We start from the raw sequence: 72,089 nt of genomic DNA on the forward strand, positions 1-72,089 counted from the left end.
GCGCCATCTTCACGCAAGCTTTCCCTTTGGAATCTCATGACAACTGGTTGCAGCAACAACTACCAGGTTAGCTAAGTTAAGTTCTTCTTATTTTTTCCATGTTTACACTTTGTTTGGCAATGACTGTCATTGTGCACAGCAACGTGCTTTGGCAATTATCCATGAAGCAAGGCTTCTCCCTTGTGCCAAGGTACTGCCCAATGACTTGGAGTCAAGGGCATTGGCACACAAGTTTGGGAAACTAGCAAATTAGGGAATATTCACTCACGCAATCCCTACCAATTTAAACTATGCAAGGCCCTTATGGTTATGGCTCTCACATTTGAGGCCATCCCTTTTTCCAAGAGCTTAAAATTATGTATGCATGGCATGCTAGCTAGGTGGATTCCATTCTACCGCCGCCAAAAAAATGCTTCCGAGGTAGATCAAGATGTGATACCTCTCTCAATGAGCGAGTCATACCGGACACTTGTGGAATGCTTATACAATAAGCTGCAAGTTAGAAATATGATGCGTAAGAGCACACAGCTTGGGTGCCCACTCTAAACCTTAAGGAAAGTTCCTCAGCCCAGCATGCTCTTCTTCTCTCTCTCTCTCGCTCTTTAAGGGAAAAATGAAAATCTTCTAAGAAGCTTTTGATACATGTTTTGCTCATGAGTAAGCTTGAGCCAAGGTGCTCTAACTCTCATCTAACACATGGCTAAGATGCTACTCAAATTAGTCTTCATCAGTTCGTTGATTGAACACTATTTTTCATAAGGGCTAAGAGCCGATGTTAGGATAAGGGTAAGACCCAAATATTGGAATTCTTTGGGTGATTGTTCTCAAGATATACCCACGGAAGTACACATCGACGTTAATGGACAAGCAAGAGTCTTGTCATTACGGAGGTTTAGGGTGTCATTTTTGCACTACATGTTTTCAGTGAGACACTCAAGTTGAGTTTTTGATAATCTTAAACTCACACCAACTGCTCTCTACCACGGAGTATAGACGCAGCAATCATTTGTGATAGCATGGCTGTCCATAAGAGATCGGTAGTTCACTTGTGTGGGTCTCCTGCTCACTCTATAGCACTACGGAGTGTCTATGGACGTACTGTTTTGGGGTAAGACCCGACAGGTGATTGCTACATCACCCCATAGGCATTAAGGATCACAGTTTGATCTGCACTGAGGATCACAGTTGATCTCTCCCAATTATACTTTCAAGGAAATAATTCCGCAATCTACCACTCAGTAGCAGACGAACACACTTTTCAAGTTGATTCCACTCAATATGTACATAGTTAACTATGTTGGTTACCGTTATCTGCTAGTTGAGCAGTTTCTACAGAGGGTCTTACCAAAGGGTTTGACTATGTAGATTTTAACCAAAGGGGTTGGATTGCAAGGGCAACACCCATGGTTCCCAGTGCAATGCTGTTTGATTTTTCAGGTAGGAGACGTGCTCCTCTATGCTTGAAGACGGGTAAGTGAACATTACGTTCAAATTTCCAGGTACGCATCTATTGATTTGGTGTTATTTCATTTTTAGTATGCTTTGCGCGGTTTTTTCAAGACGTATACGTACGCTTGAATGTTACAGAGCCATGCCAAGGGCATGACGGCACAAAGTATTTTGGGCCAAGAGTCCAATCTATCTTTCTGTCTTTTGCTGTTACGAACCTACTTGTAGGGTTCGATTTGGCACATGTTGTCACATGGGATACAACATGGTCTACGAACTCAAGGAGTTCAGTTTAGCCAGTGTGGAGCATGATAATGAGGGTCCCTCGCACTCTTGTCACAGAGTGTTTGTAGTTACCTCCACACGCAAGTACCAACTCGTACTTGATGAATGTCTCTTTTCTTGATATCCTTGTTTGAGACATATTCCACATGTGGAGAATATGAGTCTTTGGGATTGACACAGGTGCCAACTACCTAACAATGTGTCGCGATGAAGTCCCTAGGTGCTGGTCGCATCCATGGATTTGACCATTTTGAGCACACAGTATCAGGAGCAATTTCAGTGGCCAGAAATTGTCGGGTACTAAGTACAAACTTGTTACGATTACAAGTGTTGTGAAACCACCTTAACGGAGGGTTGTTTCTACATATAGCTAAGTATGCTATGTACATGAGAATGTCTCATGGTTGGTACCTAGGTGTGACCGGGTTGTCACATTCTGTTATGGTCCACAATCTCGTCATGGAATTGCGGTTCGGATATGTTTGTGTTAAATGCATGCACACTAGATGTTATGGGCCCTAGTGTTTAACACAAATTTATTCGGAGCGGCATGCAAATTCATGGACTTTATTGTTTCTGCAATTTTTTGCACTGTCAGTGCAATTTCTCTTGCAGATTTAGTATGAGTTTACACCCTGCCATACAAAGTGATGGCTAAGTATGGGTGTTTGTGATTGGATGCTTGAAACTCCAATTTGCTTTCAACCTAGTTGGTTGTCTCCATTCCATATCGAGTATATGGCTGGATACTCAATGATTGAGTCATAGTTTGTCGTCAGTCGTGGGCGACTTTTTGTAAGTGGTTGGGGGAAAGCACCTCACTCTTACTGCTGCTATTCATCCCGCATAGGATGGGCAGTTTACAAGCATTCTATTTAGTACTAAAGGATATGCAAAGTGCATACGTTAAATCACTCTAAAGGATATGCTAAGTGCATACGTTAGCAAGAAGTGAAACAACTAGATCGGTTACCTTTTTGGTTTCGAGTTTGCTTCATATGATGAAAGGCATGTTACGGCTAGTTCTAGTCTCTGCCTGTTATTCTCAAGTTATCAACCTTAATCATCAGTTTGGATGAGGTTGACTATTGGCAAGAAACCACCGCAAGTCAAGGACTTGGTTGGAGGTCTTGGAGCTGTTTGCGGAGGGCCTCATTTTCTGTCCTTAGTGTTTGGTTTTCTGATGTGAGCCTCTCCTCTGCAGCCAATGATCCCTCCGCCATGTGCAATCTTTGCACTTGCTCTAACCTTAGCTCTCTTTGCAAACTTCTGACCTGATCTTCCAGAGCTGGTACGAGGGCTCCCTCTTGTTCTGTTCCTGCTCTGCTAGCTCTAGGGGTGGTCCTGAGTCTCGTGATTGTCCTTTCTTGAAGTTTGACTCTTTCCCTTAGCTCAATGAGCTCATCCTTGGCTGCCTCCAGCTCATCTTCTATTCGCTCCTTTGCTTCCTGTGAACTTGTTACCTCTCTTGAAGGTTCGGCTAGTTGGAGTATCAAGCCTTCTCTCTCGTTTTCTGCGTCGTAGAGTGATGCTTTATGACTTTCAGATTCAGTCATAGCATTCTCTAACTTCTTCTGCAACTCTGCTTCCTTTTGTTTTGCTGTCTCAATTGCTACTTCCTTTGCTTTGGATCTTTCTTTAATCTTGCTGAGCAGTTCATGCACCATGTGCATGTCTTTTTCATCTTCATCTGTCAACTTGACAGCTCTTTCTGCCACCACCTCCAATGGCTTCGGCTCTTCTAGTATGTTCTGTTCGTCCATTTTCTCTTCACTCTCCATTGTACCCTTTGTCTTTTCCTTCGTCCCTTTCCGATCATCTTGTTTTCGTAGGGATATCCCATAAACTGCCTCCAGGGCCTCTTCTTCACTGTATCCGATCGTTACCAGATCCTCATAATCATCTTTCTTTTGCTGAACTGGATCTATCTCCTTTTCCTTGGTCCCGGCCTCCCGCTTTTCCATAACTTCTGTTTCTATTTCTATTGTGGTCTCCTCCACAATAATTTCCGTCTTCTTCGGGCTTGGTACATCAGTAAAGGAGGGCTGATTGTCCTCAGTCATCTTGGCTTGCCCTTTGTTTGCTTGCCCGTCTTTCTCTCGAAGTTCAGTAGACTCATCTACTTCCTTCTTCTCCTTGTCGTCCTTTTTCAGCTCAGCGTTTAAAAGCTGTACTTCCTCTTCAGTATAAGGCTCGACAGGTTGCTGCTCCAGTATGGCCTCCGACTCCTCATAAGCTCTAATATATTGATCATATTGATCAACATGTGGCCTGGCTGAGCTGGTTCCGACTTTAGTGGGGTCTGGCACCCACATTTCTTCAAAGTCCCCCTTTAGAGCTCTTTCCGCTCTAAACTGCTCCACCAGCCTTTCCATTCTTGCGGCTTTTTGACTTTTGGTTTGCTTGGGATCAGCCTTCTTCTTCGCTTTCTTCTTGAGCGGCTCGTCCACAGCCTCTTCAGGTTCTGAAACTATTTCTAATTTTTGGCGTGCTCTTGTGGACGCCCTCTTGGATACTTCTTGTTGTTCTTCCTCCTCATCGGCTTCTCTAAGCCACTCATTCTGGGAGGGAACCCGTGGCCTTTGATCTCTGGCTCCAATAGCTTCATAAGCTATTCTTGTCAGAACTTCAGCTCCTCCTATATACTTTGGCTTCTCATTGTGCATGACGATTACTTGCTCGTGGATGTATTGAGCGTAATTCACCTCTTTTGGCATATTGCTCTTCAATGCCCATGTGATGGTAGTTTCAATGGCATGGGGCGGTGTCGTATACTTTTGCGGTCTTTTACTGCAAATATGGAGAAACTGGTTGTACAGTCGGCAAAGGGTTGCCGCTCTTTGGTCTGCCATATCTCCATAAGTTGCATTCTGTTTCTTGGACCCATAAACCTCTATAGCCTCCCTTCTTTCCCTGACAGAGCTCCCTTTGTTGTTCAGCTTCAATGCATCTGCAATGAGCTGTGGAGTGATCTGTACTTCTACTTTCTCTCCATCCATGGCTGTCAATGTGGCTTTCCCATCCTTCTGAATGGATGTTGCCAACTCGTACACTCTTCTTGTATCCACACCTGATGGTCTCGAGGTGAAGAATCTGTGCAAGTCTGCCCTTTCCAGGTACCTGCTGATGTTCTCTGACCTGCTATAATCCACTAATTCTCGTGGGATCATAGGTACATCGACCGATTGCCCTTGAGGATCTCTGAAAGTCCCCTGGTAGATCTTTATTCCCTCTTTTTCTAGTACTGCTTCCTCCACCCAAGTCTTGGTTGGCTTGAGGGTTTCTGTTGGAATATCAAAAGGTTCTGCTTCTGCAAGAGCATCCTTGATGGTTGGTCTTTTTCTCTTAGTTGCCGATGACTTAGCGGAATCCATGGATCCTGTAACTCCAATTTCAGAAGTTAGCGTCTTTTTAGTACTGAAAGCCGAAATGAAGCTTTTAACTATTCAAATGACTTGAAAATTGAAACATGAGCTATTCAGGGCCTAAGGATGCAATGTAGGTGAAAAAATATGCAAACTGGGCTCAAAATCATGCTGGAGACATCATACGCGTATGATGTCTTTTGTGTCAAAATGACTTCATATTGGTTGTGCTTGTAGCTGATAGTGTATACATGAGTATCATATGCTTGGATTTGAGTTTGGATACCATTTGGTCAAGTTTTGGCCAGCTTAGTCCAGTTCAGGCTCTTGGCAAAATTTTGAAAGGGAAATGGATTTTATGATCCAAATTGGGTAAAACTTGGTGGATTACTTTCAAATGGCATGTAGAACACTTCTGTTTGGTGGTTGAAGCCCTGCGGTGCCAAAATCACATAGTGAGACATCATACGCGTATGATGTCTTTTAGTGCATTTTTGGACCAATTTTCTCTATAAGCTTGGTTTTGGCTTTAGATAGGCTTATTCAGTGGATTTATCAAGTTTGGATAGAATTTGGACTAAAAATGGCTCTGGAGACATCATACGCGTATGATGTCTTTTTCATCAATTTTTCATGGGATTGGTTCTGTGGACTCTCCATGTGCTAGTGAAGGACTGTTTATACTCAAATCTTGGTTTGGACTTGAATATGTTGGATTTGGGACAAAAATAGGCTTTGTATGAAGGATTTTCTCTTAATTGGGCTAATGGGGTGATCCACTTGACCAAATGGTTCCAAACTTCATATGTAGCATGTATTAGATATATATAATGGATGTATGATGACAAATGAGCATTTTTGGCTCTGTAAGTGCAAATAGACATCATACGCGTATGATGTCTTTTGTGTCAAAATGGTGCTTTTTGGTTCCAGATAGCTTGTAGATGTGTTAATCAACAATCCTACAAAGTCTCAATGAGTTTGGAGTTATTTTGACAAAATTAGGACCAAAAATCAATTTTATGGCCTACTTTGCGTCTTTTTGGTTTTCCTTGGGTTTTCTAACTCCAATTCTCATGATACTTGGTTCATAGGATGTGATTAACATGTGGAATGAGGCTATGCACTCAAATGTTGAAATGGATGTGAAAATCATGCTGTGAGACATCATACGCGTATGATGTCTTTTCTTGAAATGTTGGTCTTTTTGTGCAAAGAATGCTTTGTGCTAGTGCCCTAAGCCCTGCTAACTAGTTTTCAACTTAAGAAGTCATCAGTTTAGCTAAAAAGCCCCCTTATAGGCATTTCACTCTCCGAAGTCGTCTTTTTGCCTTGGAGTTGAATTTCTTCAACTTTTCTTCTTGAGAGTTGCATTTCCAGCTCATTGGATATGTTGTGAAGCCATCCAGTTGGTTGGACTTGACTTTGGCTCCCCGTTCTCCATCTTTCTCCATTTGGTTGCCCGAAAGCGTCTTTTTCACCATCGGTAAGTGAATCAGCTTTCTTTTGGGTTTTGCTTGCAAACATAAGTCATCCATGTATAGTTGAAACTGCTCGTGAAGTTTCATCTCATTCGGTCGTCAATTTCAGCCGTTATGCCAAAATGACGCTTTGTGTGTCCGCAGCCGAATCGGTTGTTCCGACCTACTTTTGGTGGTCCAAACCTGGAGATACTCCATGGTTGCATTACCCTCGATGTTGTTAAGCTTCCTGAGAAGTTTTGTGTCGTTCCGACAACTTTTTTCTGTTTGCCTCTTGCAGGCTCTGTTGACCTAGGGTTTTTCCAGTCGTTCTTTCTCGAGCTTTGAGTGCTAGAAACTCATCTCCTATACTAGGGTAACCCACCTCTAAGTTCTTGCAAGGTTTGGTTAGGCGCTTGTGCCCCTACCTAGCGTTCCTCCCCATTCCCCGTCTGCTCTTGTTTCTTGGTTTTGGTGAGTTTTCGCGACAAAAGTTAACGATAAGCATCAAAAGCTTATGGCAACGAGTCTACCTCTCATGTCTGGTGTCCTCTAAGCTCTCGTAGCAGTCGTAGAAGGCGGTAGAAGGTCGGATGCTCCTGTGTGCTCTTTGCTCTCTCCAAGAAGGTAATAGTGGAAATGAGCTTGATAGTGAAGTGAAAAATACTTAACTTCGGGCTTCCCGGATCACTTGTTACCAAATTTGACATGTGCTCCTATCTCGTCGTGAAATGCACTTTAGGATTTGAAATTTCTCAATTTGGACTCCGTTTGACCTGTTTCGCCAAAATTCTGTCATTTCGGGCTTTCCGCAACTTTTTCAGAATTGTACCCCATTTTTACCATGGGTTGCCCTTGTCATTAGGATCATCACCGTCTATTCTTTTCTTTTTTCCGATCTCATTTCACCTACTTTTTTATTTTTCTTTTATTTTTATTAAGAAAATAATAAAAAATAAAGGAAAATAGCAAATTGAAGCCAAAAAATTCCAAACATACACGATAAATAGCTGGTAACCCTGTGTATATGAATATACACTTATTTGTGATTTCTGGACTTGGATTACTACTTTTTTCCACTTTTTAGCTCCAAAAACACTCTTATTTAGTGATATTTACACATCTAGAGACCCAAATTCATCGTTTGATCTCTTCTTGTTGCAAAACAAGGTATATAAGGGCATAAATATTATCAATATCCGCAATCAAACATAAAAAATTGCAAAATCATGTAAGACACTGCCCTTGTAATATAATTTTTGTTTTTCTTTGTTTTTCCCGCTTGTAGCTGCTTTGTAGCTCCTGTATACCTCCCCCCCTCCTAGTCTGAGTCCTCCCGGACGACTATGAAGTGTCTGTGGGTGAAGCATTGTAGTTGTTTTGGTCATAAGTTCCCAATGTAATTGTAGAGCGACGATACAACATTCTTTCCAATAAAGCTGCTCTTTGTTTGATTGATGGATTGGTGGTCGGGTTTTGGGTTGGTTTTGGCAATTCGGTAGTAGAATCAGTAGATGGATTCTTCGTTACCTTGTTGTCTTTTTTCACAATCCAAATCTGCTTCCGCTTTGCTTGTGCTTGCCACAAACTCTTTGCGACCCAAACCTGCTTTGTTCTGTGTGTTGATTTCCTTGGCTTGAAATACCTAGGAGTTTCCGTGATTGTACTGAAGGGAGTTCCTGTTTACAAATCTTTGGGATCCAAATTTGCTTGCTGTAGCTTTGTGCCGTCATGAACTTCTTTGGAATCCAGATCTGTTTCACTGTCCTTGATTGTCGGGGATCACTCTGTTGTCTGGTATTGAAACTCTGTTTGTGTTTTCTGGCACCACCTTTTTTGGTCTCCATACCAACGTTGACTCCGTTTTATTCCCAAGGTTGAGCTGTTATATTATTGCTTGTCTTCCTTATCCAATGTTGAGAGTTCCTCGTCGACGAGCAATCCAGTTGTGTAGAAACTTTTGGTTGCCATTGCTTCTTCTTTTTCTCTGGTTGTTGTTTATCTTTGTCTTTGGATTCGTCCTTTGGAGTTGGCTCTTCTCCTTTGGTGAACTTAACTGATTGACTTTCACCTTCGTATTTGATAAGCACTGAATTAGAATTCCAGTCAATCATTGCATTATATTGCTTCTGCCATGGTTGTCCTAGCAATAATGGATGTTGTGTAGCTGGGTCTTCAACCACGTAAAACATATGAGGATACACATATTGGTTAATCTGTATATGTAAAACTGTGCATCCGACAGTTTTGATTGAATTCTCAGAGTAACTCTTTAACTCTTGCTTGGCAGTTTGTAGTTTAGTGTCATTTGTCAATTGTCTATACAAACTGAGTGAAAGTAGGTTAGCTTGAGCTCTTGAATCCAATAGTGCTCTGGCTTTGATTTGGTTGGTTCCTACTTTGCATTCAATGATGGGTTCTCTTTGTCATTATCCATTTCTGTTATACTGACTGCGTTTATTCGTATTGCTCCTTCATTGCGCTGTTTCTGACGCAGTAGTCTTCTTTTCTCCATTCTTTCCTTCGCCTCGGCTTGCGCTTCCTCCTCAATCTTTTTCTTTTTCTGGACACGCAGCTTTTCTTGATGTATTTTGAGAAGCATGTCTTGTGTTAGCGGCAACAAATACTTTTTCACTCTGCATCCACTAATCCAATTGGGCATTTCTTCTCCGTCTAATGTAGCAAGCTTGACGGCTCCACTTGGTGATAGATCTTTAATCACCAGAGGTCCCATCCCTCGCTTTTTAAGCTTCTTAGCATGCTGTTTCAAAGTGTAAACTAGGACATAGTCCCCAACTTTAAACTCTTTAGTCCGCACATGCTTATCAAAAAATTCCTTTTGTCGTTTTTTTTGAGCATAGATAGAAGCTACTGCTTTTAGGCGAAGCTCGTCTAGCTTTTCCAGGTCATCTATTCTATCAGAAAGCTCGTGCCCTGTCCACTCTAGGTCCTTAGCCACCCTTAAGGTTGAAATCAAGAATTCTATTGGCAAGATAGCATTTAGCCCAAAAACCATGTTATATGGGGTCGTTCCTATGGATGTTTTATACGCCACCCTATATGCCCATAATGTTGAATGTAACTTTTGGTCCCAGTCAGTTCTCGACTCAGATACAATCTTCGTAAGGACCGTGCATATGGTTTTGTTTGTTGCTTCAGCTTGTCCGTTTGCTTGTGGATGATACGGGGCTGATTTCCTATGGATTACCATGAATTCATCTAGAAGGATCTCTATCACTTCATTTATGAAATGTGTGCCTCGATCACTCACAATTTCTATTGGCAATCCATATCGTACAAAGACGTATTCATATAGAAATTGTGCCGTGGTCCTGGCATCTGCTTTTTGAGTTGCCTTTGCTTCGACCCACTTTGTTAGATAGTCTGTAGCCACAATGATGTATTGTGCATGAGTCTTATATGCAGGAGGTGAAATGGGTCCGACATAATCAATCCCCCATTTTGCAAAAGCTCTTGCCCCCATCATTGGTCTAAGCGGCATATCATCTCTTTTAAGTGGTACTTTGGTCCGCTGACAGTCATCACACCGTTTAACGTATTCCTCAGCGTCCATATGTAATGTTGGCCACCATATTCCTGCGGCTAAGACAAGTTTTGCTGTCTTATCACCTGAGAAATGGCCTCCACCTACTCCTCCATGAGCTTGCTCCAGGATTATCACATACTCAGACTCTGATGCGCAAATCCTAAGCTGGTTGTCTTTACCTCTCTTATAGAGTTGATCTCCTATTAAAGCGTAATCTCTAGCTTCTGTCTCTACAGATTTCTGACGAGCTTTTGACGTTCCTTCTGGGAAAGTTCTATTTGTGAGATATTCAACAATATACTGACTCCATTCTGGAGCGATCATTATCTGATATAATGTCGAATACTCGGCTGGCGGTTTTGATGAACATACAATACATACAGTGACATATTCATGTACGCTTTCTTTCATTCCTGGCCAATAGACTCCCAATTGTAACAAATTCCTATATGTGTTCCTTCTTGAACAATGAAATGCACATTCCTGAACATGTGCTTCGCGCAGATATATACTATATTCCTCAGGATTGATGCATAGTCGTAAAACATGATCATTTCCCAATTGATACAACCTTCCTGCAACCAATTGAAGATTCTTGGATTGCTGAATAGCAATATGTTTCAGGTTGTATTCTCTTCTATCGAACTCTCCTCCATAGGTTAATAGGTTAACGACATTTTGAGACCACCTCGGTATCATTTCTATGTTGAACAAGTACGCGTCTGGCATGTCGTCATCTACTCCTATAGGGTCTTCTCCATTCGTCAATCGCGAAAGATGATCAGCTCTAAGATGTGTTTTTCCTTTCTTTACTACTACCGTGAAGTCGAATTCCAGTAAGATAATGAACCATCTCACTATTCTCCCGGTATTGCATGGTTTATTCACTAGGTAGAGCAAGGCTTGGTGATCCGTAAAAAACACAAACTTGTTGGCTAGAAGATAATGCCGAAATTTCTTCACAGCATAGATCATTCCTAATCCTTCTCGCTCTGTTGTGGTGTAATTCTTCTCTGCATTGTTGAGCTGTCGACTGGCGTAACAGATAGGAAAATCCATGTTTCCTTCTTCTGGCTGAGCCAGAATACATCCTATTGCATATGCCGAAGCATCTATATGCACATGGAATATCTTCTCCCAATCTGGTGATTTCAAGACTGGAGCAGTAATGAGTGCCTCTTTCAATTTCTTGAACGATTCCTCACACTCCTCTGTCCATTCAAAGTTCACTATTAGCCTGTAAAGTGGTTGGCCTATTATAGCGTACATGTAAATGAATCGTCTATAATATCCACAATGTCCCATAAAGCTCTGTACTTGTTTCGCATTGGTTGGTCTAGGCATATCCACTATAACTTTTATCTTCTCTAAATCCGTGGATATTCCGTTTTGTGAGACAATATGTCCCAGAATTCTGCCCTGTCGGACCATAAACACACATTTCTCAGGATTGAGACAAATGCGATATGTCCTACATTTCTCAAATACTTTTCTTAGGTGTTCTAGATGCTCATCTCTCAGTAGAGAATGTACACATAAGTCATCCATGTAGATTTCTAGAAACAGCCTTAAGTATGCTTTGAAAGCATGCGTCATCAGCCTCTGGAAGGTTGCGGGAGCATTGGTTAGACCAAAAGGCATAACCGATAAGCATAAATTCCCCACTCCGTTGCAAAAGCTGTTTTATGTTGATCTTCTGGTGCTATGGCTAGCTGGTTATATCCTGAAAAACCATCAAGAAAGGAGTATGCTGTTTTTCCTGATACACGCTCTAGAACATGATCAGTTATCGGCAGGGGATAATTGTCCCTGATTGTTGCAGCATTCACTTTCTTTAAGTTGACACACACTCGGAGTTTTCCGTTCTTCTTAGGTACTACCACAATCGGAGATACCCAATCGGTGTGTTCAATCTCGTATATGAATTCAGCTTCCATTAGCTTATCTATCTCTTCCTTGATTCGCTTAGCAAAAGTATCATTATATGTGTATGGTCTCTGTCTGCTAGGCTTTGCGTCTTGTTTCAGTGGGATTGAGTGTTGGCATATCGATGGGTCAACTCCCTTTAAGTCCTTATAAGACCATGCAAACACATCCCTATACTCTCTGAGAAGACTCAAAAGTCTCTCTTCCTCGCCTGGAGACAAATCTGTGGCTATGTAGACCGGTCTAGGTGGCTCACCTGGAGCTGCTAAATCAACTTTTTTTTCATCCTCCGGTCCGTCATAAGATTCGTTCTCCTTCCTCTCTCGAATAGGTGGGGTTAATATCACCTTCCTATCCTCTATTGTGAATTTCCTATAGTGAGAGGGAACATCCATGTTTTCCTTGATTTTGACGTTTTCGTCCTCTCCACTCTCAATTTCTGTCGTCCAAACTTCCTTCAGAGTTTTCTTGAGCTCTCTGTACTTGTTTCTACGTTCTAACTTGGACTCCGTGTATTCTCTGTTGCGCTTGTTCTTTTCTGATTTTTCTGTTTCAGTTTTCGTTCCATTCTTTTGAACTTGATTTCTTGAGCCTCTTTTGTCTTTTCGTAAGCTCTTTTGATCACTGCGTCTCATTCTTCCAAAAATCTTATCCTTAACACAATCTTCAGCCTTTACTAGCATTAGGAATTGATTTTTTCCTCTTATTCTAGGCATCGGATTGGTTCTAACCCCTTTTGTTTTTTTCTTTGCTCTACAGTGTTTCTGGCGAGTTTGGTTCGGAAAATCATAAAATCGGACATCCGTTATAGTTTCTTCGTTTCCGCTTGAATTGTCCGTTGACTCGTTGTCTGCTTCATTTCCCCACTCTGGATGATTGGGAATGTCGTGAAACACCTCTTCTTCATCTTCCTTTTCCAGTGTATCGTTCTTTTCAGTTTCTTTTTCGAGTACAGTTCTCAACATGAAGTAAGGAACCACATCGTACCCGTCCTTATTGCAAAATTTCGTTGTGGGACCATCCGGAATTGCACAAACATCTAGGGTTGCTAGAATGTGTGTCCATTCTAATGGTTCAAACGTGTCCTCTGGAAAGGGTTCTCCTACATAAGTTTCGTCTTCGATGGCCCTTTCTAACACACATTCTTCTCGTTTCAGACTTCCACATTTCGAAGCTCCACACATCCATAACTCCTTGGGTTTACCTAACCAAGCTGGAAATTCGGATCCCGCCAAAGTAGCTGAATCAAACTCCTCCACCGGTGTTCGATTCACATCTTTGTAGCTATGGTCTTTCAGGTTCACACGTGTAGTGGTTTCCATATTTCTTAGGTATATATGATCGTAGCCCCAATCTTGGACCATTTTCAACTGTCTCATGAATGGTCTTCCCAATATGATATCATAGTTATTCTCCTTGCCAAAATCAACAATAGCAAAAGTATGTTCGTATTCAATGCCGCAAGAAGTCACTACGACTTTCTCTAATAAACCCATAGGTTTCTCCATGTGTCCATCTGCTAATTGGAGTTTCAACCTAGTCTTCCTTATTGCTGGTTTCCCCCATTTTTTCCAGATTTCTTTTGCAGCAATGGCTACCCCAGCTTCGCTGTCTAGTATTGCCATTGTGTTCACTCCTTGGAATTCAACTGGTAAGGTTGTATTCCCCTCTTCACCTTCGCAATACTCTCCGACCTTGTTTAAGGGTACAGGCTTAGCGTTCTTTTGTGTCTTGCTCAGCTCCTCTATGCTCTCTTGCAATCTCGATGTTGGATCTTTTATCCCGAATTTCTCCAAGCATTTTCCTACAGTGGTCCACATATGTGGTCTTAGCCTCAAAAGCTCAGCTAGAGTGATAGTGCATGTCACTGGTGTTGACAAAATCTCTATCAATCCTTGCGAGTCCATGACTTTTTCTGATGAGATTTTTCGTGAGGGAAGTGCTCTAATCTCGGATTTTGCTTCATACTCTCCTAAGTATGAAGGTAAGGTTTTCAGTGAATGAGGTTTGCTCTCCATTGTTCTAACAGAGCCCCCATCTCCCCAGTAAGATTGCAGATCCAAGTCCACTTGAGATCCTGCCTCAAATTCCACTATGGGAGGATTCCTGATGTCCTTTTCCCAATTTGTCTGATTAGCTTGGCAACTTAGCTCGTTTGCAAAGTTTGCCTCTCTCACTTGTTTCCAAAATTCATTGTAATCCTCATCTTTTCCGTAAATCCTCTGTATGACTGGATGAAAACTCTCTATCTCCTGATCGGTTGTGTTCAACACTATGCGGTCATCCTTGTGTGTATTTTCAGGCTTTTGTGCACTGGGAGTCTTTTCAGCTACCCGTGAAACGATAGTCTCTTGCTGAATTGGGTTTTTTTCCACAATTCATTGTTTCTCTTGGTGGTTCTAATAAAGCTTGTGCAGTCTCGATCATTCTCTGGCACATTTCAAGTCTTGCTTTTCCAATTCCGCGTTTGGGTATGTCATCCACCTCTATTCTTGTGTTTGGTTGTTCTTTAATCTAGCTTCGTAAGCTCTCATCAGTGCGTCCAATGGTTCGTGTACTTTGTCAACTAGCACTGATCCCCCTGAGCTTAAGCTCGTTGTTTCTTTGATACTCTTTTGTTTCGTTCTTTCCGGGCTCATCTCTCGTTTCCCGTTTTGACTCTCAAGTTTTTCTAATCTAGCTTTAGTTTGCTTTAGTTCCTCAGCTAGAATAGCGTCCTCACGTTCTTTTCTCAACTTCATGCGTGCCTTTCTAGCTTTCCATGTGTTTTTCTGACTCCGCGGTCCTTGACTAACCACTTCAGTCGCTAACTTTCCATTCTCAAGTTCTCTAGTGGTTTTCTTAGCTTGAGCTCTAGTAACAACTTGCGTTGGTATCAGAGTTTCATTTTCAGACCCACTGCTGGTAGGAATAGTTTCTAGCATATTCAATGTCGTCTTTTGCACTTTGTTTGGATTCTTTGAACAATCCTCAATGAAGTGAGTAACCCCACACTCAGTGCAATAAGCGTTAATTCTAATGATTTCCGTATGTGGGCAAACATTCATCAGATGGTCACCTCCACACTTGTAACAGGGTCCTAGTGCTGGTCTTGGTCCTTTGTGGATAGGATGGTCTCTGTCCTGCTAACCCTCCATGAGCTATGAACATCAATGTTCTTGCGTCCAAATTGTATCTCTCTTCATCAGAAGCACTTGTAATTGTTGGTATTCCAACATTCCCAATCATGCCCATGGTTCTGGTTGTTTGGATTCTTCTGGTGGGTAATACATAGTTGGAGACATGTGTGCACCAGATTCTTCATAATAGGCTTGAACAGGCACTAAGGCTTGTTCTTCCTGATTCTCTAAGGTTGGTGCATATCTAATGCCCACTGGTCTTGCTCCTGGTAAAGGTGGTTGTTGTCCCAATACCGGTTGCGGTCTTTCTATCCCCATAGGTCCTGGTACATTTCCCGTTGGGTATCGAGGTACTGGATGTATCTGAGGTGGTGCTAATTGAGCAGGAGGTGCATACTGGCGCTCCCTTACATACCCTTTGTTGTAATAGCACTCCTCTGTTGGATGATTTGTCCATTTTTGTTCAATAGCACACCATTTCAGTGTTTTTGGCAATGGTTTTTGGTATGGTGCCATCGTTTTTAGAGCATCTTCTATCATTTGCTCTACATTTGGCATGGTTGTTGTTTGAACATTCTTTTTAGTGGTAGTCTCGCTCGCTACGGAGGAGGAGCTACTGGATGCAAAATCTGTATCCGCTGACACCTCTCCATAACCCGTACAGTTATCCACTAAGTACAATGCTTCTCTCGTTACTTGCTCGAAACTTGTACAAGCTTTCAAATGCAAGTCCTTCTTGAGAGTGTCGTTTCTCAATCCTTCAATAAAGAGAACAGATATTCTGTCATCTTGTGGTCGTTCACGTACCGGACATCTTTCAATGTATTGTTTGAAGCGAAGTGAAGCTTCCTTCACTTTTTCGTGTTCTCTCTGTTTAAAAGCATATATTTGTGAGACCGTATTGTGCTTAATCCCTCGTTTTGAGAATTCCTCAGCAAACTCTCTTAGCAAATGGTCAATGTCATGGAATCCCCCTGTTCAGTGGTTGAAACCATGTCAATGCCGTACCTTCTAAGTAAGACCAAATCCCTCGTATTGTGTATGGAAATCTGTTATCTGCTCAGCTCTTAAGACTTGCTTAAAGAGTGACACATGTGCATACGGATCTCCTGAACCACCATACTTCTTTGGCATACACTTGGCTACTTGAGATGGTCTCATACGTCTATGATCTGCTACCAATCTCATTGCTCCTGTGTCTCGGCTAAAGCTTTCTCTAGCATCATGGACTTCATGGGTTACCCTTGTCGGTTCCTCTGCCCTGAATCTACTACTGGGAGGTAAATGTGATGGTTCCGCTTCAAACCTTGGACCTGGAGTGGTATAGGTGGGGATTGGAACTGCACTACCTCGATTCGTCTCCATTGACTCTCTGGAATGTAATGATCCCATTGGTCCGAGCTTCGAGTCCCAAGGTTGACTGAAAGAGTCAGCAACCTGAGTTCTTTGTCCTCCTGTTGTCATTGAGTTTTGCACTCCAGTTGTTGGTGCTGGTCTATGTGAGCTAGAAGTAACATAATACTGATGTAGTGGTCCCCCAAAGTATGTATATCCTTCTAATTCTTTCTTGCCCATTGTTGAGTATTGCCTGCCATACTTATCGTAAGCGGAAATTTTCACTTCCGATCCCTCTGTGTAGGTAAAGACATAGAGTCTTTTTTTGTCTGTCAACTCTCCGGTGTAGGGTTCTTCACATCTATAATAGAGATCTTGCTCCCCATTATTATATTTGTATAGCCCCACATAGATGTTATCAGTGTTGATCCTTGTAGTTTCATTCTCTCTTCTTAACCTCGCATTAGGGAAGTTCATTATTGGTGCTTTCTCCTCGAGTTCTTCATCTATTTTGGCTTTGGTGCCCATCAATCCCCACTTGTCCACAATGTTAGGGTTTAGGACTACCAAGTACATGGTACCCTCGTCATCTAGATATCTATCTCCGCTATAGCTCACAGGCACTAAGTCCTTGAACTCACTATGTCTATCTTCTATCTTTACACAATAGCGGTCCATTCCATCTTTGTAGATCTTGGCACCTTGCTCATTGTCGTACTGGTATTTTATGAACAATAGCTTCATGGTGGCGGAAGGGTTTGATGATCCTGCTGCCATATATTCTCTGTTGTTCCTGTTCGAGTGTTCGGTGAAAATCTCGTAAGACCTCTCCGAAGAAGTATCAGATGCACTTCCTTCAAAGATCGGCTCTAATGGTTGCACCCAACTTTGGTTTACACTTCCCTCGGTTGATATGACACTTGCTGGTTCCCCTTGTTTTGGTTGATTATTCCGGAGATTCCTGCCCGATCTCAAATTCATCAATTCCCCTAAAGGACTGTAACTTTTCCATCTCGGCAATTTGTTTTCCCCAAGTTTTTGTGGTCAGAATTGATCCAAACTGACTGATACTTGGTCAATTGTTTAATCTTGTCAGTTGGACAACTTCTGTTTCATCAAGTGAGAATTTTGTCGCAGTTATGCTGAAAAAGACATTATACGCGTATGATGTCTTTTTTTCACAGATTTTGACTATTTTGGTTATGCTCACTCTCAGTGGCCCCTTTATGCTCTGTTCACTCACAAAATTCAGTTTGAACTCTGTTTGAGCAAGTTATGGCTAATTTAGGCTTTTCTTGGCAATTTTCCGCTTTTGACTTATTTTATGGGTCAATTGTGATCCAAATGGGATGAAACTTGAAATATAACCTCTAGACAGCTATTACAATGGATCTGTGTTAGCAAAGTATCAAAATATGTCCAAAATTAGGTCAAAGACATCATACGCGTATGATGTCTTTTTCATCAATTTGGGTCCAAACTTGATATTTATGCTTCCAACAGTGCCTGTAACAATCTTGTCAGGTCAGATATCAAAAATAAGCAGTGGATGTGCCAAAAGACATTATACGCGTATGATGTCTTTTGTCCCAGATTTTGACTATTTTTGGTTTTAAGCCTTCTCCAATGTTTATAATTGAGTTTCAAGTGTTTTTGTCAGGTTTGAATGTAAAAACAAGATTTGAATCCAAAATTTCCTATTCTTTGCGTTTCTTGGACTCCGACTTGTCTTTTTGGGTTTCTTTGAGTGTTAATGCTCTTGTTTTAAGTTGATCTTAGGGTAAAACCCCCCTTCTAAACACTCTGGCAATGTCAAATTTTCAATTTTAGTCTCTGTTTAGGTCCTAAGACATCATACGCGTATGATGTCTAAAGTTGCAGATTTCCAGTTTTTCAACACAGAACTCTTCCAATAGCTCTTTTAAGTGCTCAGCAACAATCAGTTACACAAAAAATTTTTCTGAACTTTGTTTATTGCATATTTCACTACCAAAGCGACTTTTTCAGTGATCTAACATGCAATCAAACACATCAAGCAAATAGAACACTAATTGATAGCTCTAGATCAGGATCAAATCAGGCCCTACCTAAGCTACTTCTAATCATAAAATGGATTTTTTGCAATTGAAAATATAAAGAGATTTACTACCACACAAGGAGTAGCAAATGCTTTTTATGTCAACAACCACTTAAACACCATCAAAAACAATCTAATATAAGCTAAACTAAAAATATTGTCAACACGGAAGACCCAGGAATACCCCACTTCCTAGTATCTCTCGAGACCTTCGGAGTCCACCACTCCTAGATCTTTTCTAACTAAAGTATACAAAGTAGTTTATACGACTCACCTCGTAGGATTAGTCTAAGGTCACCTACTTAGGGCTCTCGTCCTCGGCAGCGGCGCCAAATGTTAGGGCGGTTACGCCGCTAGCGGAAGCTAAATAGCGAGAACTCAACCAACAACAGAATTTGTCAGACGAGGACGAAGCTTGACCCGCAGGCGCATGGAAACAACTAGGTAGGTGTCAAATCACCTACTCGACCTTCTAATGACAATCACTACTAAGGAAATCAAATCTAAGTTCCAAAATACGCAAGTGACTGAAATCCGTACTACGAACGAATGCTATACGAAACAGGATCTAGAATCATCGAATCGATCTCAAACTCAAGGGGAAGTCTATGCACTAGGTAAGAACAACACCCTAAAGACTTGAACTGCAAAATCAACCTATAACCACTCCGTGCGGCAAACGCGTATGAAGACAGGCCGAAAAATACAGGTGACCGAAACTTGACCCCGATGGTACTAATGCGTAGCTCTACTCGTTGTGGTTCTATAGATATGCTGCACGCTCTATTCCGACACACGAGTTGGAAGAAAACTCACACCGAAGCTCGTAGGAACTTACCACACCTAGAAGCCGATAGCGCGCACTCTTGGTATCTGTGCGTAGCTCTCACCGTTGCTAACACAATGGCGGTGTCGCTTCTCCAATGGCGGCCCCGTAGCTCGCGTAGCAAGAAGATAAGACTCTCTCTCTCTCTCTCTCTCTCTCTCTCTCTCTCTCTCTCTCTCTCTCTCTCTCTCTCTCTCTCTCTCTCTCTCTCTCTCTCTCTCAGACACAGTCACGGCGCTCAAAAACTCACCTTGATTAATAATTGAATCCCCTTTAGGTTACAAAACTTTGGCTTATATACCTCAGCCTTGGAGGTGAGAACATCTCTAATTATTTACATCAACAGGTGAAATTACTTCGGGATTACAAGCTGGAAACTCAATTGAGTCCCGTTACTTAATGAATGGCTCAAATAAAAATTAATGTCGGAAAGACATTTATTACAATCAATGGTTACAAAATGATGGGTGTGAGCAAAAATGTGGGTGTGATCCTCTGCTGGCTCAACAGGCAAACTTCATCAGACAGAGCAGGAAAGCTGAAGCGGAGGCCAGAACAGGGGATCTGACGGCTGTCCAAGATGATGAAGTACCGCTCATTCAGGTGGACTACAAGGTTCGAAAACAATGGGAACCTCTTTCAACCGATCCCTAACATCCTTCATACATCTGTAGGTTGGCTTGTTTCTCAGCAGAAGTTCTAATTCAAGAGCGAGAGAGCAACAATCTGCAGTAGACTATCTTTGCAAATGTGGGTTGGTCGCTCTCTCTTCAGCAGTGATTATCCATTCAAGGACCCTTTCCAGCAGCTGGATTGTGCTGGGATGCGCAAGTAAACAGCAAGTTTCTTGATCATGAAAAGCCACTGATTTCAGTGCTCCACCATTTCCCTGGCTCTGACATACAGTCGCTAAAAATGTTCCAGATCAGATAGATGAATGAGTGGAAAGTTAAATCTCAAAAAACTCCACCACAACACTTTATCAATGGAAAACCAAAATACCAATGGAGAGTCAAATCTCAGTAGCTGTCATCATTAATACCTACATCTCAGGAAATCAGTGTGCCAAAGCATCCAGACAGTACAATCAAGCAAAGAGCACATAAATTACAAAATCTGCTATTTAGAAAACATCAACAAGAAATTAAGTTGCATTACATGTTATACGAAAAACGTATAATATGCCATATACTGGCGTATTTTATCTAGCCCCAAATTATATGAAGGTTTTATACGGCTACACGTCATAAAAAACAGGGAACGTATTTTTTTCTCAGCTTTTTGATCGAAAGATACTTCGATCGAAATATCCATTAGGAAAGAAATGGACTCATTTTTGGGCCTTTTAGCTCTAATGAGAGAATGCTCCTTAGCCAATAGGAAGAAGGCTAACGTTACGTTGAAAAGCCTTTTAGCTCTAATGAGAGAATGCTCCTTAGCCAATAGGAAGAAGGCTAACGTTACGTTGAAAAGCCTTTTGTCTCATTTTTGAAAATATCCATGAAAAACATTTTGGTGAAATTATCATTGTCATGAGAAAAGTGAGGCGCTTGATAGTGACATCTTGCACAAGCGTCGAGCGCCTTTTTATGACCAGCCGTTGCTATCTCGCACAAGCATGAATCACCTTCTTAAGAGGTACTTGATAGCGATTGATAGGTACTATTTAAGGGGTTGTACTTGATAGCGATTGATAGGTACTATTTAAGACTGTGAACGGGTCAGAACCAAGCGAATAAAGGCCCATGAGGGGTCTTGGGGGCCTCTACTCACTTGGTTCTGACCTCATGAGGCCCTAGGCTTAAAACAATTGTATCTTGAGCTAGAGACATCGGATTTTAGTGTTTTAAAGTGCTATCCTAAGGTTTTTTGGATGTTTTGGATGCATTTGTGGTGTTCTTTTTGTATTTTGAAAACATCTTTTATGTGTTTTCTCTCATCACACATCACATCACTCATTAAGATTCACGGACATGCATTTTGGTGCACACTTAAGCTGGGCTCTCGAAAAGAATTTTGTACGAGCATGCATTTAAGTGATTGAGCAAACCTTTACATATGTACTATGAGAAATAGAATTTCAAAAAACTACTTTTGTATTTTTCAAGATTACCTTTCTCTATGCTAAGTTGACGTTTCTTACAGGGCCCAAAATTGAGTCCAACTTTCTCCTTATGTTTCGATTGAAGGATGTTTAGTACAAATTATGTTCGATCAAAAGATGTATTGTTCGAAAAAAAAAACTATATATACCGGCAACGCACCTATTGAGACTATTGTTCCTCTCAAAAGGTATTCCTTGTCAACAAAAGACAAAAAAAAATGAATTTTGTGATAATTCAAAAATGAAAATTTAAATTTTTTAACTTTTTGATCAAATCAAATTTTAAGTTTTGTTAAAAAAAATTAATTATTATTTTAAAAATCAAACTATTTAAGCTTTGTATGTTGTGTAGAGCTCAAACTCTCACTGATACAAGGTTTTTGTTTTTAAGAATCACTTGCTACGTGATCAGTTTACTGACACGTGGAAGTAAATTAGGATATATTTTAGAGATTACCGTTATGTGTAGAGTATACTCTCATATGAGGTTATCTGTCAGCAAAATATAATAGAATAGAGGTCTGTTTTATTTAAGTAAGTTCAATTTTGACGTGCAAATACTTTCTCACCTCAAAGTGAACATAGATAGAAATTTTGTTGTCGTGTGTAGAGCCATCACAATATGCTCTCACTGGAATCAAATTTAAGAATCTCATGTCCAAATACATTGATATTATATTATTTTTATTTGGATTTCTATGTCTATCATACTGTGTGATTGTACACGTGTATCAAATGCAGATAGATAAGCTTTCAAAGATCTACCATGGAGTGTGAGAACTTCATGTTCGCACTTCAGATAGATATGTTAAAGATTTCAATTAATCCCATTTCCAATGAGAATCAATTGCAAGATTTGATCGATATTATTGATTATCATAATGTGTGAAATCTTTAAGCTTGCACTTTAGATAAATTGATATAGTGCAACGTATTATAAAATCGATTATCGTAAAGTGTGAAAGAAAAAAGCTTGCACTTTAGATGAATCGATATAATGTAATGTGATTGAAATGTTTTGTTTGAAGTGCTGAAGTTATTTAGTGCATCAAAATATAATTTGATTGACATGAATTTATTGAAGAATGCAAAGACTATTATTGTCTATTGCTAATTGATAATGTAGCACAATACTAATTGATAATGTGGACAGATTCTAATCACTATATTGATCAATAGAGCATGACTTGTGTAGTTTGTTGCTTTGAATTAATTTTGACCTTAAAATTAACAAGTGGATTTGTTGATCTGGCAGCTTATATTTATTTGTCAGCATGGTGAAAGGACTTGAATGAAATTACGTCCACGAGCTGCGTGTTGGAAAGAATACATCTCGATTGAAATGCAAGACATGCGGCCATGCATTTAGTGGTAATGCGACTAGAATAAAATAGTATTTGTTTAAAGCCCCTGGTAATGTGTCCGAGTGTACGGCACCGCCAAGATATATTCCTACTAGATTACCAAAGTACGCTCACATTGCAGAGCAAATTCTTGTAGCTAAAAAGAAAACTGTGAATGCCAAACAAGTTGCAATGGATGTTGAAATGTCATCTGTCAATGAGAGGATAGAGCATGTGCCTACGGAAGAAAATGTTCAAACTCTCTAGTCAACTCCTTTTCACGAACGTGCTTCGACGTCACCAACAACAAATTCTAGCTCAACTAAAGCTAGTAAAGCATCATCCAATGGTCAAACATTTTATGAAGTGATAGATAAGAAATGGTTTCTTGAGTTGCACTTAAAATAAATGCAAGATTTTGTGGCATGTGGTATAACATTCAATGATATGCGCAACCCCATATTTCAAGATGCTTTAATGAGCACGGCCAAAAAAGGCTTTGTGCTTCCTGATTATAATAAGATGCACACAAAGTATCTAGATAAAGTGAAAGACACTACTGAATCCATCCTCAAGAACACGGTGGTGGACTTTGTTCCTGCATATGGTTGCACCATAGCATTGGATGGATGGACCAAATGTCAAAAGAAGCCACTCATCAATGTGATGCTTATCAATCCTAGAGGGTCTATGTTCGTGGAAGCCATTGACACGCCTTTAAAAGAGAAGACCAGTGATTATCTAGCAAGGATATATGAGCGCGCTATAGCAAAGGCAGGTGGACCAAAGAATGTGACTAAAATTTTCACAAATAATGCATCCAATTACAAGGCTGCAGGAAGGGCTATCCAAGTTAAGTACCAAGAAATTATGTGTCACACATACTCTTAATTTTCTATTAAAATATATTGGAAAAATGGCCATCATAAAGAAAATGTTGCTAGATGTTAATCATGTGGTGAAATTTATTAGAGAGCATCAATTTTCGTATGCTCTTTTTTTATTAAAATCACCCAACAAAACTTTGCAAATATTTTGTGCGACAAGGTTTGCAACCGCATATTATGTTCTTGCCACCTTGCAAAAAGTGAAGCCTTCATTGATTGAAACAGTAGTAGCTGATAGATGCTGGGATGCATGGCTCAATAAGTATCCTAGCTACCAAGAGGCAGCTACAAGATGTGTACATCTTGTGAATCTCGCAAGTTTTTTGGTGCAATGTAGAGAGAATTGTCACCCTGGCCAAACCATTTGTAGATCTTTTGCGAATAGTCGACAAAGACTCTTTTGTCTTTGGTCAAGTCTATTGGTATATGTTAGAGGCATTACACAAAGTAAGACAGCATGCTGGCTTTGGTGCAAGGATAAAGATTCCATAATTACAGTTGCCAATAAGTGATGGGTGCGATTGCATACGTTGTTGCATAGTGCTGTATTTGTAATAGATCCCAAATTTCAAATGCACCAACAATTGGCCAATAAAGAAGTCATGAGTGACTTCAAAACAGTGTGCTCTCAACTATTAGGACAAGAGGATGGGAAGGCTACTTTTCATCAACGAGTTGATTATGCTAATAGAACTGGCATGTTCTAGGATCTATGGCATATAGATGCCATTGCACACACAAGTGTGCCTCTATGGTGGAAGGAGTATGGTGGGGAGAAAGTGGAGCTGCAGCACATCGCTGTCAGGGTTCTATTTATTGCAGCATCAAATGGAATGTGAGAGGAACTAGTCGGCTTTTGATTTTATTCATAGTAAGAAATGAAACCAACTTCATCCTCAACGTGTTGCAGATTTGGTTTATGTTTTCTGCAATATGAGACTCATCCATAAGCCGGTGAAAATTGCAACAAGAGCAGCACAAAAGCACTATGGTGATTTTCAAACCCATGAAGCTATAGCTGCAAAAGTAGACAATGATGATGATATGGAATGGGAGATAGCTTCAGAATGCTCTGATATGGATGAATTAGATGAAATGGTTGGTGTGTTTGATGGAGACGAAGATATATGAATTAAGGTTTATAAGTTTTGTTCGTTGTGAGTATGTGAAAATTATCACACGTCACCATTTTATACTACAACATGTTCACCTCTCTCTCTCTCTCTTTCTCTCTCTCTCTCTCTCTCTCTCTCTCTCTCTCTCTCTCTCTCTCTCAAGTTAGTTTTGCAATGAGTGTCATAATTATAGTTAGATACAATACAATACAAGGTTCACCGATCAAGAATACAAAAATGGTCAGTTGAGGGGATAAATGAGGAGCTGTGATTACAAAAACTGTAGTCCTTTGCCAAAATAGATAAGGGTCAAGTGAGTGAAGTGCTTAACCCAAAGATTGAGTCAGCTCATTGAGTAATTCTTCTATGTCAAACTCAACACTCTCTTATCCACTGCTCTACATGGCCGCCATTCCAAAAACGTGAAATGACCATTGGACGCTCTATGTGGCAAACCATGGCAAGTGGATGAATAATGCCGTGATGAGTGATGTCCAAAGTTGTGGCTTTGTCCTTGACCTGCTGATCCACTATGGGTCCATGCAAGTGGACTTTGAAGATTTTTGCCGCATACAATGGCTCTTTAAAGGCAGGGTGTGTGACACCTACACGCTTCATGTTTGCGCATATCCCTTCTCCTAGATGTGGAGCCTGTATGTTGAAGACTGCAGTTTCTAGAAAAAGATATAACACAGGCGGCAGCTGAGATTGATCAAGTGCAAGAATAGCACTAGCAGGAGTCTCTACTCTAGCCGTAGTCTCTGGCTCTGCAGTAGCATTAAAAGAGCTAACTTCCACTCTCGTGTGCTTTGCTGCTCTTTCCAGCTTTCCCTTGCTCTTGAACTCAGTATACAACTGTTGTGCAAGTTGTATACAAGTAGCTACGCCTGGCGAAGTAATTATTTTAGGTTTTTTAAGATCCTAAAATCTCTCTCTCTCTCTCTCTCTCTCTCTCTCTCTCTCTCTCTCTCTCTCTCTCTCTCTCTCTCAAGTTACTTTTGCAATAATGCAATAATGCAAAAGACTCATAATTACTTTTGCAATAATGCAAAAGACTCATAATTACAGTTAGATACAATCCAATACAAGGTTCGTTGATCAAGAATACAAAAATGGCCAGTTGAGTGGATAAATGACGAGCTGTGATTACAAAAATTGTAGTCCTTTTCCAAAATAGACAGGGGTAAAGTGAGCGAAGTGCTCAACCCAAAGATTGAGTCAGCTCATTGATTAGTTTGTCTATGTTAAACTCAGCATTTTCAGGCGTAGAAAATGGGCATGGAGGCCCTTGCTGCAAAGAACTAGCCTGATCTGGCAATGGATCGTAGAGTTTTGCATATTGTTGCAGCTTAGCTTGGGCCTCTGATAGCTCTATCTCAAGCTCAAGGATTCTTCCATGCAAAATATCAGGTGTCTCTCCTTGGCTTGCAAGATCTTGCCCTTGGCTTGCCAATGCAACGAGTGTCTCTAATTCTTCAGGAAGCAGAACTATGGGACGTTTGCGCGGAGGCATTGGATTATTAGCATGACTTGCAGCCACTTTTTCTGCAATCCGATCATGCCCAATGCCAGAGTTCTTGGGGCGGTCTGACCAATCCACGCGTCTCCCAAGGATGTCGTGAACATAACATTGTTGTATAAAGTAGAGTGCCATTTGATTGTTGTTTGGCATAACTCTCTCCCAATGTATGAATCCTCGTAGCAACACTCATGCAAGTCCTTTGTGCCGCAAATTTGATAGCTTTACAGGTGCTAATTCTTTGGCATTGCCACCGATTCAAAATAAATACTGGCACAAAAAGTGGCTTGGACATAGCATCATGCACTGCTCAAGGCTGAGAGGCTTGCCTTGCAATCCGAACTCATCCTCTTCGATCCGTGCAATCGCTTCGAGATCTTTCTACTGACCATAACATTCTCTCTCTTCTTTGTAGATGGCATGTGCTTCGGTGTGGTTAAGTTCTTCTTCCATATTTGTCAATCAAGAAAACACGTCATCATGAGAAAGATTTGTCGTAAAGTTAACAGGTCATCACTTTCAAATATTCAAAGAAATAGACTAGATAACTTAATCTTGCAGCAATAAAGAGACATAATATTTATCACCATGTCGTTAGAAAGAGGCAAGATAATTTGATCAATTATATAATCTAGAAGTGCAACTAAAGAGGACCATAAACAATTCATCACTTGGTCGTAGACCAAAATCGTTACAATGTGATAGCCCACTCTATGGGCACTTTTTAGACATAGGGAAAGATCAAAAGTGTTAGGCCGAGCTAAGGGATTGTTTCATTTGCCACTCTCAAGGTGGGCAAGTACATTGCCTAAAAAATCCCTTTTGTTTTGCTCTTGGGTCACTTCCATGCACTTCAAGAGTCGTTTACAAGAATGACACATGGAGTAGATATCCATGGCTTTATTCCAAGGAGGGGGATTAGTAGATATGAGTTCTGGGGTAGCCCCTGGAAAATATCTTTTGCTCTGCTTTCTAGTTTCTATTTTCAAGTTTCTCTTTCCATCTTTCCCTTGCTCTTGAACTCAGTGTACAATTGTTGCACAAGTTGTATGCAAGTAGCTACACCTGGCAAAATAATTATTTCAATGTTTTTTAGATCCTGAAAATCCTTTGCAATTTTTCCAATAGACTGCTTGACCGTGTTTGATAATGAACCCGAGGTCATTAAAGATATGTCAAATGCATTCTGGGGCGTAAATGCGTGCGGAAGCTGCTCAAAGATAGTCTTCGATAAAGCCTCTATGAATTGGTAATACTATTCCGGAGCAGAGGGGTTTAGGCAACGACAAAGCTCAAGCTCTAACATGCACTGAAAGTGACATATTATCACTTCAAAGACGAATTTTTGGTGATGTTTTGGCAGCTTAACATCTGCCATATTTACAAGATATAATTTTTTAACATAAATGTTCTTAGAGAAGAGGAAAAACTATCAAACTTGTGTCATGTTTGTTAATCTAGATTTCACACACAATTTGACTTAATTCATAGCAAACGACGATATATTATGATTGCAATACATACATTGTACAATAGAGAGGAGAATACACAAAGAGAAGATGGAGAGAGGTGAACATGGAAAGAGTGAGGTCCGCTCACAAGAACTTGACCCTGTTATGTGCGCTACATAATACATGTAAACGATCGGAGCGTAAATGTGAACAACCTAGCTGGTGTGAGATACACTCAATACAAGTCTTGGACGTTGTTATAATGTTAATTGATAGTTTAATCAATCTAATTCTTGATGAAGTGTGTGGAACGCACAACACAACCATCATTTGACAATTTAAAAAATTTGGATTGTGGTCAAACAGCGTATATATTTACATCCAAGACAACACCAAGTCATCTACTGATAAGGGGCATATCTACGGATCAAAAAGTACAAGGCATGTCATGCTAAGATGAAGAGGGCATAGGTATGCATCGCTTCACTCTTAGGTAGACAAACATATCCCTCATATTTCTATGTAGTAAGAACGATGATGTGACTTAATCCAATCCCTGATGAAGTGTGTGGAACTCACAACACAAACATCAGTGGACAACTTAACAATCTCAGATGCAGGCCAATATCGTACGTATCTACATCCAAAACAACATCAAGTCATCTAGTGATGAACAATGATGTGTCTTTGGAGTTCAAACCACAAGAGTAACCAGTGCATCACACAAAGATGAAGAGGGCATAAACTATGCATCTCTCCACTCTCTGTTTGACGAACAAAAACTCTTGTGTGTACGTGAAACAAACGATAATTTGAGCTGACCTAAAATTGACCAACCTATAGGTCACTCTGGAGTGAGAGGTGTAGCATCATGCCTACTGCACACCACGAGTCAACCACTAAAGTGTAAACTCAACCCTCTATTGAGAGATAGACAACGGCACCACACGAGTGAGAATCTAAGTGTGTCCTAAAACCCCTTCTCTGCAGGAATGGCTACACCAACTCTGTGGTGAGAGTACAAAAACTGCACCACATGAGTCTGGCACAACACACAAAAAACAAGTTAGAAAAGGATAGTACAAGTTGAAAATTTTACCTCAAGCACTGTCCCAAATCCTCCTCAAACTCTGGCAATCTCAAGCTATGTCTTTCTCAAACAACTCTTGAAGCTCTACAACTGCTTTCGATCGAAACCGGCGATAGTTTCTTTATAAGATATTTTTCGATCGAAAAAACTCTCGATCAAAAAAAAATAAAATGGAAAAACGGTGATTATACGAGATTTTGGTGTATAATAGCATTTTATACGTATAATTATTTCGGTACGGGTGTATAAATGCAACACTGATAAGAAACCTTGACCACGAAAACCCTTGAGTTAACTACTCAAGACCCTACTCTTGCACCACATACTGGTTTGAATTGCATTGACATTCAAAGCATGATAGAGTGTACGCGTATGTCGCACGTGTCAATGCAAGGAACTTGCCGATAGACCGTGTGCGTGCCACAAATGGCTCCAAGCACACAACAAAAGCCTAAACTAGTAAGCTCAAAGAAGGCGATGGTGTGTCACTCACCGCTCTACACTTGCTTCGTGGAGGATTCCTCGCCGCGAAGAAGAAGGAGACGCCGCTACGCCGCGCTCAACCGCTTCACCGTCGTCGTGCCTTTGTAATGCTCGATTGCCCACACACTCGCTCTCTCTCTCTCACACACACACACACATACACACACACACAAGGAGGTGAAGAAGAAGAAGATGGAGATGGAGATGGAGCAAGAGCACTCTTCTATTGCACAAATGAGAGAATCAGTGAATTTTAGGTTTAGTTGACTTTTATATGAGCTCGCCCCATTCACACTTGGGCGCCCATGCTTAGCCAACTAATCCCTTGAATATTCCAGTTAGAGTGCGCCTCTAATCGGCGATCACTCTTACCCTTTTCCTATTGGACCGACAAGCCCGGTACCTGACTCTACCAAATAAATAATACAATGTCCGTCGTAGGTTACAACGTCTGTCTCGTAGGTGATAGGGTGTCCGTGAGCCGTGAGGGTTAACATGCCCCCCTTCCTGATGTAGATTCCTTCCTCAGAAGCTATTGAGTTGAAGCTCGTTCATCGAGGTGAAAGAGCATTTGAGATGAATGTCCTTAGCCTTCTTCAGTTACTGCAAAATCAAACAACATTGGCACAGTAATTGCATTCTCATATAGAATCAAAAAGCATATGCAGTTGTAGGCAGACAATTTGATTGATAACAGAATTTTAAACCTTTTGTCAGCAATAAACATTAAATTGCAATATAATCAAACGCATAAACAGTTGTAAAGGTAAAAAATTAAACAAGTCTGGGGTCGCTAATTTAACGATCGAAAGGCACTAGAGATCGACTATTAGTACCATGGGTAAGCTTCTTAATTTTCTCTGGTCAATTAAGTTGTTTAATCGCGAGAGCCAAGTATTTTATGTTTGAGGGCTGACTAGAGGCTATACCTAGAAGACCTTGTAGTTAAGCTACGATAAAAGGAATTTCTCATGAAATCATCGCCTAACTGATTACCTTTTCTTTGACCCCCCAAAGTCTTTTCACAGTGATTCAATTTTGATGTGTGTGCTTATTTTGTATGCCTTGGGTTTTTTTCTTTTCAAGGAAAAGCGCCCACACTGGGAACCTCTAGGGCTCTAGTACCATAGGCGATACATGTGAGTGAAGTACCCAATCAAGCTAAGATTTCTCTTCCAGCTTAAGATTTTACATTGTGTCACTTTGATTTTTTGTTTGTTCGTTTTCAACATTTTAATTTTGTAACTTTGGGGGGTCATATAACACTGATACACCTCCCCAGGCTCATCACACAAGTAAACTCCCTTTATAATACTTAAGCTAAAGGTCAATAGGGTCAAGCCCACTAGAAAGCCCTAGTACATTTCACACAATGTTGCCTATATCGGATTAAGAACCTAAGTAACCATTGATTATTAGGAAGGCATTCCCAATGGTATTAAGAGAAGATCTCTAACACCTAACTTGGTCAAACTAGCTGCTTAGTCAGACTGCTTTATTTTTAAACCTAGACAAGTGATTATGACAAAAAATTACATTGAATTAAATGTTTGTTACTAAGCAAATGTGCTGGATATTATGCTACCAATCACAATCAAAGCAGACAATCATAGATGCAAAAAAGATAAGGGGCAATGCTAATGGACAAGAAACACCTGTTTGTGTCGATGGTCGCGCTTGATTTGAAGAGTGAGTCGAGATAAAGATTCCATGAAGGTCCAAATCCTAACAACAGCAACACGCTCCTGTACACACTAGGAAACACAAGGAATACCTCTAGGAGGCACATCAGTGGGAAAAAGGAACTTTGCTAATCACTCAACTCTAAAACAGAAACACTCCTATTGTAATAATCCTACCTACCCTCCATCACTCGAGTGATGAGGATCAATGGTGTCCTATGACCTAGGTTTCTGTTTCAGTGTACCGGATGTGAATGTGTAGGTCTGGGTCAATGTTTTGACTTTTATTGTGCATACTCGTTTGCTAATTGCTCTTGCTCTTTATTATTTTTGTTTTTTGTGAGTATAAGGTTTTATATGTACATTCCCTAAGATTGGGAGATTGAGAGGTCAGGGAAACAAGATTGAGAGGGGAGTGAGTGAATGATGACTGTCAGTAAATACTCCCCCCTTCCTTGGGTAGATCATATTGTTTGAAATGAGCTTGTCACCCTTTGAAACCAATTGTTCCAGTTGGTAATAGGTGGAGATTTTTGCCAGTAGTTTTCTATTACCTTAGGTGCCTCGTCGAGCTGCAAAGGTGGTAAGGTACTCTCCCATGATCGAACTTGAAGTGGTTCATCAGGTGATTCTTGAACACTGGGAGGTGTGGATTCCTTTGTAGCTTCATGGAGGTCCACTATTGTAGGTGGAGGTTGTGGAGAAGCTTTTACCTCTATGGATGCATTACATGAGGAGCTAGAAGCTTCATGGGACTCCCCCCTTCCTGAGCTAGGTGGAACAAATCATTCTTTCTTTGGTACCCAAACTAGCTCTGGAGCGGGTATGTAGCATTCTATGATTTTTTTCTTTCCACGATCTCTGATTTGTTTTGGAGCTACGGGATTGGGCTCACATGGGTCAGGTGACAAGTAAGAACACAATCTATATTTTGGCACCCAGATTTGATCATTTCCTTGATAGTAGCCTTGGGCTTCCAATAGTCGTTTAGGAATCCAACCCCACATTTTCTTACTTTTCTTGGAGCAAGTGGGACGTTTCTTACCAAGATTTTGTTTTTTAGCACTAGCTATGGTCGCTAAAGAAGCTTTAGGGATCCACTTGTATGTTTTCTTTGTTATATTAGGATGAGTCTTGCCAGAAGCTATATGCATTGCTTGTAGCATATTTAAGGGTACGAGTGGTGGTATTTCATCCCCCTCAGGTGTTACCCAAGTCATCCCCCTGTTTCCCCAAGTGTCTATGGTTGCTGCTAGGTGGACCCAATCCACATTGTCCGACTCAGTCATCCCAAGTAGTACATCCATATAAGGAGAATCTTCCCCAACATCATTGTCCGCTTTACACGTGTAACAATACTGCAATGGGGCCGAGTGAACTGTGGTGTCAGATCTATGATCAATTATAAACCTGTTTCCTAGAGGATGTGCTCGACCCGTCACAAGATCCACCCGAATGACAGAATCTTGGAACTGCAAGTAGACATGGTTTTTAGACGAGTCATGCAACATTTTTGCTTCCCTCATGAAAGGACGTCCTAAGATCATCTCCGATGCCATAGTGTGTTTGGAGAAATCCATAACAATAAAGGTAATCCTTATTTTATTTCCAAAGACCTTGATCTTAAGATCTTCTAGCATCCCAATAGGTTTAACAATAGACCCAATGGCCATCTTCACTACTATGGTTGTGGTCGCAAGGTGAGGTCTTCCCATAGTTTCCCAACAATTTTTAGTCACAATGCTAGCCCCAGCACCACCATCAAGGATTCCCTTCACAGTTAATCCCTTAGTAGTGATTGGTATAGTCGCATTAGATTCATCACCCTCAAAGTATTGTCCCAAATTGTTAACAGGTATTTCTATAACAAGGTTCTCATCTAGGTTCGGTTGTGGATCTATGTATTCCTCCTCTATTGGCATCTCCCCAGCTCCATCCATCTGTGCAAATTGTGGTAGCCCAAACTTCAGTTCTCCATTGAGGAAGGCTCGAAGAGCTGAGACTAGCTCGGGGTCTTTATATAGTTTGGACATGATGGTGGTTCTAACTTCTGAAGACATGAAATCCATCAATTTGGCAATGTTTAATGGCACCTTTTGGCCTTGAGTCCCATGACGTGGGGAAGATGGGATCTCCATTTCTTCGATAGGATCAGGTAGTCCCTCTATAAACATTCTTTCCATCAAGAAGTGAGTACGCCCACTTTCCCATGACTTTAAGTCACTTTCTTCTTGGATGACACTAGGTATGTCCAAGGGTCTATGGACTTGGTGAGGTTGTTGTTGCGTAGGGAACACGGTGTCTGTAATCTGGATCTTCCTAGGTGTTGGTTCTAGATCCCTTTGGGTATCTTCTACCAAACTCCTTAATTGCTTGACTCGCTCAATCTCCTTTGTAGGGTTTGGGTAAGTTCCTATCTTCTTTTTGGATCCTGGCCATTGTGGCTCATGAAGATCTTCCTTGTTGGTTTCTATGTTAGTGGTCGTTTTTGTCGCCATGGTTTCACCTGAATCAGAATCTTCTTCAGCGTCATTCATATAGACGGGGTCATCACCAGTCCCTATGTTGGTCTTTGAACTGGGGTCTGACTTCGCTGCTTTTTACGATCTCTTTCTTCGTGTTTTCTTCTTTTTCTGAGATTGGGCAATTGATGCCGTGTCTCTTTCCTCAAGAATATAATTTTGTTTTTGGAGCATCGATCGTGTGAGTATGTTTACTGGTACCACGGGTGTACTTGGTGATGGCTCCTCGGTAACTTCAATCAAGTTTAATGGCGTGATCTTCGATGCATTTGGATTATTTGGACATTGGGCAATCAAATGATCTATGCCACATCGATTACACATGAGTATCGGCATTGTAGACGTGCTCGCTTGATTGGTTTGCATTAGTGTGGCGTTCTTTTGTAGCCTAATAGGACACTCGGCTACACGATGTGGACCTCCACATTCATAGCATTGAAGAGGTGGTCTCTTAGCAGTGTAGTTGATATTTTGGCCTCTTGCTGCAAGAGCAGCTACTTGATATACAGGTTTGACTTGTCCCCAATAGTCCTCCATGTAGTATTGTGGACTTTCTTTAAGCACATCCATCCCATAGGCGATATTAGGATCTATATCTTCCTCATAGCCTTCCAAACAAGAAATAGATGACTCACAACCCACTTGATTCACAGAAGTGATTCTCGGATGTGGTGGTTGCGGTCCTAGCACTGGAGGTGGTAAGGGTGTTGTTTGAACAACATTTTGGGCCCTAGGGACCATGTGTTGTGCTATTTGTTCAAGAGGTGGGGCCGGCATCAAGGCAGGCACTCAAGGTGTGTTTGTCCATGCTAAGGTTGGTCTATTGGCCATCGCACGCTTAAATACTATGCAATCCTTAGCTTGATGACCATACCTCCCACATGCATTGCAGTTCCCATTGAATTTTACTCTAAAAGTAGGGCATTCACTGGTACTATGTGGTCCATAGCATACTGAGCACCATTGTTGCTCCCTTCTTGGGTACATATGATTGTTCTGCGGAGCACGATTGTCTCTAAGACTCTCTTGAATAGCCTTGGTGAGATATGCTAAAGTCATCTCAGATATCTTTGGCTCCTTAGCAATAGGCTTTAGGGTCATTGGTTGATGCCTTGATACTTGCGAGCTAATAGATTTAGTCTCAACAGACACTCTTTCTCCTTGAATCATTAAATTATCCTCCAATTGGATCGCATTGGTGGTGACTGCTTCCCAAGTGGTGATACCTCTAATGACTAGGCCATTGTAGATATCCTCATGTCGTAATCCCCTAATGAATCTATCAAGCAATTGGTTATTGTTGAAGCGCTCATTTGGATTACAACGAGAATTCAAATGCTTCAAGCGACTTATAAAGTCTCTCACCGACTCTCCTTCCTCTCGTTGGGCCTTCTGGAGCTGAGAGACTACACCCCAAAGCACTCCCTCTCGTATGTATTCTTTTAAGAACAGTCTCCTAAGAGTAGGGTAAATCATTTTTTCTTCCACCCTTAGGGTTCTATACCAATCCCCAGCCTTTCCACATAAGGTTAGGCTTAAAGCATTGCTCTTATGTAGGTCATTGTGTTCTCCTAGAGAATCGCATATTTGTTCAAACACTTCGATATGCTTTCTCACATCCCCATCTCCACTAAATTTTTGTGTGAGCTTGGCTATTTGTACTGCCTTACTTCTAGGCTCTCTATCAGGCACGTTACGCATATTCTCAACAATAGATCGACCGATAGCTTGAGCAAATGTTGCCAAGTCACCTAAATAAGCAGGCGCCATGGGTGAAGGTGCTCCAGAGACTACATGTGGAGTAGGTATTGGCATTGGGCTTGGCGCATAGGAAGCCCTTGGGTTCCATGTTGGGTACGATGTTGTGCCATGTGGTGATCCATAGTTCATATGGGTGGCCCTAGGCATAGCAAGTGTCGGATGTGACATGCAAATGCTAGCCGGTATAGTCCCATGGGAATAATAACTTATGTATTGTGGTTGTGGAGCATAGGTAGTTGAAACAATGGGAGGGGTAGGGACTACATGAGTGTGAGCCATAGGTGCATACGATTGGTACACACTTGTAGGTACTGTTGCAGGCATTGAGCTACCATGTAGCGGTGCTTTACTAACAAACGAGGTCCATGGTGTGTTTCTTGGCATGACCATCATTGGGGTAGGCATGGTATCCGTGGTGTCATCCAGGGAAAGATGAGCTAGACTTGGAAAAGTAAAGCTATCACTTGTGGGCTCAGATTGCATTGAGACCCCTGGCGAAACAACATATGGGGGATCGATGGGACTCACTAGGGGAGTCTCCATTTGTGATAGAGTGGGTTGTTTCCCTTTGCCCGTGTCTAAAAATCGCATAGGACCCATCGACGGTATGTTTATTCCTCGATTTTGCCTCTCAGACTGGATAATCCTATGGATGACATTGCAGATCATGTGTTGTTGTTCCTCTAGACTAGTGGCACTGGATGTAGATTGTACAACTTCCAACCAACCCACATGGTATGTGTAGCCCATGTATAGGTCGGTCAAAGTCTCCGTGTGTAGGCCATATTTCCAATTTTCATTGAGAAATACCCCGTCCAAACTTGGTGTACTAGAGGGTTGCCGTGAGGTGGATGCAATGTTGCTTCCCGTGTTTTGACTTTTAGTCATCGCTACCTTAGAGGTGACTTTGGAAGGTGGTAGCTCAGTAGGGCCCTCATTAAATGAGGTAGGTGGAATGTCCACGTGGACACTCTGAGGGAGTGTGGGGTCTACAGGAGATGTGAATGGTGATTCTACTTCCCCACCCCCTTCGTTTACTTCACTAGACGTAGGTTCAAAGCGCGTAGCTTTACTAAAAGCTTCCATCAAACGGCTAAAAACACTAGTTTCAGGTTGTTGGGCCCAGCTAGGTACGGTTTCATTTGTTCCCCCGGGGCTTTGTGTAAGATGCTCTTCCATAATATCTAAGTCAGAGGAAGAATCGCTAGCCGCTATATTTGGGTCTTGGGTTGCACTACCTTGGGTCCCCGCCGAGGGTGTAGACCCTAGCGTGGAAGGATAGTGAGTACCCCCGTAAATCGAAGCACTAGCTAGTTCTTCGGATTCTAGCACATGACCAGAGCATAGATACATGTGCTTTGGGTGCCCTACAAGTGTTGGCAAGTACCCTCAAAGGTTACTTGCTTTGTTTTGTGGGTGTTTTGCACCCCGTTTTCTACTTGATTTTTTCTTGTTTTTGATGTTTTTTGAATGTTTTTTAATGTTTGATTTTTTTTGTTAAAGTGTGTGATAGCTCGAAACGAGCGTATCACTTAGAGGGTCGCTGTGTGCTTTACAGCACAATTTTCGGGCATCTAACGTTCCGTTGGTCCTCAAAAAATCGATTTTTAGCTACGTGTGAAGCTAAAATTCGTTTTTTTTTTTAAAGGTGACTGAGGCCTAGGCCTGAGCGTGAGCTTGGGCTTGGGTTTGGGCTTGGATCTGGGAGATATTCCCGATCCCGGTCCTACCTTTAAATTTTTTTTTAATTTTTTTTTAAGAATAAGGTCGTCACGGCCTGCGCGAGAGCACACACACACTCTATCTACCTACTTCTAACTAATATACCTACTCTTACACACTAACACACTCTATTAACTCTCACTAATCTACTTCCTACTTACACAGAAAACTAACTACCTTAATACACAGAGAATAAACACAGAACCTTTGAAATCTCTATTAACAAAGAAAACTAACTACTTTAATACACAAAGAATAAACACAGAAACTTTGAAAACTCCATTAACAAAAAAACACACAGTATAACACCAAATCCCTCTTATCACACACACACTCTTTCCTTACCTTTCCTACAATAGAAATTGCACCACGGAGAAGCACAGAGTGCTACTCGAGCTTAATGCACGGCATTCCCCGACAACGGCGCCAAAAATGTGCGCGTATGTCGCACGTGTCAATGCAAGGAACTTGCCGATAGACCGTGTGCGAGCCACAAATGGCTCCAAGCACACAACAAGCCTAAACTAGTAAGCTCAAAGAAGGCGATGGTGTGTCACTCACCGCTCTACGCTTGCTTCGTGGAGGATTCCTCGCTGCGAAGAAGAAGGAGACGCCGCTACGCCGCGCTCAACCGCTTCACCGTCGTCATGCCTTCGTAATGCTCGATCGCCCACACACTTGCTCTCTCTCTCTCACACACACACATACACACACACACACAAGGAGGTGAAGAAGAAGAAGATGGAGATGGAGATGGAGCAAGAGCACTCTTCTATTGCACAAATGAGAGAATCAGTGAATTTTAGGTTTTGTTGACTTTTATATGAGCTCGCCCCATTCACACTTGGGCGCCCATGCTTAGCCAACTAATCCCTTGAATGTTCCAGTTAGAGTGCGCCTCTCATCGGCGATCACTCTTACCCTTTTCCTATTGGACCGACAAGCCCGGTACCTGACTCTACCAAATAAATAATACAATGTCCGCCGTAGGTTACAACATCCGTCTCGTAGGTGATAGGGTGTCCGTGAGCCGTGAGGGTTAACATAGAGCCAACCACGGCTATGCATAGACACGATTGTTCAACCCATGCACACAATCGTCCCGGAGTACTCCATCTAGGAGGGGTGGAAGGAAACTTCATTAATTAAGGGCAATGTTTGAAGAGGGAGAAAAAAGTTGGATGTTAACGTGTGTTTTTTTGCAAAATTACCTAATAATTCCCTTAAAAATCATCAACAAGATAATTTCAGCTAATAACATCTCCCCGATGAGTGTAAATAGTGTATATACTATCAAAAATGACGTCAAAAAATAGCCTTTTGTTTAATTTCATCATTAATTTCTGTTCATATTAAAGTTTAAAAATAGAGAAATCCATGATTTTTTTTAATAGTATTTTTCAATGGATTTTCTTGATTATTGATCTTTCAATTTACTTTTTTAGTGCATTTTATTATTTCCTTTGATTTTTTCAATAAACAGGTCAAAAATTAATATTAAATAGCAAATGTGCTCAAATGGAGAAATTGAAGATACACTGATGATTATAAGAACAGGATGGACAGGCACAAAATTCTTTAATCAAAATGACAGACAGAAGCGGGAACCTAAATTAGGCCGCCAAGGTCTGTTTTTGCGAGCTCTTGCAGAATGAGCTAACGGAGTCTACCGATCGAGGAAATTCTCAAGTTTGACGTAGATTTCACGGCCTAGTAGGACTAACAAGGGAATTTTGGGAAAAGAGGTTTGGGACGTCCGAGTATAGATATCTTAGGTAGTCCAAAATCACCTTCTTCACGCGACTTTTGGAGTCCACAATCACCCATTTTTAGCGCCATTTTACACGAGACATGAGGGGTAAGCTCTAAACTCGTCAAAGGACGTTTCTATGCAATTGAGTAGAAGGTCTAGGCATAGGAAAAAGCCCTAGAATCCCAACTGCGTACAGATTCACAAAAACGACCATAGTGGCCTGACAAAGAAAAGTAACTTAACCCTCGGAAAATGCAAAAAGCTCAGACCCAGATATTGTGGTCCATATGAAGTAACCAAAGTACTCACCGCTCAGGCTTACAAGTTAAAACTTCCTGAACATATCAATTTTCATGATGTGTTTCACATCAGTCTTTTAAAACCATATATGCTTAACCCCAATCATGCTTTAGATGATGAGCAAATTGTAATGTTGAAGCAAGGAGTCCTTGAGCTTCAACCAGATTGTGTACTTGAAACAAGAGAGAGATCCCTTAGAAATAGAGTAATTAAAGAGTATCTTGTAAAGTGGAAAGATTATCCTATTGAAGATGCTACCTGGGAGGATGAGGCTTCCCTTTGTAAAAACTACCCTAACTTCTGTTGAGATGAGGACGTCTCAAAAATCTAAGTTCGCGAGAATGTAAGGTTTCTAGAAATTCCAGATTGATTATACTATGTCTAGACTATACTTGCAACTCATCAACACAAAAAGTGATAAAGCACTATTCCAAAATTAAGTAAGATTGGGATTTTTGGAATCTTAAGCAGGGCAATACTATAGCTAGAAACTTTCAGAATTCAGTTCGGGCAGAAATTGACCCAGATAGACTCTCCTGAAGTTTCCACTACTAATTTAACCCATTAAAAATTGGAAACAATAGCCAGTAATTATATCACATGGCCTTATAGATAAGAAATCACATGGCTAGGCCTTATGGATAAGAAATCACAAGGCCTAGAGATTAATCATTAAGCTATCCAATCAAAATTGGTATAGAACCCACCTAAAGTAGCAGACTTGGGCTTCAAGCTGAAGAGGGGTGGCCAGGGGAGTTTAAAAGTCCACCAAATTCCAGTGAGCAGCTTGGGGGCGCTTCCTCTTTTGTAGGAGCTGATTTGGACAGGCCAGAGGTCCTGTACACACTAGTCCTGAGCACCAAAAAGCTATAAAAAGGCCCTAAAGCTCTCATGTTACTCATTCTCTAGAAATTCCTCTCATTTTGTTGAGAGAAGATTCACAAACCTCTTAAGAGAGAAAAACTCTTAAAGAGAATTAATCTAGGTAATTAGGATTAGTGAATTAATTAGCAGTTAAGCTAGGTTTAATTTTCTCTCTCGTAATTGTAAATTAGGAATCATTAGGCTAATGTTATTAATTACTCTTATAATATCTAATTAAACTAAGTAATCTTAACTCTCTAATTTTTAACAGTAATTAGTACTAATTAATTATTATTATAATTAAAATAGCTTGATTTATGGCCTAAAGTAGGCATAAATCATCGTAATTAGCTTCATTAGTCTTATGATAATTTTTAGAGCTTAATTACATTCTTATTAAGCTTTAGAAATTAGGTGAAAATTAGTTAATCATTTTACTAACTATTAGAGTTAATAATTGTTGATTCTTGTTGAAAATTAAGTGGGAATACTAGTTGATTAAGCTAAATAATTACAAGATAATTTTCAGAGTTAGGATATATTAGTAGGAAGCCATGAAATTATCTTAGATATAGAAAATTAATTTAGCTAATTATCTTAGTAAAAAGACCCTATTTTTGAAGGTAAACTAAAGGGGAAAATTAGTAAACTAGATTAGATAGCTTTGAGATAATTTTTAGAGTTATAATACACTATTAAGAAGCTATGATAATTAGATTAGTCACAAAAAATTGATTTAGCTAATTATCTTATTCAAAAAACCCTGTGTTTGAAAGTAAATTAAAAGGAGAAATTAGTAAATTAGACTAGATAAACATAAGATAATTTCTAGAGTTAAAATATATGATTAGGAAGCTGTGATAATTAGATTAGCCATAGAAAATTAATTCAGTTAATTATCTTAGTCAACACTCTTGTTTTTTAGGGTAAATTAAAGGGAAAAAATAGTAAATTAGATTATATAGCTTTGAAATTATTTTTCTAAGTTAGAATACATTATTAAAAATTCATGATAATTAGCTTAGCTACAAAAAAATAGTTTAGCTAATTATATTAGTAAAAAATCCTATTTTTAAGGATAAATTAAAGGGGGAAGTTAGTAAATTAGGTTAGATAGCTTTGGGATAATTTTCAGAGTTAGAATACATCACTAGAGAGCTATGATAAATAGCTCAACTATAGCAAGTTAACTTATCCAAGTAATTGGCTTATTTAGAATGAATTTTCCTATAAAATTAATTAGGAAAATTAGGAAATAGCTAATATAATTAAGGGATAATTAATAAATCTTGGAAATACTCTTGGAATCCTTAGATAAAAATATCATAGCCTATTTTATAGCTAAGGATCTATTATGGTTAAAACAGTTAAGTTGGGTCCTATAAAAGGAATAGGAAAATAGGTAAGTAACTGGACAATTACAATTAAAAATACTCAAGGATTGGAGTATGTTGTTGGATCATTCCTAGGGTTTTTAAAGGAAAAAAATTTGTTACCATAATCTAATGTCTGAAAATCCTTTTAAAGGATATTAAGATGGCACCAAAAAGGACACGCACCAACAGCCAAGCAGAGAAGGAGTCTTCGCCCAAAAGGGGCAGAGGTGCCCATGGCCATGATGCTGGCCCTAGTAGCATTCCTTCAGATGTGTCCATGCATCCTCCTGAGGTACAATAGATGGTAGCTCCCGACTAGTCACATGTGGGTTTAAGTTATTAAGGTTCAGTTAATTTTTGTAAAGGTTTGAAATAATTTAACATTGCATACATTAGGTAATGGTTAAAATCAATAGGAATGAATAAACTAGCTAAGAATGGAAGACCAAATCTTCCAAGAAACACCGAGCATCTGGTTGAGAAGGAATAGGAAGGAAATGCTTTGGTTAGACTGGGTGAATAAGGAACGAACTGGTTGACCATCCTTAGGATAGCTTGTATCAAGATCACCCCTGACATTTTGATATTGTTCTCTCAGGTGGAGGAGTAATGGAAAATATGTGGCTTCAGAGCAGTCGGCTACCTCCATGAGTATGAAGTCTCTACTCCACTCATGTCATTGTTTCTTTAATGTTAGGATATTGTTTTTATCCTTGGGGAGTTGCCCGGTTGTATGGGCAACTTGTTAGGGTGTATTGGTACCCAAACGTTGTTTATAAATAAGAAGAGGTGTATGGGCACCTAAGACTTGAGTTTTGGATTAAAATAAAGGGTGTATGGGCATCCAATGTATAGGTGATCTTGAGACAAGTAAAGTGCTAGTCAGAGTTTTGATGTGACAGTACAAGTCTTAAGACAAAGATGTTGTTTGGAAAAGAATGTCTGAAATGCTGTTTTACAGGCTGCTTAAATAAACAATGTGATGGAAATAAGAATAAACCATTATTTTAAATGTGAAAAGAATGTGGTAGAAATTAGGAAAAATAAACCACATGTGTGAGTGCGGGGTGGAAAGTGGGGATCAACTAAGGTTGTTGATCAAGGACGGGTGGACTTGATTAGTCAGGTAGCTTATCTTTCCCCGCTGTAGTAAACATTTATACTACTTTCCCATTGGAAGAGGAACCTTTCAACAGCTGTGCCCTCACTTAAGTAGAGGGAAAAAAGCGTTGAAAGAAGAATCCTTAGCCCTATGCAGAGGCTTAGGGCCGAAACAAAAAGTTTAGATTTTTAAGGTTTTCTACCGTTTTCGCTTGCAAGACGGGACTAGGTCTGTTTCTAGGCCTATAAACTCAAGCCATTGCCAATGGTAAGAATTTATTTTCTGGATTTTCCATACTTAAAGACTTTGTGTTCATTAGGCCTAGTGATCTGTCAAGGGTTCCATCACAACTTGTAGAGTTGTGGGTTGGGGACCTTTTAGATTCAAAAGAGAAAAAGAAGCTTACGAACAAAGTCACCAAGCTGCAGGATAGAACCCAGAATCATGGAGTCCAAGGGAAATCAATGGTCCTAGAACCAAGAACCCTGAGAAGAAGATCCGAAGGACCTTCTCAAGAGGATGTATGCGGAAGCTGGATCCCTAAAGATACAGGAGGCCTTAGAAACACACAAAAAAAGTGAGAGAAGAGTTGATTTCACAACAAACAAAGTAAGCAAAAGCTATGAAACCAACTGAACCACGACAGGAACAGGGGGAGATGTCTCCAAGACCACCCTCACCCAATACCGAACAAGAAGATTAACCATTTTCTAGTCCAAGCCCTTCACCAACTGAAAAATCAGAAGAAGGCAAGGAAACAAAAGGAGATGAGAAAAACGAGGAGGAAGCCAGTCAAGAACAGCCCGAGGAAACAAACAAAGATGAGGTTGAACCTTCTACAAAACCTCAAGCAGAATCCGTTGGACCATCTAAAGACCCTCAACCAAAATCTAAAGAGTGGGAAACAACAAATGAGGTTATCATCCAAGCTAATGAATATGCAAAGAAGATGCATATTGTCATAAAATCTAATATCTAACCAACCCAAATGATTTTCTCATATTAAACTGATCATTTAATGTGGGATAATAAACGGGAAAGAAGGTTAGAATATACACATGTGCTTACGGATCTATCTCAACACGGGGCCAATGGTAAAGGGGTCCAAATGAGAGATGGTCTGTCAAAGAGCAATGCTACCTAATGGAGCTTAAAATACCTTAGGTTTAGCTTCATTAAAGACCTCCAAAAATTAGTGTTGAAAAGTCCTTTGACCTTATGCAAGCTAGGGCTAACCTTGAGGTGGGAATCATACCCAAGCATGAGGTGCTAAGACGCTTAAAGTGGTTGTGGTAACCTTGCCCAAAGCTTGAGGTGATTTTTATTCTTAAATGACTAAGGTTTTTGAAATGTTAAATTCAAAGATAAGTTCTCAAGAGGCATGAACGTCCATGCTTGATTGACTAAGGCGTGAAGTATTCAATTCAAAACAAATGACTTAAGAAGCATAAAAGACACATACTTGCTTGATTGAATAATTCCTTGAAGTATTCCATTAAACCAAATGACTTAATAAACATAACAGACACATGTTCAAATGATCCTCCACATGTGGCCCTCATGATGTGCTTGAATGCTATTGGCTAAGTTTTGAAGGGGTCCAATGAGAATTTAGATACATAAAAATAAATTATTAAGTTCTTTCTCTCAAAAGAGTAAAAAGAGGACACATGTCCAAAGGAAATAACAAAATAATACGAGAGAGAGAGAGAGAGAGAGGTGTGGACCAAGCATGAGAGGGGGGGTATACTCTCCCACACACAAACACACATTCTCTCATTGTGTGGAGTGCAAAATGCAAGAGCTCCATCTCCTTCTCCAAGTTTGTTGAGAAGTGGAGAGCCTACACCAACACTCTTGACTATGGAATGCAAATCCAACCAAGAGCCATGCTTCAATGCTTAAGCTTGCCATCTTCTTCATCTTCATTACTATGCTATTATTCCATGCTAAGCAAGAAGATTGATGATAAGTGAGGAACTATTTCTTTCTCCTATGAAATGTTTCTTCTTCCTCTTCCTACCCTCATTCCCCGCTAGCTCTCTCCACCTTCGAAGGTGTTTGAGGCCTTGGGACTGAGGCTTGGGATAGTTAATGCTTTTTGCAAAGTTTATGTTAAGGTCATGATGCATGAAGCTTTCCATCTTCATAGCATCACCAAGGTCACAAGGAACACAAAGATTGTATTGTAGCAAAGTCTCTCTTGATGGGAGAATCCATAATACAAAATGCCTTTTGGAGGGGGGACCGGCTCCAAGTAAATCCAGTCCTCAAGTTTTTTCATGTTCTCTAATACTCTCTCTCTCTCTTGCAAAAGTATTATTCATGCCAAGTTAATTAAGTATTATGTTCATGTTGCTACCATCAATTAGGTTCACCCTCTATGTTCTCAAAGTAATCTCACAAAAATGCTCACTCTTATTCTCTTAATTCCACTATTCTCAAAGTTCATAGGCCATTCCCATTACATTGATATCAGAGAAATTGGTTTCTCTTTTCTTGCTTAAGAAGAGAGGTCCTTAAGTAGCCTATTAATGGTTCATTTTGTTAATTATATTAAGGTAAGTAGGACTGGGATCTATTATCGGTTTTGTTGAGCTCACTATGTGGGATATGGTGCACACCTCGGGAGCTTTGGTCTTAATAATGGATTCTTCTTAGACTTACCTACGGCTTTACCATTATTGAGTCATAAGAAGTCCGAAAGGAGCTATCCCTCGGCAACTTCGTTATGTTAGCCACTCCACTACTCTCTATAATTAAGCAATTTGAGCCGTGGGTGTAGATACTTAAGTGCCTATTTTCAAAGGCTAAGAGGAGTAGCAACTAAGGTTTTGAAGTGCCAAAGCATACACTAAGTAAACATAAGTTTAATTAACATGGCTGATAATAACCAAGAGAGTAGAATGAACTTCGATAACTTTGATTTTGCACATGAAGGTGCTAATGATGATGCCCCCATGTTTGTTAATTATCTTGTTACTAGGTTACAACAAGCTATGGGCAACCCTGCTTTGCAAGCCGAAATTACTCAACAAATTCGTGTTAATGGGATTTCCTTTCCTCTCCAAGAGGAGAGAGAGCTTAAGAGGCCTCTTGATGAGACCCCAAAATAAGACTCTCTCCCATATGAGAGGAGGAATCCAAAGATGAAGAAAGTAATGAATCCCTAAGTTCCTCCAAAGATGTGGCTCCACAAAGAAGGTGGATTAAACAATCGCCAACTCCTCCCAAGAGGAAACGGTTAACCCATAGTCCTTCTCCTTGTCACTCCAAAGGGGAAGAGAGAAAACAAAGGAAAAAAAGGGCAAGAAAGAGGTCACCCTCTTCTCCTTCTTCTCCACCTTCCTCCTCTACCGATGAAAGCTATGGCTATTCTCCTAGAGAATACAAGAGGGGAGGAAATCGCAAATCTTACCCTGCATGGCAAAGGTCACAAAAGCTAAAGAAGTTCAAAGAGGGAGGAAAGAGTATCCCTTTTCTCACCTATGATGGCACCTTTGGTGCTACCGACAAAGTATTGGCCTTCATCCAACAATTTGATGTGGCCTTTGGAGACGAGGGCTTCACGGAGTCCTCCAAGCTATGCCATGTAGCTATGCACTTCCAAAAATCGGCATGTCAATGGTGGGCTAGCCTTCGTGGCAATAACGAAGCCCCAAAGACATGGAAAACTCTACGAGTTTCCATCATGAAGCAATTCCTTGCAAGAGATGCAAAGCACAAAGTGCTCACCGAATGGCGGAGTTTGAGGCTTCTCTCTCATGAGTCTATCCACAAATATGTGGACAAGTTTTGGGATTTACATCTCAAGGCTACTGTCTTTCAAAAGATAGACTTCACCAAGAAATGGCCGAGTATGTCAACTCCCAACGGCCTGGTTCTATCACCGAAGTAATTCACCACACCATGGTTGCTTCCCGCATCAATTTCCAACAAGGGGCTAGACGAAATGTCAAACCCATGGAAAACAAAGACAAAAATGATGCAAAGGGAAAAACCAATGCCCAAAATTCTTCCCAAGGCACTTCCTACAACAATAACAATAGGTCCAAGGAGAAGGGAGTTTACAAAGGTAAAAAAAAACACTCTCATAAAGAGCTTGAAGCTTTTAGCAAGGACCATAAGTGTTTTAAGTGTGGGGTGCAAGGACATGGCTATCATTCTTGTCCCAAGAAAAATGCTCGCAATGAGACTCCTAGGGCTTCCACCATTGAAGCTCCAAAAGAGGATGCTCATTGCAAAGGATCACCTCTCTCCTATGATTGGGGAAAGGTAAGGGAGCATGATGCCTTCATCTTGTTTGACCGTGGCTCTACTGACAACTTCATATCAATGGAATTGGCCACCAAATTGGGCATTCAAGCTTTTGATATGGGAGATATTTGAACGGCTGACACAGCTTTCAAGGGACAGTAAGCCTCCGTTATTCCCTTGATTGGGAAATTGAGGCTTCGTGTCCAAAGCGATGTCAACAAAGACTTTTCCATCTCTCCTCTCCAACATGAGGATGCTATCCTAGGGGCGCCATGGTTTGATCGCATGGCTGCCAACATGAAGTTCCCTGAGAGGATAATCTACTTCACCTACAGGGGAAAGAACATATATATAGATGCTAATGAGTCTGGTCGTACTATACCACTTGTAAATCCTCTTGCCCTTGATAAATCAATGAAGAGCTCTTTTTTTTGCGTACATGATTTTTGTCAAGGAGTCCCTAAAAGGTCCTGATGTTTCATCAAAGGTGAATGGTAGGAATCAAGAAGAGTTAGACTTGTCTAACTTTCTAAAAGGATTCCAAGATGTGTTCATCAATGATATCCCTATGGAATTAACTCCAAAACAAGGGGATGATGACCATCGAATTGAGCTCCTATCAAGAAGCTCACCACCTAACAAACCTCCTTATCGAGTTTCCCAAGCTCAACAAGAGGAGATCATGAGGTAAGTACAAGAATTGGTAGACAAAGGGATGGTGAGGCCTAGCTCCTCTCCCTTTTCTTCTCCAGCCCTTTTAGTGCAAAAGAAAGATAAAACATATTGCACGTGTGTGGACTATCGCGCACTAAACCATATCACTATCAAAAACAAATTTTCGGTACCTCGGGTAGAAGATTTGTTTGATAAACTACAAGGATCTACCTACTTTAATATGATTGGCCTTAAAAGTGTCTATCATCAAATAAGGATAGTGGAGGAAGATATCCTAAAGACCGCATTTCGTACAACGTTTGGTCTTTATGAATATCTAGTCATGCCTTTTGGCTTGACCAATGCACCTGCCACATTCAATTGTTTGATAGAGAAAATATTTAGACCCCACCGCAAGTTCACTGGAGTGTTCTTTGATGATATCATCATCTACTCCAAGTCCTTGGAGGAACACAAGAAACATCTCCAAGTGATTTTTCAAGCATTGAGGGAGAACAAGCTTTTTCTCAACCAAAAGAAAAGTAAATTTTTCTTTCAAGAGATTCAATACTTAGGTCATATTATTTCTCAAGATGGTATCTGTATGGATCCATTGAAGTTAGAGGTAATAAAAGCATGGCCTAATCCAAAGAATCCACATGATCTAGAAGCTTGTTGACAGGCCAACCTTTCAACAACTCTTCCACAAAGATTCCTCAAAGATTCTCTAAAGATTCCATATGAAGATGTTGATGAAGTGATGAAGATGAAGATGGATGCTGTAATGTGAAGATACAAGCTCATGGACATCATCGAATATCCCGTTATTATCATTTTGAGCCATTACGGCCACTTTTGTAATGTTACAAGAACTTCATATTTTAAGTCGGCAATTGTATTTTGGCCGCAGATGCTTGTTGGATTAGGAAAGCCAGCTCACGGTGTTGTAATTAAGCTCTATATAAGCCTAGGGACAAATCAGGTCATTTTGGCTGGACATTAGATTTTCTAAGGCTTAGTATATAAACCAAAACCTAAAGCGTTGTAAAGGGAATTCTAATAATCTTATCTTCTGTGTCGGCTGGGAGACTACGAGAGAGTGAGAGAGTGTGTGTGTGTGTGTGTGCTACAAGAGCTACAGTGGTCGGAATTGCAAATGGAGAGCAGCAACGTGTTGCCCACGAGGAGAGCTCCGCATTGATGCTTACATCACGCGCATTTGTCTCTGTTTTGGCATATTCACCCGTGAGCTACTTTTGGAGTTTCGGTGAGTAAACATTGTCTGTTTTTGCATTTCAGCATATCCACGTGATCAGAGCGAGTAGAGCTACGCATTAGGCATCTTAGTTTTTGGAAACGTTGACCTGCAAAAACCTGTCAGACATCCTACATGATTCTGCACCGGGTGTTTTTGGGTAGGGTTTTGGGTCACAGACCTTAGGGAGAGTGTCCTATTGGTGTTGATAGGATATCCCTCAAGTTTCGTAACGTTTCGAGAACGTCTAATGGACTTTTGGCTTGCGGCAGCATCATAGGAGACTCTCACATTCACAGAACTGATGGCATGTAGATTTGATATCTCTGTAGGAAGTAGTCATTAGTCGATCGAGTAGAGGTTGACACCCTTTGCTTGCTTCCACGCTCCTGCGGATCGAGCTCCGTCCTCAGTTGACATTATATGTTAGGTGAGTTCTCGCTATGCTGACGTCCGTCGCGATGTATCCGCCAACATTGGCGCCGTTGTCGGGGACGAGGGCCCTAGGTAGGTGACCGAGGCTAGTCCTTGAGGATAGAGGTCCCTCTGGCTTGCCAGAGTATATTCATTCTTTTAGATAGGATCGGAGAGTGGTGGACTCTTTTGGTCTTAGAGGGAGCCTAGGGAGCGTGTGTCTGGCCTAGATCCTTCGACTTACGTAGTATTAGGTAGGAGATAGGTGTGGTTTGATGGGGATTTGGTGAGGTGGAAGAGGTGAAAAGTCAGCTAGAGAGTCCATGTGAGGCTAGAAAGCGACTTGAGCATCAAAAATTTCACCATCCCATGTGATGAGTAGTAGTAGAGTAAGTAGAACGTACTGATTTTGATCTTGAGCATATCATGCATGTCATATTTGCTACTAGGCTCATCAAAGTTGTGAAAACATAAAATCAAGGAAAAAGTAAAATTGCATTTGGATGCTTGCTTGATGATTGATAATTGTTGTGAGTAGTCCAAAGGGGTTGGCAGAGCTTAAGAGAAAGTTAGAACTGAAAAAATCACAATTCTGTCATTGGGGACGTCCTACACGTAGGATGTCTCTAGAGGTAAAATTGTGAAGATTTTAAAATTTTGAGGTCACTAGTCTGTTCAATGGGTATGTTTTACCCTAAGATCATGTTGAGTTGAGTGTTTTTACATGTTTTTGGTGTCCAAAAGTCAAAAGGCGAAGCTAGAAAGCGAGAAAATTTCATAAAGTGCTTGTTCTGAGTGGTTTCTGTGCTTTTTAGTGTTGATTGTAATTGATATCAAGTGTAGAGACCATAAAGAAGCATCAGAAATACTCCAGTCAGGAAAATTATGCAAGAGACATCCTACGCGTAGGATGTCTCTCGGGCCATTTTGGGGCAAAATTTTGCAAAACTGATATCACCAGAGTGTTTCCAGGATCTAGGGGATTAAGTGGGACAAAAATTGGATCATTTGGAGCAGATAGACATCCTACGCGTAGGATGTCCCAAGGCTAGATTTGGGGGCCCATACCAATTTTTGACCAAACCAAAGTGTTTCTTAGCATAAAAGAATCCTTCACACCAAGTTTGGACAAAATTGGAAATCATTTGAATAGGTAAACAGCTTGAGGAAACCCTAGAATCTAAAGCAAAATCTTGAGTGTTTGACTAGCTCAAAGTTGTCAAAATCACCAAATTTGGACATATTGGGAATCAACACACCAAGGAGAACCTATGGACCAGATCTTACTTCATTCTGAGAAAAAGAAAATTTGGGCGTAGGATGTCTCCAGGTGCTAAATGAACTTCTGAGGAAATTTTGACCTCATACAATTGTTTATCATGTCCTATTAAGCTTAGCCATCAAGTTTCAAGTCATTTGGACATCATTTTCTCCTGATATAAGACATCCTACCCTGTGAGTGCACCAGAAGCTTATGCAGCCCAAGTCTTGACCTTTTGGTATCCACATTCAATTCTGAGCATATCATTGGGTTGCTTGACTCAAGGGGAATCTAGGGTTCAAATTTGGGCCAATTTTGAGCAAAAAGACATTCTACCCGTTGGATGCCTCCTGCATGATTTTGGACCCTAGACCAACATTTGACAATACCAAAGTGTTCCATAGCATCTTATAAGCCTGCCAGTCAATTTTGGTCCAATTTGGAGCTATTTGACTTGAAAAATCAGTTGATAGAGTATCCAGTGACGGGAGCAAAGCGAACCCCGAACCCCGACGGCCTCTAAAACACCGGGGATCGAATGGCGCGCCTCGAGCCTGTCATGGTAAAGCAAACAAGGGGCACCACCTAGCTTCAGCGGCTAGGACGCAAACAACACACCACCATAACAAAGTTTTCATCCAAGAGAGATGGATGCTTGGGAGTAATGATGAAAAGGAAAGGGAATGAGATCAAGTGAGAGAGAGAGAGAGAGAGTGAGGAAGGGGGTATAGCGGCTTAGTACTTAGGCATCACAAAAGGATGGCGAATCCGCACACCCTTCACACATACACAAGCTCACTCCAAAACACAAGACTAGGTGGCGATTCCGCACACCTCACATGGGCAAAACATTGCAAGAAAATTTACTCACAAAACCTCAAGCTTTATTTAGAGAATAAGGCGATGAAATGGGGAGCATAGGGTAGGGGAATGAGAAGGGAGAGCGTGGTAGAGCACATGGCAGATAGGTGGGAGTTGATGGCGAAGACTCGCACGAGGGTTATGGCCATCATCCTTCATTTAGTTTCCATTCATCTTCCATAGCCCAAGGGTGTAGAGGTCATGCTCAAGACAAGCATGGTGATTGCGGTGATGGTGATGGTGTGGGTGTGTGTGTGTGTGTGTGTGCACTAGGCACACACAGTGCATAGTGTACTCTTTGGTGATGTTGTGTGTGTGTTTAGTGTGATAGTGACCCCTCTTTATATAGGGGAGGAGGGGGGAGAAATTCTAGAATTTAGAAATGAAGAAATCATTATCTACATAGTCCATGTGACTGTGGGCCCCACTTGTCTGGCTGTGTGTATATGTGCCAGAACAGCAATCTCATGAGAGAGCGACTAAGAGAGAGAGATGGGTTGATGAAAAAAAGTGAGAGGTGACATGGAGAATAAAGTAATTACAAGAGGGGAGAGAGGGGAGTGTGTTCAGAGGTGAATCTGTGTGCAGATGTGTGTGAACACAAGAAAAATCAGGTAACCACCGGGTGGGGATGGGTCTGTGGGCACCTTTTTCAGTGAAACTGAGTGTGTGTGAGTGTGGGGGAGGTTATTTAGCTACAAGACAAGAGACATGGCGCCCTTTAGAGAGAGAGGGGGGTATTTGGGTCATGGGATATGATAGGAGAGAGAAAGAGGCGGTGGGGTATACTATTTTGGAAGATAGGGTAAGTTGCATGTGAGTTAGGGTGCATTATTGGTGAGTTAGAGTGCATTATTGGTGGGAGGTGGGGTAGCTTGAGGGGAGAGAGAAAGGAGAAAGGACAAGGGGAAGAGAGAGGGGGTTGACCTTTTGAGTGGAGGAGAGGAAAAGGGACACACGGCGGGGCAACAATGAAGAAAAAGGAGGCAAGGTGGGGATGGGCTGCCCCGCAGGCATGAGGTGGCCTATTTTACCTTTCTTATATATTTACATAATCATACTTTATTTTTTTCTTACTTTTTCCAATGCCTTTTATCACTCCCTCCCTAAGAGGGGGTTTTCATGGGGTGGGGACGAGAGAAGAGGGGTATGGGAGCTTGGCTTGTGAAAAGCCCCCATCATTAGCCCTCCCCTTTTGGCTAGAGGCATTCATGTCTCTAGCTCTGTTTCTTCTTCTGCTTAGCTATAGGATCCGATATCAAGTTGCCTTCTGAATTAGCCATTCCATTTGGCCATTGGTGAGATTTCTGGGATATTCATGAATCTGTAACAGGTCCGGGTGATAGCTTGTTCCTTGGAATAGTGTCGGTTGATTAAAGGGGAAGCCCATGGCTTCCAGAACTTTGTGCCAGTGTCCTCCTGGATCCCATGTGAAAAATAGGATCATTGTCTGCAGTGTCCGAACAATAAAATTTGCATGCCAAATTGGACCAAATTTGTAACCACCAGTAGCGAGAGGGGAAATGAGCATCTTGGCTCCTGCAAAGACAGAACTGAAAATTATGATTCCCAAGAGTGTACCAAGAATCATCCATATATGGCCGCCTTGTTGGTGTGGTGAGCTCAAGTTGTCTTCAGAATCCTGCTTACTGCCATGACTAGAAAAAATTGCAAGCATATCATGCTTCTTTTGGGTGTGCTCAAACATGTCAGCTTCCTTTATTGATGCTAATAGCAAGCCACCTACCTTGCGGCTTAAATTCAAGCGTAATCCACTTACCTTTCTCCAAAGAGAGGATGCACTATTTGTAAAAAATTGTACCAAATTGCGAATGAGGTCTTCCTTCTTGCATTCTATTAGGCTTTTGTTTATCCATGGCTCCTTTGCTCTTATCTCCATGCTGATCTTCTCTCTATATGTTATAGCGGCTAGCCATAGGGATAGGTCTGATGCATCCCATGCAAACACAATGCTGTGTTGTGGAGGAGTTTGGAACATCCTTAAAAGGTTGGCAGCATATTGATCATCAAACTTACTCTGAACACCCTCACATAAACTGGAGGCATTACCCATCTCCAAGTTTATAACACCCTTCAGTAGACTAGAGGCATTACCCATCTCTAAGTCTATAACACTACACAATAAAGTCTTGCTCGGCTGCCAAGTCTCTGGAGAAATATCCAACTCCAAACCTTCAGTCATACTTACCTCTTTGTTATGGTCCTCTAGTGAAACTGCCTTGATGCAAGATTCATTTAGCTTGCTACACTGTCCTGGGTCCATGGTGGTGCACAGGCTTCCGTTTTCAAAGCCCTCCCCTTTGCTTGATATGTTGTCCATCTTCTGCAAAGCCTTGCTAACAAGGTGGTTTTCCTCTTCTCTTTTATCTTTCATGACCTTTGCATTCCTCTTACTCTGACGAGGCCTAATCAACACTTTACACCTTCTTACCCTTACTGCCCAATGCTGTCGATTGATCGCTTTGGTACCTATTTCATCCAAGGTTAAATATGTACTCACATTTGTAACACAATTTTCTTGACTTAACTCCCCCACCTGGGTAGCATCTTTTGATTCTTTTACCTTCTTACCACTTCTTCTTCCGGATTGTCGAAGTGGATTGGTAGCACTCGCATGCGTCGTGCAAATCGGTAGGCGACCTTTCGCCGCTTAGCTTCGGATGACTTCCTCTTTGGCAAACTGGGTACAACCCGGCTTTCTGAGCTTGAAGCACTTGCTTGGCCAGATGCTTCTCCCTTCGGGGTCATGTGTTTCCAGACTGGCTTATCTTCTCCTTGCCTTTGGCTCGAGCAGCCCCTTTAGGCCACTTTGGAGTTATAACTTTGACTGTAGTTTCTTTAGGGAAAAGAGGTCTCACCGTTTGCTTCCCTTCCTTGATGTGAATGACTTCTTTGCGATGAATGTCGATGTAGATGACTTCAGCCCTTTCGCTGCCTTCGTTGCTGGCACTCATTGACAGTGTGCCTTGGTTGACAACAGTGATGGCACTTCACCGACCTCCCACCTAATGCTCTCAATTTATAGTTAGAACGAGCGACACGAGATGGAGAATTTACCTCTTGAATGCTGACGACACTGCAGCCTAGCAGTAGCACCTCAATGAAGGCGGCTAGTGCCTCCTTCGTCTCTTCTTCTTCCGTCCTCCTGTTAAAAAATTCCTTCAGCCATTCGTCCATGATTGATAGTGGGAGTCACTTTCAGCATTGTAAACTGAAGGGTCTTAGAAAGCCCTCCTCAGTGGGGGCACCAAATGACGGGAGCAAAGCGAACCCCAAACCCCGACAGCCTCTAAAACACCGGGGACCGAATGGCGCGCCTCGAGCCTGTCATGGTAAAGCAAACAGGGGGCACCACCTAGCTTCAACGGCTAGGACGCAAACAACACACCACCATAACAAAGTTTTCATCCAAGAGAGATGGATGCTTGGGAGTAATGATGAAAAGGAAAGGGAATGAGATCAAGTGAGAGAGAGAGAGAGAGAGTGTGAGGAAGGGGGTATAGCGGCTTAGTACTTAGGCATCACAAAAGGATGGCGAATCCGCACACCCTTCACACATACACAAGCTCACTCCAAAACACAAGACTAGGTGGCGATTCCGCACACCTCACATGGGCAAAACATTGCAAGAAAACATACTCACAAAACCTCAAGCTTTATTTAGAGAATAAGGCGATGAAATGAGGAGCATTGGGTAGGGGAATGAGAAGGGAGAGCGTGGTAGAGCACATGGCAGATAGGTGGGAGTTGATGGCGAAGACTCGCAAGAGGGTTATGGCCATCATCCTTCATTTAGTTTCCATTCATCTTCCATAGCCCAAGGGTGTAGAGGTCATGCTCAAGACAAGCATGGTGATTGCGGTGATGGTGATGGTGTGGGTGTGTGTGTGTGTGTGTGTGTGTGCACTAGGCACACACAGTGCATAGTGTACTCTTTGGTGATGTTGTGTGTGTGTTTAGTGTGATAGTGACCCCTCTTTATATAGGGGAGGAGGGGGGAGAAATTCTAGAATTTAGAAATGAAGAAATCATTATCTACATAGTCCATGTGACTGTGGGCCCCACTTGTCTGGCTGTGTGTATATGTGCCAGAACAGCAATCTCATGAGAGAGCGACTAAGAGAGAGAGATGGGTTGATGAAAAAAAGTGAGAGGTGACATGGAGAATAAAGTAATTACAAGAGGGGAGAGAGGGGAGTGTGTTCAGAGGTGAATCTGTGTGCAGATGTGTGTGAACACAAGAAAAATCAGGTAACCACCGGGTGGGGATGGGTCTGTGGGCACCTTTTTCAGTGAAACTGAGTGTGTGTGAGTGTGGGGGAGGTTATTTAGCTACAAGACAAGAGACATGGCGCCCTTTAGAGAGAGAGGGGGGTATTTGGGTCATGGGATATGATAGGAGAGAGAAAGAGGCGGTGGGGTATACTATTTTGGAAGATAGGGTAAGTTGCATGTGAGTTAGGGTGCATTATTGGTGAGTTAGAATGCATTATTGGTGGGAGGTGGGGTAGCTTGAGGGGAGAGAGAAAGGAGAAAGGACAAGGGGAAGAGAGAGGGGGTTGACCTTTTGAGTGGAGGAGAGGAAAAGGGACACACGGCGGGGCAACAATGAAGAAAAAGGAGGCAAGGTGGGGATGGGCTGCCCCGCAGGCATGAGGTGGCCTATTTTACCTTTCTTATATATTTACATAATCATACTTTATTTTTTTCTTACTTTTTCCAATGCCTTTTATCACTCCCTCCCTAAGAGGGGGTTTTCATGGGGTGGGAACGAGAGAAGAGGGGTATGGGAGCTTGGCTTGTGAAAAGCCCCCATCACCAGCTTCTGAAACATATTCTTAAGCATTTGACCAGCCTACAGGTGTCAGAAACCAAAAGGGAGGATACGTATGGGTTCAACACACCAAGGAGAGTCTCTGGACCAAATTTTATTCAATTCTGGGCAAAAATACATCCTACCCGTAGGATGTCTCCGGACCAGTTTTAGGGTCCAACTGTACTTTTGACCATGCAGGGGTGTTCACAGTGTCAGAGAGATCCCAAATCTTCTTTTAAAATTGAATTTGGAGTCATTTTGACCATTCTAAACTGCATTTCACTATTTTGGCCATAACTTTCACAAGCGGTATTGGATTGGAAAAGTTTTTATATCAAAACGTAGCCTGAGAGCGACACTACAGATCTTAGAGCAAAACTTGAACTAAATGTATGACTTTGGCAACCATTTAGGTCAACTTTGAGAAAAAACGTCGTTTAAGGCGTCAAAATGCATCCGGAAGTTAGGATTGTCTAAAACCAACATTCGAAAGAATTGTGAGAAAACGGTCACGGTTTTGAACATAGTTTTGACTTTTCCCTAGGAGAGGGGCTAGTGAGCCATAAGCGAGGTCATCGGCTAGAGTCAAACCCAGGCTCTAGAATAGACCGCTCAAATCAACCTAGAGCTGACACGAGTATAGGCGGCCTTTGTATCATCAGGAGGTCAAAAATTTGAGACTAGTTTGGCCTCTAGGCCTTCTAATTGATCACTAAAGACTGTTAATTTTAGCAGATTGAAATTATAGCTTGGAAAAAAACATTGATCACCCGCTGGAAGTTGTAAAAGCAAACCGTGGCCTAGTGTAAAATTGAGAGTCACCTCCAAGCTCAAGGCACAAGTGTGGCTGTCAAGGCTACATCAAGAATTTTGCGTTCATTATGAAAAATTTTGCCTGCTAAATAGAATTTTACAGATTGTGTGCTAAAGTGAACATAGGTTAGCTCGACTCAAGAATCGCTACGAAGGGAGCAGTCGTTGCAGTATAGTGGTAAGTTGCATAACTGATCAGAGTGCTTCCAATAGATCGAGGCCTGCTAAAAAGCTCTAAGCAAAGCCAGCAGCCAGACATTATTTTGCAGCAGAAGCGTTTGGCTCAAGAGGAGAAGACTACATGTCTAAAGGTGGTAATGTATACCATCTCGTATGGGTTTACCTCTAACTATGCACGTGGAAGAATTGACACCTACAGCTGTCACTACACAAATGAGTGACAAACCACATGACACACAACAAGGCACAACACAAGACACCACATGGAAAGACACGGCACAAGTCTCGTACACTGCACCAGCACCAGACAAATCACAAACACATCAAAAGGCACAAACAGGGAATACGCTGGAAGTACCAGCTATGAAGATAGCACAACTTCAAAAAGAACTAGCTCGGTCTCAAGAGCTACTTAACAGAGCACAACAAGTCATATCATCAAGCAATAACCAAAGGCCATTATCAGATATGGAACCCTCTCGGATGGGGGGAGTTCAAACTCAACAAAGAGACCCTATCTCTTCAAGAGTGGGATTAAGAAGTCCAGTTTTATAGGAAGCAGTGTCCTTTTCAGGAGCCCAAGTGCAATTTCAAGAAGCATTGGAAGATGCCGAACCGGAGGAGAGACAACCGAAAATTCACAATGCCAAATGTAGAAGGTCAGGCGAGCTATATATGGTTGACTTAGATCAAGAGGATGTGGGTTTATACAAATTTTGGAATTCTGAGACTAAATCTACCACATACTACATATGCTTAGATCCCAAACCTGGAGAATTAAGTAAAATGAAAAAGTTATATTGGTTTAAATCTGTGAAACCAACAGGTCAAGATGTCATTGTGGTCGACAAATATGGTAGGCACTATGAAATAGCCGATGTGAAAAATATGGATGAGTTTAGCATTAACCTGTAAGTCACATACTTGGACCCCGTCCAAAAGCACCATCCAAGGAAACAGAAAACAAAGATTTGGTTCGATCTTCACCCTCGGTGCAAACCTCGCCAAAATCAACTCGGAAACATAGCCCTAAGGCTATGCAGAAGCCCCACGTCAAAGACCATATGCTGATGGAAGAATTAGCATTACGACTGCTAGAAAGCATGGATAGTGATTTGATCTTGTATGCAAGCAATAATGGAAGCTATTTTTAGCTTCTCAAGGACAAGACGATGGAGGATAAAGAGACGAAGCCAGTGGATACACCTAAGTCAGTCGTAATCTACAGGTTCATGCATGCAAAGAAGAGGTCATATATGTATCTAGATACCACAGGAAACCATTATCAGCAATATTATGGAGAGTTGTCTCGTCCAAAGGGTGCACATGTTGAGATAGCGACATATTGCAACCAATGTGCCATTGGTCATTTAGTGAAGGACTGCCCAGCAAAGCTCTACATGGAAAAGAAGAAGCAACAAACCAAAAGCAAAGTTCAGACAGTGACAACAAGGGAACGGAAGCAAGAATCCCCAACGAGATCTTCGAAAAAGAAGCAGATCTTGTCGCAGAGCACAAAAGATAGGCTCAAGACACAGTTGCTTGAAGTCAAGGGTGTCAACGACATTATCATAGAGAATCAGGCTTTCAAAAAAGATAAATTGAAGCAGTTGATTCAAGATCGCTTAAAGAACCTCAGCGAGGACAAGTCAAAGCATCCACAAGGTGAAGAAGATGAAGCTCGCAGTTCAGGGTTCGAGAGAAAAAGAAGCCAAGATTCTGAAGATGGTAAGCAAACCCAAGAAGAGGTGGCAGAGGTAACAACAAAACTTAGTGTCACCTCACGAGACAAAGACATGCAAGTTGAATCAATGGAAGAAGCTGAAATTCTACAAGAGAATTCCTCTATTGTAGACTCTACAAGGATGATTGAATAAATCAAAGAGCAAAAGAAGCTAAAAGAAGGTGTAGCTGAAGTTTTAGAACCCACAGAAGAAAGGGAAATGAGCAACTCCAAAATTGACTGCCAAGGACAAGCAATGCAGGATATGAATGAATATTTTCGAGAAGAGACTCTACAAAAACCCATGGAACAATGGGAACCAAAGGCCACAGAGACCGTTGCATCAGAAGAAGAGAGTCAACCTCAACGTCCTGCTACACAAGCTTCAAAAGATTTCCAAGAAGAAAAGTCACCATTGAATGACCTTCAAGTGCTAGAAGAAGTAAATAGTGACAGAGAGCTTTTGAAATCAAGAATCAAGGCGTCACAGTCAGAAACTACCAATGAAGACCAACAAGCAACTCAGGCTATAGACCTTCCCCAAAGCTATAGATCAGAAGATAGTAAGCACTTGGGACATGCTACAACCAGTCAAATGACAAAGAAGTTCAACATACAAGAGGATGAAAAAGCTTCCAAGGCACAAAAGTACAAGACAAGTACCAAAAGCAAAGAGGGCATTAGTTACTTGGTAGCCAACAAGAAGATTAAATTCTCGTTGGATGCGCATGAGAAACTGAAATTCAATTTTACAGCAGAGATAGATTGCACTTCCACGACTAATGTCATGTCTTATGGGCTGTGGTTACTTCTAGATAAGCCAGAACTTTATGAAATTCAGGTACAAGTATCCCTATCAAATGGAGTTAAGGTCACAAGTTTGGGGATTGCAGAAGCTACCCTTAAACTACGGTCAAAGATAGTTAAAGACAAATTCCTAGTAGTGGATTCTTCCAAAATGAGTACACGTTTGATTTTGTCCAAGCTATGGGCAAAAACACTTGAAGAAGAATCTGAATCTTCAATTATGGTCATCACGACTAGCTCTCAAGAAAGCCAGCCTACTACCGCTCCAAGATTATCAGCTGCCGACAAAGGCAAAGCCAAAATGAGCCCACAAATGTCCTACCAACAGAAGCAGTCCCTTAAATCAGAGTCTTCAATCCAACCCAGGAAAGTTCAAGACAGAGCTTCTATATCAACTGGCCACATGCTTACACATGAAAGGCAGACTCCAAAGAAAATCTTTCAACCGAAATACCCTACACTGCGAGATCACCGCCACCAAAGGTTTTCAAAGGTCTACATTAAAGCTGAAGAAATAAAGGTAAAGGACTCAATATGGGTAAATGATCCTATCCAATTGACGAAAGGTAAACACATTGGATGGATACCCTCCCACTACAGCTTAGCAGAGCAAGGCTATTATGAGGGTCAAAAGAAACTTTGGTTACCAAAACCACAGACCTCGGCTTATGCGGTGGATAAAGGTTTCAAAAGCGTCCCCAAAAGCAACAAAGCTCATATTTATATCGCCAAATGAGACCAACCAACAAGGCTCGCCAAAGGTACGCAGGAAATTTCAAATCCAGCTGGCCTTCATACCAACATAGGACTTCATCGGTAAATAATCCCAAAAATGGCACTCTTGTACATCTCAATACGACATCAAAAACATCATGGGGAGTGCCATCTACAATTCTTCAAGCACAAGGTTACTATCAAGGAAATCGGACATTTGCATTTGACACGATTTGTGTTCCACCCATGCACTTACACAACAAAATGACGATGACGAAGCGGTAACAGGTTTCATAAGCATTTGCTCAACAACAACGACTCTGACTTCAAGCTACTAACACTTATCCAATGTATATCCAGTCAATAATAGTAGCCATACGGCCGTAAGTACTTTAACTCAACAAAACTCGGTTACATCAAAACATAAGTACATATAGCCTCACATTTAATTGTGACTAAAGGCATTTTTTTCCCACTGGGTTTTTTCCTTTAGTCCTATCCAAGTATCGAAGACCTTCATTTTGTAATATACGCCACATTTTATTTTTACTATTTTATTTTTTATATAAACACAAAAAAGCAGACCAACGACATCCCCAAACAACTACATGTTCATCAACTAGAAAATCAAAGGGGAGTGGCCCAGAAAAAATTCAAAAAGGCTTCAAGTTTACAGGTACACATGCAGGATGACACCCAAAGAACAAACAATACAGAGCTGCCAAGATAAAGACTTGCTGCAACAACAAACCTCACTCAACCTATTCATGATACAACAACCAATCGGAGGGGGAGAGCTATGGCTTCAACTACACTACATGTACAAGAAAAAGGTAACTCTACAACATACAAAGCATCTAGTAGAAGCAACTACAACAACAAAAGTTTCAACCAACACCAAAACACGAAGCACTCATCAAGGCCACTGCAGACATAGGGTCTTTTCGAGGACGACAAGAACTCGGAGGGGGAGAGTGTTGACAGGCCAACCTTTCAACAACTCTTCCACAAAGATTCCATGAAGATTCCTCAAAGATTCTCTAAAGATTCCATATGAAGATGCTGATGAAGTGATGAAGATGAAGATGGATGCTGTAATGTGAAGATACAAGCTCATGGACATCATCAAATATCCCTTTATTATCATTTTGAGCCATTACGGCCACTTTTGTAATGTTTACAGGAACTTCATATTTTAAGTTGGCAACAATCGTATTTTGGCCGCAAAGCCAGCTCACGGTGTTGTAATTAAGCTCTATAGAAACCTAGGGACAAATCAGGTCATTTTGGCCGGACATTAGGTTTTCTAAGGCTTAGTATATAAACCAAAACCTAAAGCGTTGTAAAGAGACTTCTAATAATCTTATCTTTTGTGTCGACTGGGAGACTACGAGAGAGTGAGAGTGTGTGTGTGTGTGTGTGTGCTACAAGAGCTACAGTGGTCGAAATCGCAAATGGAGAGCAGCAACGTGTTGCCCACGAGGAGAGCTCTGCATTGATGCTTACATCACGCGCATTCGTCTGTGTTTTGGCAGATTCACCCGCGAGCTACTTTTGGAGTTTCGATGAGTAAACATTGTCCGTTTTTGCATTTCAGCATATCCACACGATCAGAGCAAGTAGAGCTACGCATTAGGCATCTTAGTTTTTGGAAACGTCGACCTGCAAAAACCTATCATACATCCTACGTGATTCTACACCAGGTGTTTTTGGGTAGGGTTTTGGGTCACGGACCTTAGGGAGAGTGGCCTATTGGTGTTGATAGGATATCCCTCAAGTTTCGTAACATTTCGAGAACGTCTAATGGGCTTTTGGCTTGCGGTAGCATCATAGGAGACTCTCACATTCACAGAACCAATGGCATGTAGATTTGATATCTCTGTAGGAAGTAGTCATTAGTCGGTCAAGTAGAGTTTGACACCTTTTGCTTGCTTCCACGCGCCTGCGGGTCGAGCTCCGTCCTCAGTTGACATTATATGTTAGGTGAATTCTCGCTATGCTCACGTCTGTTGCGGCGTATCCACCAACAAAGCTTTATTGGTATGTGTGCATACTATAGACGCTTCATAGCAAGATTTTCTCAATAGCAGGACCATTACATGACTTAACAAAGAAGAACATTAAGTATTCATGGACTGCTAAAGAGAAAAAAGCTTTTGACAAGCTCAAAGAGAAGCTTACCTCTACACCAGTCCTCATGCTTCCGGATCTCTCAAAACCATTTGAGATTCAATGTGATGCTTGTGGTGATTGCCTTGGAGCAGTCTTGCTTCAAGAAGGGCATGCCATAGCATATGAGATTCTAAGGCTCAATACGGATGAGCAGGTCTTGGACATTTATGAGAAAGAGATTTTAGCTGCTCTACATGCCCTAGACACATGGAAGCACTATCTATTGGGGAGTCGATTCATTTTATGAACAGACCATTAAATTCTCAAGTACTTCATGACGCAAACAAAGCTTTCTGGCAAACAAATGAGGTGGGCAAATTTTCTTTCTCAATTTAGATTTCATATTGCTCACATTGTTGGCAAGCACAATCAAGTGGTCGATGCACTTTCACAACGGCCAAGGGTAAATGTGGTGTCTATAGCAACTCACAATGATCTATCTTTTATGATAGATGAGGATGCTCATAACCAAGACTTTGAGTAGGTAATTACAGCCTTTGCATTAGGGAAGAAAAAAAGAACCATTCACCTTGAAGGATGGCTATCTTCCAAACGGCAATAGGCTATGTGTTACTCACCCATATAATAAGAAAGTCATGTATGAATCCCATGCTTCTCCTTATATGGGGCAAAGAAGGATTCCATAATCTACTCCTCAAGGAGTAGAAATGTATTTCTGTTCGTCTACCATGAAAAGTAAACATACAAGAGTATCTTTCAAAATGCATGGTGTACCAAAAATTGAACTTTATCGAGGAAAGAAAATTGGATTGTTTCAGTCGACAGGCTTAGCAAGAAAACACGCTCTATGCCTGTCAAAAAGACTATTAAGGCACATCAAATGGTAACCCTCTCTAGATCTCAAATTTTCAAGTATCATGGATTGACAACATCCATAGTGCCAGACAAAGATCCTAGAATGACCAGTAATTTCTAGAAGGGTCTCTTTGAAAATCTAGGAAGTCGATTAAATTTCTCTTTTGGCCTATCATCCACAAATGGATGACCAAAGTGAAATAACTAATCTAACGATTCTTGAATCTACTAAAAGCCTATGTCATGGAAGTAGATCAACGTTCTCAATGAGAGAAGTACCTACCTCTTATAGAGTATGTGTACAATGACATTGTACATACTTGGGGAAAGCACCTTTTGAGGTTAAAGAGGGAAGATCCTAAAGTCCCCTACTACTTAAGGTATATGGGAAGATCTTCGCTGCTGATGAATATAGCCGAGACTTACAAGAATCTTTTTCAAAGAGTAAAAAGGGTTATATCCATCTTACAACAAAGGCAAAAAGGGTTGTTGCTAATAAGCACAAAAGAGCCTTATCCTTTAAGAAAAATTATTGGGTCTTACTTAAGTTTCCTAAGGCTCGATTGAGGCAAACAACGGGCAAAAATCCTACGGGACATCAAAAGTATTATGCTAAACTAGCAAAAAGATACTATGGTCCTTGTCAAATTTTGAAGCCAATCATTATTGAAGACCCTCCAGAAATCAAAGACCAAGAAGAGGTGCTACAACCCAAAGCTATCCTTTGGCATGAAGACAAGGTCCTACGATATGGTAAGATTATCCGATGGTATCTTATTAAGTTCAAAAATTATCCTTTTGAAGATGCTAGATGGATGCAAGGAATCCAGCTTAAGGATAGTATGAACCTTGTCAATGCTTACAATGCTACATTAGAGTAAGCAAATGTACATGTTTCTTTTAAATGATCAATGTTTTTGTCTTATAAGACTAATTTTCTCTTTATTGTGCACAATATTTAAGTAGTATGCATACTAAGAATCATGTTTCTGATGACGACGTCTCTCAAACACCATGTAGAATTTGTCACTCTACTTGGGAGGTTGAAATGGACTAAAGAGCAGACATGCCTACGGCAGCTATGTCTCCCAAGCACCAAATGGATTAGTCATCCATCTTGGAATGATGTCGTAGGGTAAAAAGGGATCCTCTACCCGCTAAGATAAATTGACTAATGACTATGGCTTTATCTCTTTTACCTCATAGTCGAAGACGACTATGATTTCAAGAGAGAGGTAATGTCATAAAATCTAATATCTAACCAACCCAAATGATTTTCTCATATTAAAATGATCATTTAATGTGGGTAATAAACATGAACAAGGGTTAGAATATAGACATGTGCTTATGGATCTATATGAACATGGGGCCAATGGTAAAGGGGTCCAAATGAGAGATGGTCTGTCAAAGAGAAATGCTACCTAATGGAGATTAAAAGACCTTAGGGTTAGCTTCATTATAGACCTCCAAAACTTAGTGTTAAAAAGTCCTTTGACCTTAAGTAAAAAGTAACTACTTTAGTACAGTAGCGATGGTGTAGGGTTTTCTGAGGTCACGATGGCGTAGGGCTCTGAGGTGTAGAGATTCTGAGGTTTGAGGTTGCATGGGTTGTGAGGGCTGCTCGAAGGTCACGCAGGTGCTGAGCGGGTTAGCTTTGGTGCTCTGAGGCACGGTTTTGAAGTACTGCTTGGGGAGGCAGAGGCTCTGATGTGCGTTCTTGCAGCTTGGGCTCCCGAGCTTCTCCAAACAGAAGAAGAGCTAGAAAATTTCTCATATAGGAAAAGGGAGCCTCCTCGCCTCCCCTCTTGCCCACCTACATACGCAGAGTCCCAACGGATAATAATCCCCCTTGTGAATTTTCCGGCATCACGATTGTTCTCTTTAATAATCGCATTTTGTGCCTTTAGTAAATAATCACCTTTAGACAAGATGGAGAGCCTTTAGTTAATAATCGCCTTTAGACAACTTGGTGAATTGAGCTTCTGAGGGGGTTTGTTAGGAGCTTCGTGAGCACTTGCTTGTTGTGGTATCCCCCTCATTGGGTTTTGGAGTCAAGTCTCCCTCTGGCTTCATTGCGTTCCCTTTGGCCATCGTTAGGTTCGCTCTCTGCTGCACGTGGCCTATGGCATTTTGTGTGCACTCTATTATCTCCCTTGCGCTTTAAAGCCTTGCTGCCCCTTGGGTCTTGAGGTTAACCAAGTCACGCGGTAATGGAACCCGATATTGTCGAATTTTCAAAGATGTTAGCGGCGAGTAAAATACCCGAAGTGGAGTTAGCCGTGCCGATGGAAGAAGGCGGCGGCTCGATCTTGAGACCGTTGGATGATGCGACAATGTCGAGCCCCAATTGCCAAAAGCTTCAACCACGAAAGAGGACAAAACTGTCTCGATCGAAAAAGCTCCCTACGAGGAAACAAGAGAGAAAATGGGCTCAGCTCAAGGGTTCAAATTTGAGGTAAAACCCCTCAAAGATGGGGTTTCTCAGGGTCCCATCTGTACGAACGTTAATAAGGCGTCAAGTGCATGTGCAGCTCGCAGGCCAGGCATCTTGTTTGCTAGCATACTCAAGGGGCCTAACTCTAAGGATTATGGGAAAGGCTCATCAGAAGGGTTGTCGATTGAAGGGGATATCGGAAAATTGCAGAATACAAGAGCTAGACTTCAGTAAGAGCTCAAGGAAGTAAGACAAATGATTGAGTCCGGCCCTAACAACAACAAAAGAACTTGCTCCCAAACAGATTACAGTGGGTTGGTTGAAGACGGGTTGGCAGATCGGGCCTATTCTGCTTTAAGAAAGTATTTGCCACAGCAGGTGGAGGTTGTTGAGGCTATTACTGTAGCAATTCCACCAACACCTATCAAAAAACAGTTAGCCAAGCAAGCTTAGCTACCGCTGGTATTTGGGTTCAATGGAAGAATTCCAAACAGGTTTGAGATTATTCAATGGCTTCAGGGCCCTCAAATTCTTGGTCATGGAGGAGCAGTTGAAAGTACTTTTTGCCTAGCTAAAGGGTTTTGCTCAATGAGATTCAAAGAGGCCTCCGATGTGGAAAAGATCCTCGATAAAGGGCCCCTAGTATTTAATAGGACTACGGTCTGTGTGGTGCCTTGGGAGCCAATGTTCGACTCAGTCGAATCCCTGCAAGGGTTTCATCTGGTCTGGGTTGAGTTTGTGGGACTGCCTAGCTAGCTGTGGGATAACCTCAGGATGCTTGCTAATCAATTGGGCACTCCCTTATTTATACCTAGCAAGAGAGGGTTTGGCAGAACCTCAAACAGGGTTTGCATAGGCTGGGATGTGTCTAAAACGCCACCTAAGAGCATGGTAATCGATGTTGGAGTTGGGCTTTGTTAAATAATATGATGTTAAAGAATATGCCCATTGTGCTATGGGCGGCTGGACACTGAATATACTATGTTGTAAATATACTTTGGATAATAGTTCAAAAGAGAAAAGGAGAAGAGCAGCTCGTTGAATGGCTGCTGCAGGGTAACAATTGTGTGTGTGTGTGTGTCCCGATGTGTGTTGGTGTGTGTCTGTAGTCTTCTTTCCTACCTTCTCCATCACCTGCGCACTCTACAAAGTGGTATCGGAGCTCAGTTTGAGGAGCTACAGTCAATACACAGGTTTCCGCAGCTCTGGAAAACAGCAAAAAAGAGAGGTTTTTTGGTCATAACTCCCTCACCCGAACTCGGAATACAGTGATCCAGGAGTCTATCTTTATGTTTTTGGGCGTTCCGGACGCATTGGCATACTCACATTTGCCAAAATCTGTAATTTTTTGCAGCAAACAGCCAGCTCACACAAGCATAGGAGATGTCCAGTTTTGCACTCGACAGTAGATTTACAGGTTACAAGTGAAGAATTCAGCATTTACACAGGTTTTGGAGAGCGACATAGAGCTTTTGCATCATGATATTGTGTTATCGAAGATTATGTTTGGTTGTTGTGGGTCCGTTATGGACAGCCGCCTATGTAAGAAAGGTTGTGGGAAGAAGTTGAGGCGGTTATATTGTCAGATTGAGTACTTTGTGGTTATGTATGGATATGCGGTCAATGTATTTTGGAAAACTGCAGCCTTTGTGAGGGTCGAGTGAGGTTTTTTGAAGCCTTGCTTTGGGAGCTTTGGTACCTCGGCAAGGTGGATTAGGTACTGGAGCGAACCCCCGACTGGCCCCGCGAAAGACCTCATATGTCGTTTACGACTATGGGAAGAAGGTGGATGTATGGATATGTGGTACAGGACAGCGTATGGATTGCATTTGCATATAGGTCCATGTGGACATTGTTTTAGAGTATTTATGCATAGTACTGAGTCAGCCTGTGGCAAAGTGAGTCAGTGGATTTTCCCTTGGCAGTGAGAGATTTTCTGTCATTGTTTATGAGAACTTTGGTTGAGATTGTCACTTGAGATATTGTCCAAATACAAACGAAACTCTGTCGAAATTTTGTCAAAATCCTTTGAAAGAAATTGAGAGAGTGAAGATGGCAGAAAGTTCAACTCAAGTCACACAGATTGTTGGAGAGAAGCTGACCAGAGAGAACTACAGCATATGGTCTTACAGAATGGAAAACTTTATCATGGGCAAAGGTTTATGGGATTATATTACAGGTGAACAAGAGTGTCCCGAGGTTGGTTTGGAACCAAATACAGAGAATGTTGAAGCACATAAAACAAGGCAAGCAGGAGTAGAAGCTTACAAGAAGTGGATCGAGAATTCAAGGAAAGTGATGCATTGGATTTCACTATGCATTAGTGACTTCTTTATACCACATGTGAAGAAGGCTCAATCTCCAAAGGAAGCATGGGAGATACTAGCAAGAATGAACAGCTCCAATACAGAACCACAAAAAGTTCACTTGAAGCAAAGGTTACATTGTGTATGGCGAGGAAATAGATCCATATCAGATTATGTGACAGAGATAAAGCAAATACAGGAAGATCTTGCGAGCATTAATGTTGAAGTTCCAGATGATGACTTAGTTTCAGTGACATTGAATGGTTTGGGACCGGAATACAAGTCATTGGATACATCTATATCTGTTCGAGGACACATGCCTGATTTTGAAGAGTTAGTAAACCTTTGTTTGCAAGAAGAGGTAAAGTTAGGCAAGTCAGGTCCTTCTACATCAAATAACAATTCCAGAGATCAAGTTTTTTACTCTAGAGGTCGTGGAAACAATAGAGGTGGAAGAGGAAACTATGGTCGTGGAAACAATGCTGGAAGAGGTCAATGGCAAAACCAACAAAGTCAAAGTTACAATGATTATAGCCAAAGAGGCAGGGAGAGAGCCCGAACTCGTGGACGTGGAGGTGGACGATTTGTACATCCTCAAAGAGATGGATATTGTAACAGATGTGGAATTTATGGTCACTTTGAAAGAGAATGTTACACAAGGCTAAATCAAAATCGTGATCATGGTGGAAGAGGCCGAGGTTATGGCAGACATGGAGGAAACTTTGCTGGATACAATCCTCATGATCAAAATATATATGACAATAGATCGAGTGGACATTTATTTCCTATGGAGCATGTTGTTGGAAGCATGGTGGAGCCACATCATACAGATGATTGGTATTTAGATAGTGGTGCCACAAATCATATGACATATCATGGTGAATGGTTTGACAGAAAAGAGAAGTTAGAAGAGGATGAGTTTGTCGCTACAGGTGATGATACTATGCATCGGATTACACATGTTGGTTCAGTTCCATTGCTAGAAAAAGACGGGACATACAACACATTGGGAGATGTTCTATATGTGTCTTCAATCACAAAGAATTTAGCATCAGTTGGACAGATGACAGATCAAGGGTTGCAAGTCCGTTTTAATCGTTATGGTTGCTTCATAGAGGAGTTTCACAACGGCAGACCAGGCAAGATATTGGCACGTGGAAGAAAGAAAGGTCGCTTGTTCTCATTGGAAGCTGGAGATCCATGTTTACACAGTGGTATGTATGAAAACAAATCAGCCACTCAAGATGATTGGGCAGAGTTATGGCATAAGAGGATTGGTCATGTCAATTTTAGAAGATTAAAGCATATGCAATCAAATCAAATTGTACGTGGATTACCAAAGTTTGGCAGATTGAATTTTGATCATGTTTGTGAAGCTTGTCAATTTGGAAAGCAATCTCGTTTACCATTTCCAAAGAGGGGGAGAATTAGCCAAAGTCCTTTGGAAATTGTTCATTCAGATATTTGGGGACCTTGTGATCATGCTACACGAAATGGTTGTCGATATTTCATCACATTCACGGATGATTACAGCAGAATGACATGGGTTTACTTTCTAAAGGCAAAGTCAGAGGCATTTGAAGTATTTTTGGAGCTCAAAGTTATGGTTGAGAAAGAGAATGGTTGTCAAATTAAATGCCTACGTACAGATGGAGGGGGAGAGTACATGTCACACAGTTTTGATGATTACTTACGTGAACAAGGCATAAGAAGACAGATTACTTGCAGATACACACCACAACAAAATGGAGTTGCTGAGAGAAAGAATAGAGTCATAGCAGAGATTGCAAGAGCCATGATGAATGAGATGAATATGCCATTAACATATTGGGCTGAAGCAGTTCATACAGCAGTACACATTATGAATCGAACACCAACAGCTGCCATTCATGAAATTTCACCTTATGAGAGACTTTATGGGATCAAGCCAACAGTTTCCTACATGAAAGTTTTTGGATGTGTTTGCTATGTTCATGTGCCAAATGAAGCAAGAAAGAAGATGGAGCCAAAGGCAGTGAAGTGTATATTCTTGGGCTACCCAGTTGAAAAGAAAGGTTGCAAGTGCTATGATCCTACGACAAGAAAAGTTTATGTCAGTAGAGATGTCAGATTTTGTGAGCATGAACCATGGTATAAACCAAAGCCAGTGATGATAGAAGATGAGTATGAAGAGCAAGAGAATGTGTGTCATGTTGTTGATAAGCCAGGACCATCAACAAGAACTATTTCAGGACCACATATGGCAGAGGAGAGTACAGGAAGTGTCAACCCATGGAGCGGTCGTTTGCGAGACAAGAAGCAAGACGAGAAAGGCAAGAAGAAAGTGGTTGAAGAGAGTTCTGGAGATGAAAGCCTCGATGAAGAGCATGGTTTACCACATTTGAGGACACCTGGCAGTAAGCATATTGAGAAATATGTACCCCCATATGCAAGAGTTGAAGAGAAGAGTGCACCACAGTTGAGAAGATCAGAGAGGGTGCGTTATCCAGTTGATAGATTGACATACAACGGTTCCATGCGTACACATTATTCATACATAGTTTCACGTGTGCAACATAAAGAGCCTACATGTTTTCAAGAGGCAATTGGAAAATCAGAATGGGAGTCAGCTATGGATGATGAGATGGATGCTCTTCTGAAGAATGACACTTGGGATTTGGTTCGCTTGCCAAGTGGAAAGAAAGCAATTGGTTCAAAATGGGTATACAAAGTCAAGTGCAAGTCAGATGGTAGTGTGGAAAGATACAAAGCGAGGCTTCTTGCTAAAGGTTATGCACAAACAAAAGTTCTTGATTATGATGAGACATTTAGTCCAGTTGTAAAGATGACAACAGTCAGATTGGTGATAGCAATGGCAAGTATGTTCGGTTGGAAGTTACGGCAAATGGATGTGGATAATGCATTCTTGAATGGTGACTTGGAAGAAGAAGTTTATATGATACAACTAGAGGGTTATCAACATCCAGAGTTTCCATATTATGTGTGTAAGTTGAAGAAAGCATTGTATGGTTTGAAGCAAGCATCTAGATCTTGGTGTGAAAAGATAACCAGATTCTTGAAGAAGATTGGATTTAAACAATCTATTGCTGATCACTCATTATTTTTGAAGCATGTTGATGGAGAGATCGTCGTTATTGTTATCTATGTTGATGACTTGATTCTCACTGGAAGTCATGCTGAGCAAATTTTGCATGATTGATTTGGTGTATGTGAAGACAAATGATCAAGTTGCGGATATATTCACAAAAGCTCTTGGAAAGGAGAAGTTTTGCTACTTTCGTGAAGCATTGGGAATCCATCATATGCAAGCTCACTCTGAGCTTGAGGGGGAGTGTTAAATAATATGATGTTAAAGAATATGCCCATTGTGCTATGGGCGGCTGGACACTGAATATACTATGTTGTAAATATACTTTGGATAATAGTTCAAAAGAGAAAAAGAGAAGAGCAGCTCGTTGAATGGCTGCTGCAGGGTAACAATTGTGTGTGTGTGTCTCGATGTGTGTTGGTGTGTGTGTGTAGTCTTCTTTCCTACCTTCTCCATCACCTGCGCACTCTACAGGCTTGTTACTATTCCGCTCAACTTTGGAACATACTTTGGAGCATGCTTTGAATGCAACAATTTTGGACACTTCGCCAAGGATTGCCCCTTGAAGTCTAACAGTACTGTAGCTCTGGTAGCACAGGTGCCCAGGGAAATGGAAACCCAAATGGAAGGGCTAAAGAAGCAAGGAGGCAGTAACAAAGGGGAAAATGCAGGGAAGGATAAAGAAGGTATGATGGATGTAAAAATGCAGGAAAAGAGTGTGGAGGAATCGATTCCCATACAACGAATTTCCGAAGGTGCATGCAATAATAATAAGATCATTACTCCCGCTGCTAATTTATGACAGTGACAATGGTGACGGTTGTTCAAGTCCCTGGTCTCAAAAGAGCCAAAAGGGTGAAGGCAGTGGCAAGAGACTCCAAAGAGCTTCAAGTCATGAGAACACTTGAGATGAAAGGTTCTAGTCCGTCCTCTACCCCATTGAAAGGAGGGGGGTTCATTGTCCTACTGCACAATCCTTTTGCAGCACTACAAGAAAAGAAATCCCCTGACTTCGAATCCCCGGATTCTCCTGA

The sequence above is a fragment of the Adiantum capillus-veneris genome, chromosome 21 (genome assembly GCF_014529385.1).
Source record: "Adiantum capillus-veneris isolate H3 chromosome 21, ASM1452938v2, whole genome shotgun sequence".
In the NCBI taxonomy this organism is placed as follows: Eukaryota; Viridiplantae; Streptophyta; class Polypodiopsida; order Polypodiales; family Pteridaceae; genus Adiantum; species Adiantum capillus-veneris.